The 65946-nt window shown below is 38.8% G+C and overlaps 1 protein-coding gene and 2 long non-coding RNA genes across 4 annotated transcripts; 1 reads left to right on the top strand and 2 right to left on the bottom strand.

The window, feature by feature from the left end:
• The first annotated feature begins 24182 nt into the window (after positions 1 to 24182).
• LOC141646302 (uncharacterized) lies at positions 24183 to 26114 on the top strand. Its single transcript, XR_012545490.1, has 2 exons — positions 24183 to 24600; positions 25706 to 26114. It is a non-coding gene; the product is annotated as an uncharacterized LOC141646302 (long non-coding RNA).
• Positions 26115 to 26874: 760 nt separating this feature from the next.
• LOC141646301 (uncharacterized) lies at positions 26875 to 28514 on the bottom strand. 2 transcript variants are annotated; one of them, XR_012545489.1, is made up of 2 exons: positions 28106 to 28514; positions 26875 to 27302 (listed from the first exon to the last, which is right to left on the bottom strand). It is a non-coding gene; the product is annotated as an uncharacterized LOC141646301 (long non-coding RNA). The 2 variants fall into 2 exon arrangements; XR_012545488.1 differs by having other exon boundaries at positions 28134 to 28514.
• A 14451-nt stretch (positions 28515 to 42965) lies between these two features.
• On the bottom strand, positions 42966 to 50916 carry LOC141648071 (uncharacterized). Its single transcript, XM_074456525.1, has 10 exons — positions 50592 to 50916; positions 49611 to 49736; positions 48774 to 48861; positions 47707 to 47792; positions 47419 to 47628; positions 45549 to 45658; positions 44156 to 44314; positions 43932 to 44012; positions 43501 to 43555; positions 42966 to 43420 (listed from the first exon to the last, which is right to left on the bottom strand). Exons 1-10 carry the CDS (start codon positions 50700 to 50702, stop codon positions 43226 to 43228), a joined length of 1221 nt encoding a protein of 406 aa, XP_074312626.1. The 5' UTR covers positions 50703 to 50916; the 3' UTR covers positions 42966 to 43225.
• Positions 50917 to 65946: the final 15030 nt, after the last annotated feature.

The following is a 65946-nucleotide window of genomic DNA, read 5'->3' as shown; positions in this document are numbered from 1 at the left end:
GAATTGATAACCTAGCGAGCACCCGATATGACTAACCTAAATAGTACCCGAAACCGTACTCAATCCGAGTCGAATCGAAATTGAACCGAATGATACCTGAACTTGAATATATCCGAGCTGATAATAACTGAACCGATAGACCAAAATTAAAAACATTTATTTTCTCATAAAACGCTCATATTTTGGTAGTTTTTTTTCCATTTATCTTCTCATTATTTTATTTGAGTTGAGAAAATAAATTAAAACAACAAAATTAATCAAGATATTTATGTAATGACATGAAATGTGTATTTTAATGAAAATATTTTTTTTTACGCGAAATGTAATACCCGCCTTTTTAGGGACCCTTTGACCAGCGTTGACTGACCTTGGGAGCGGGAATAGTTCTTAGAAGTGCGTGCCAAAGCCATCTTGGATTACGAGTTATGAGTGGTACTCGATAGAGTAGAGGCTACTCGATCGAGTAGCGTAGTTACTCGGTCGAGTAGAGGGTCACTCGATCGAGTATGTGGGGTACTCGATCGAGTACCGAGTTTTCAGCGAGGGTTTTATATCGCGTTTTGTTATATCCGCAATTCATTTTCGCCACTTTCCTCCTATCCTTTGGTCGCCTCTTTTCCTTCCCTTCACCATAAAACCTCCATGGAAGCCTTTTGAAGATCCTTGTGCCTTAGGAGAGCGTCACTTGAGTCGGGTAGCGGTCTTTTGCCGAGTTTCTCCTTGTAGGTACGTCATAATCACCATCCGTATCCTCATCTTTGCAGTTAGGCTTTGCTTGGTAGTAATAGATGTTGTGTTGTGGTTATAGGCTTTGCTTGATTGCTGGATATGTCATATGTTGGCATGGATTGGTTGCAGTTGCTTAAAGGTAGGTTCGCCTACTCAGTTTCTGTGGATAGTCTAGTGTGTCGGTAGTCCTATCATTGTTGTTGTGTTATGGCTGTGTTGTGTGGCAGCGTGTATGCTATGGTTGGTTAGTACATACAGTTTGTTGGTTTTGCGTTGCAGCTGTCTGTGATTGTTTGTCTCTGGTTCTCGAGATGCGTTCTCGGCTGAGTGGAGTGAGTGGAGTCACTTGCGGGAGTGGCTTCACGCCCTAGTTTCGCCCTTCGTGGAACCCGCCACGGAAGGGGATGTGCACATTAATGGACAGGGTTATCGCTCGGTATGATGAGCGGGGATTTGGTGGGTACGGTGCGGTCCCCCACTCGCGGTGGTCGTCCAAAGGGACGATCGATGTGACGAGGTTGATTGGATTATTGTGATTGTGTGTGAGATTGATAGTGTTGTGTCGTGTTGATAGCTATGTTGTTGTTGTCGTATCTTATCTCAGTCCTGACCTTGTGTGGTTGTTTTGTTTGTTATGTGTCTGCCGTGATCCCTTATGGTGAGCAGTCGGTCTTAGCAGGTATTGATGTTGTTGATAGCTGGAGTCCGGGCAGGGATGAGTCTTCACGAGATTCGATAGCTTTAGAGAGTAGTAGTAATACTCCGTATTTATATGTCTTGGGGGTACTCTATCGAGTAGCCCTTACTCTGTCGAGTAGGGGCAAGTTGCGGAATAAAATAGTTTCTGACCTGTTGGGTACTCGATCGAGTAGCTGGGGCACTCGATCGAGTAGGGGGGTACTCGATCGAGTGCCTTGGGTACTCGATCGAGTGTCCGGTTTTACGGGGGAGTTTTCTCGGGTTTTGTTAATTACGCGATTAAGGTATTTAAACATATTCGTCATTGTTTTAAATCACTTTTTACAAAACCTAAAACCTGTTTAAGAGAGAAAGCAACTAGTTCTTCTTCCTAATCGCGTTCTTGACAATTCCGAGTTCGACGACGGTCGGTTCGTATCGTTGTTCGTGTCGTTGGATTCCTTGCGTCGAGGGTAAGCTTTTAATATAATTTCTATAATGTTTTGTTAAGATTGATGAAACCCTAATTTAGGAATTGAGGGTTTTTATGAGTAGTATTTGAATGGTAGCATCTATGTGTTGTATGGTAGGAGGAGAATTCGTAGAGGAGCCGTTTTGATACAAATTTGTAGATACCGTCTGCGTGTTGTGCTTTCCAGGTAGGATTTCCTACTCAGTATTAGTCCCATAATGGGATATTGGTGATGTGCTGTAGTTAGTTGTTTGATATGATGATTGTGATTGTGATTGTGATTGTGGTTTGGTTTTGAGGATTGTATTTATCATTAAACTATTTATAATAAATATTGTTTCCGTTTTGTCTATTTGATTATCATACCTCGGGCGACCGAGATGGTGATGTCTTCATACCTGAGTGGTCCTGGTAAGGCACTCGGAGTATGGGGTGTTACAAATGGTATCGAGCGACGATCCCGAAACCCGTAACCAATGAACTTAATGAACATAGGGAGTCAATTAAAATGAACCCGGGTAAAAGTTGTAGGAGCTAGTGCAAAGGCTTGGGAGACGTCCTAAAGTCGCGGGGTCGCCCTACAACTTTGAACCGGTCACATGGGGAAAGTGTTTGTCGAGTCATCATCGTATGTTTGATTAACGTGTGCAACAAAGTGATGAAGTGTGTTGATTGTTTGGTGTTGAAATAGGAAGTTGAGCAAGTGAAAGGAAATGATATGTGGAACATGTTAATGAGATGATAACATGTTGAATGATTTACAATGTGGCTTTAATAGCATGATGAATTGATCTTGTTGATAGTAGAATAGATGCGTAGCATATTTATTCTGATAGCATGTGATTTTATAAGGTTAGCATGTAGCATATGACGTAACATGCGGGTAGCTTTTACGTATTGGTGGTACTCGATCGAGTGGGGTGACTCGATCGGGTGGGTTTTTGCGATTTTGAGTCCGAATCGCGTTTTGGGGCACTCGATCGAGTAACTAGGGGTACTCGATCGAGTAGAAAATCACTCGATCGAGTAGCCTAGATACTCGATCGAGTGGGTTAGAGATCGAAGGTCCGCTTGTTCTGGAGTTTGGGTACTCGATCGAGTACATGGGGGCACTCGATCGAGTAGCCCATTACTCGATCGAGTGGGTTTGGATACTCGATCGAGTAGGTTCTGGGCAGCGTGTTTTCGTGTTTTGAAGTTTAGTACGTATGTTCATATCTACCCTTTCTTATATATGTATAGTTTCAAGATGCCGCCAAAGAAAAATGCTTTGTACGCGAGGGCAGAGCTTATGACCATGGATGACATCGTAAAGATGTTAGAACACCAAGATGCTCTCACTGAGACCCTAAAGAAAGTGAATGAGGACAAGAATAAGGATAAGGAGAAGGAGGTTGACCATGCTAAAGTCAGCCTCTATATTGCGAGGTTTAACCCGAAGGAGTACAAGGGAGTTGAGGAGCCTAACCTTCTTGATAGTTGGGTGAGGGAGATGGAGAACATACTAGATTTAGTTCACCGTCCCGATGAGATGAGAGTGGATCAGCCGCATTCTATCCGAGGGAGGCAAATGGCAAGTGGTGGGATTCGGTGAAAGTGAGTGCCAAGGAGATATATACCAACCAAGGGTTACCCGCTATACCTTGGGAGGAGTTTCGTAGGGTCATGAGGAAGGAGTTCGTACCTGAACATGTGAGGAGTAAGTTGAGAGAGGAGTTCGACAAGTTTAAGATGACCGCGAGATGTCCGTGGGTCGAGTACTACAGCAGCGTTCAATGAGAAATCTAGATATCTTTGAGGATATGGGTTTGAGTGAGGAGAATCTGGCTTTGAGGTTTGAGAGAGGGCTAACCACGAAAATTATGGATAAGTTACCCGTGGGAGTCCTTGCGATGTAAAGGAAGCGTATGAGAGGGGTGGGAGAGCCGAGAGACTAGTGGAGATGGCTCGGGAGAGGTCGGGTGGAGAAAAGAGGAAGTCGAGAGCGAGGGTGGTGGCCAATCTAATTTCAAGAAAGGCAACCACAATCGATCTAAAGGATTTTCTTCCGGGTCCGGGTTTAGTCTTTGGGACTTCCTTTGGGCGAGGCCGAGGGAGTGTGAGTAATAGTTGGGGAGTGACCTGCTTTGGTTGTGATGGAGTAGGCCACAAGAGACATGAGTGCACGAGTGCACCGGATCTGCTCGAGACCCGCACGAGCTTTGCGAGCAACGCGGCCACCGGATCATGGCCAAACCGGGAGGTCGAGCTACCGAGTGGAGGCAACCGCAACGGCGGTAATTCTTATCAGAGGACACCGATGAACAACAACAACAACAATCAAGGGTCGGGTGCTAAGCCGACCGCATCGCCAATACTCGTCCGGGGAGGTGGGCGAAAGACCGATGTGGCAAGTTGTTCATGATGGACAAGAAGGCAACTGAGGAGGATGCGCACGTTATCACCGGTACATTCCTTGTTAATGGTATTCCTACGTTTGTTTTGTTTGATTCGGGGGCTTCTCGGTCGTTTGTGTCTTGAGTCATGTAAAACAGTTGGGTTTGAGAGTATATGAGTCTGTTAGGGAGCAAGTTTTCATACCTTCGGGAGAGTCCGTATCGTGTGGGAGGTTGTTTAGAGATGTATCTTTGATAGTTGGGCAAGTCGACTTTCCTGTAGACTTGCTAGAGTTTCCTTTTAATGGTTTTGAGATGATAGTTGGGATGGATTGGTTAGGAAAGTATAAAGCCAAGATAGACTGTCATCAAAAGAAAGTGTCCTTAAGGGGTCCAAAGGGTGTAAGTGTGTCTTATCGTGGGTTTCTAGTCAAACCCAAAGTTAAGTTGATTGCAAATTGTTACCTTACCTTGAAGTCTTATCTGAGGAAGGGATGTCCTTCGATCTTGTGCCATGTGAGAGATGACCGGATAGAGAGTCCGACAATTGATCAGATACCGGTGGTGGGAGAATTTGCAGATGTTTTTCCGGAGGAGATTCCGGGGTTGCCACCGAGGAGGGAGATAGATTTCACCGTAGAGTTGAAGCCGGGGACGGGGCCAATCTCTAAGGCACCGTACCGTATGGGTCCTAAGGAGATGGAGGAACTTAGGAAGCGATTGGATGATCGATAGAGAAGGGATACATTAGACCAAGTGTATCGCCTTGGGAGCACCGATTCTGTTTGTGAAGAAGAAAGATGGGAGCTTGAGGTCGTGCATAGATTACGGGGAGAGCCGAACCGAGTGACGATAAAGAACAAGTACCCTTTGCCAAGGATAGATGACCTGTTTGATCGGTTGAGTGGTGCAACAGTCTTTTCTAAGATTGATTTGAGGTCGGGGTACCATCAGGTGAAGATTAGAGATGTGGACATACCGAAGACAGCTTTCACGTCGAGGTATGGCCATTATGAGTATGTGGTGATGCCATTTGGGTTGTCTAATGCGCCGGCGGTGTTTATGGATTTGATGAATAGGATCTTGAGACGCCTTGGACCAGATTCGTGGTGGTGTTTATCGATGATATCTTAGTCTACTCTAAGACTAAGGAGGAGCATGAGGAGCATCTGAGGATCGTGTTGCAGACTTTGAGAGATCATGAGTTGTATGCTAAGCTGTCCAAGTGTGAGTTCTGGTTAGAGAAAGTTGCTTTTCTAGGGCATGTAATCTCTAAAGATGGGGTAGTCAGTGGATCCGGCGAAGATTGAGGCCGTGACAAAGTGGGAAGCACCAAAGAATGTTCTTTGAGGTGAGGAGTTTCTTGGGTTTTTTGGATACTACGGACGGTTCGTGAAAGATTTCTCCAAGATAGCTAGACCGATGACAGCGTTGATGAGGAAAGAGAACAAGTTTCGTTGGGATGAGAGTTGTGAGACGGCGTTCCAAACATTAAAGGAGCGTTTGACCACGCCTCCTGTCTTAGCATTGCTGAAGGGAGCGAGAATTTTGAGGTTTATACGATGCTTGAAGAATGGGCTAGGATGTGTGTTGATGCGAAATGGTAAAGTGATTGCCTATGCTTCTAGGCAATTGAAGCCTTATGAGGAGAATTACCCTACTCATGATCTGGAGTTGGGTGCTGTGGTGTTTGCTCTCAAGATTTGGAGACATTACCTTTATGGAGCAATCTTTAAGGTATTTTCGGATCACAAGAGTCTCAAGTACATCTTCACGCAGAAGGAGTTGAACATGAGACAGAGGAGGTGGATGGAGTTGATTGGCGATTATGACATGGAAATCATCTACCATGAAGGGAAAGCCAATGTTGTAGCTGATGCTTTGAGTAGGAAGAGTGTACATTCTTTGTGTACGGCTCTATCTTTGATGAGGCCGAGAGATGAGGTAGCGAGGTTCGGGATACATATGATGCGAAAGGAGATGCCATGGGTGATATGACAAAGATCGACTTGAGTTTTATGATGATATTCGGGATAAGCGGGCTTTGGATCCTAAGATAGTGGAGTGGAGAGTCAGGGGTAGAAAAAGGGACAAAGTGTCCGGTTTTCTATTCATAGAGATGGTAGTTTGAGGTTTGATGGTAGGTGGTGTGTTCCTAATGATGAGGAGTTGAAAAAGACTATCATGACAGAGGCACATTGCACACCATATTCGGTGCATCCGGGTGGAGACAAGCTTTACAAGGATTTGAAGAAAACGTTTTGGTGGCCTGGGATGAAGAAAGAGACTGAGTTTGTGTCCCGTTGTTTGACATGCCAGAGAGTTAAAGGGGAACAGAGAAGACCACAAGGTAAGGTTCGGTCTTTGGAGGTGCCTGAGTGGAAGTGGGAATCCATTTCCATGGATTTCATTGTGGGTTTGCCTAAGAGTCAACAAGGTAACAATATGATTTGGGTGATAGTGGATCGTCTGACCAAGTCGGCTCACTTTGTTCCAATGAAAGATACATGGACTAAGGCACAATTGGCTATGGCCTATCGAAAGAACGTCTTTGAAGTTACATGGAGTCCCTAAGGACATAGTGTCTGACAGAGATGCGAGATTTATATCGAGGTTTTGGAAGGAGTTGCGGGAATCGTTAGGGACAAATCAAGATGAGTACGACTTTTCATCCTGCGACGACGGGCGATCGAGAGAACAATCAAGACTCTTGAGGATATGTTGCGAGCTTCGTGATGGATTTTGGTGGTAGGCCGGGAGCGGAGGTTGGACTTGATAGAATTTTCTTACAATAACAACTATCACACTAGTATTGGTATGGCACCGTTTGAGGCTTTGTATGGGAGGAGATGTAGGAGTCCAATCTGTTGGGACGATAGTCTTTGAGGCGATGGTCTTAGGACCAGAGATGGTGCATGAGATGGTGGAACAGATTAAGATGATCGGGAAAGGATGAGAGCGGCTCGGGATCGACAAAAGAGTTATGCAGATCTACATCGTCGGGACATAGAGTTTCAGGTTGGGGACAAGGTTCTTCTGAAAGTGTCTCCTATGCGCGGGGTTATGAGATTTGGGAAGAAAGGAAAGCTAAGCCAGAAGTTTATAGGGCCTTATGAGATCTTAGAGCGAGTTGGGGAAGTTGCTTATCGTCGGCTTTACCAAAAGCTTAGAGAGAGAGTACATAATGTGTTTCATGTATCGCACTGCGCGAAGTATGTGAGCGACCCTTCACATGTGTTAGAGGCCGAGAACTTAGAGCTTGATGAGTCTTTATCATATCTTGAGGTACCTAAACAGATCCTAGACCGAAAGGTTAGAAAGACTAGGGGTGGTGAGACAGTTTTGCTCAAGATCCTTTGGCCTAACCACGAGACCGAGGAAGCTACATGGGAGGCAGAGGATATCATGAAAGAGCGTTACCCCTTCCTTTTTGATCAGGTATGTATGGTTACGGGGACGTAACCTTGTTTCTTTTAGGGGGTAGGAGATGATCGCGAGCAGTTTCTAAGAGTTTTATACACCTTTTTTATATGTTGCGTCGGTAGGTTGTCGGGATGAGTTGGGTAAGTAGCGTGTTTTATATTGAGTTTTGTTTTGGTTGTTGAGTCGGGAATGTTTTGGAGAACCTTTGTCTTTGTAGTGGTTTGAACTTCGGGGACGAAGTTCCTTTTAAGGAGGGAAGACTGTAATACTCCGTATTTATATGTCTTGGGGGTACTCTATCGAGTAGCCCTTACTCTGTCAGTAGGGGCAAGTTGCGGAATAAAATAGTTTCGACTGTTGGGTACTCGATCGAGTAGCTGGGGCACTCGATCGAGTAGGGGGTACTCGATCGAGTGCCTTGGGTACTCGATCGAGTGTCCTGTTTTTTCGGGGAGTTTTCTCGGGTTTTGTTAATTACGCGATTAAGGTATTTAAACATATTCGTCATTGTTTTAAATCACTTTTTACAAAACCTAAAACCTGTTTAAGAGAGAAAGCAACTAGTTCTTCTTCCTAATCGCGTTCTTGACAATTCCGAGTTCGACGGTCGGTTCGTATCGTAGTTCGTGTCGTTGGATTCCTTGCGTCGAGGGTAAGCTTTTAATATAATTTCTATAATGTTTTGTTAAGATTGATGAAACCCTAATTTAGGAATTGGGGGTTTTTATGAGTAGTATTTGAATGGTAGCATCTATGTGTTGTATGGTAGGAGGAGAATTCGTAGAGGAGCCGTTTTGATACAGCTGTAGATACCGTCTGCGTGTTGTGCTTTCCGGGTAGGATTTCTACTCGATTAGTCCCATAATGGGATATTGGTGATGTGCTGTAGTTAGTTGTTTGATATGATGATTGTGATTGTGATTGTGATTGTGGTTTGGTTTTGAGGATTGTATTTATCATTAAACTATTTATAATAAATATTGTTTCCGTTTTGTCTATTTGATTATCATACCTCGGGCGACCGAGATGGTGATGTCTTCATACCTGAGTGGTCCTGGTAAGGCACTCGGAGTATGGGGGTGTTACAGTAGTCTTTGAGTTGTATCTTTTATATCGTTGTTGGTTTTAATTCACTTGTAATATAACATAATAGTTCTCTTATCGACATTTGATTATTACTATCCTCGGGCAAACGAGATGGTAATGCCCTTATATGCTAAGGAAGGCCTACTTAAGGCTCCTCTGAATATGGGGGTGTTACAAAGTGGTATCGGAGCGACGATTTTGGAACCTGTAACAAATGAAAATAATGAACGTAGTGAGTCTAATAAAATGAACCTGGTGTATGTATAAGGGGAGCCCCAGCTGATGCTAGGTTTTGGGTGAGTAGGCGCCCTTATTTCAAAATCTTGGCCCCATGATACTTAAGCCAGTCACATGGTACGGGAATGTGGAGTCCGTGTGTATATGTGTGATATGTATGCTAATTGTGTCGGAGCTACTTGTAGTTGAGTCTTTGTTAGAGTTAATAAGGATGTGATAGCTGTATTTGGGCCGTGCATGGTAATCGTTGGTAGAATTAGTGAGTAAAGGTGGTGTTAATGTAATACTCCGTATTTATAAGTCTTGGGGTACTCTATCGAGTAGGCCTTACTCTGTCGAGTAAGGGTAAGTTGCGTTTTAGAAAAGTTTCTGACCTGTTGGGTACTCGATCGAGTAACTAGGGTACTCGATCGAGTAAGGGGGTACTCGATCGAGTACCTCGGGTACTCGATCGAGTGTCCGGTTTTACGGGGAGTTTTCTCGGGTTTTGTTAATTATGCGATTAAGGTATATAAGCTTTGTCGTCATTATTCTAAATCACTTTTGCAAAACCTAAATTACTGTTTAAGAGAGAAAGCAAGCAAGTTCTTCATCCTAATCGCATTATTAGCAATTCCTGGAGTTTGGGAGGTCGGTTCTCGTCGTTGGTTATACCGTTGAGTTCCTTGCGTCGAGGGTAAGATCTATGTACCCTTTTTATTGTCTTTCCTTTGATTTGGTTAAACCCTAATATAGGGATTTGGGGGTTTTTGAGTAGTATGTAATTGGGTAGCATTTATGTGTTGTATGATAGGAGGAGGTTTCATAGAGGAGGCCTTTTGATACGGCGAGAGACCGTCCGACAAAGATGTGCTTTCCGGGTAGGATTTCCTACTCGCATTAGTTCCATAATGGGATATTGGGTGATGTGTTGTGATTGGTTGTTTGATATAGTAATTGTATTGTGATTGTGGTTGTGATCGTTGTCTATGGTTCTCGAGGCGTGTCCTCGGCCGAGTGGGGTCACTTGCGGGAGTGGCTTCACGCCCTAGTTTCGCCTTCATGGAACCCGCCACGAAGGGATGTGCACATTAATGGACAGGGTTATCGCTCACTATGTGGAGCGGGGATTTGGTGGGTACGGCTGCGGTCCCCCACCGGCGGTAGTCCAAAGAACGGTCAGTGATTGAGATGATTGGATTTGGCGTGATTGTGTGTGTGTGACACTTAAGCTGTCTGTTTATCTTATTGTTAATATATATTGAATTGTGTGATTAGTACTGACACCGGTGTTGTTTTGTAAACCTGCGGTGATCCATTCGAGGATGGTGAGCAGATATTGAGCAGGTATTGAGATGAGTACTGGGATAGCTGGGATTGCCACGACATGATGTTAGGAGTCTTCCGCTGTAGCTTATTAGTTTATTTATATTTCAGCTAGAACAGTTAGTTTGAGAACATGTATTACACATTTGGTTTGGTTTTGAGAATTGTAACTCTTCGCTAAGTATTTATATTTAAACGTTGTTTCTTCATTGTTTATTTGATTATCATTGCCTCGGGTAACCGAGATGGTAATGTCTTCATACCTGAGTGGTCCTGGTAAGGCACTTGGAGTATGGGGGTGTTACAAATGGTATCAGAGCGACGATCCTGAAACCTGTAACCAATGAACCTAATGAACATAGGGAGTCAATTAAAATGAACCCGGGGTAAAAGTTGTAGGAGCTAATGCAAAGGCTTGGGAGACGTCCTAAAGTCGCGAACTTGCCCTACAATTTTGAACCGGTCACATGGGGGGTGTATGTCAAGGTCGTATGTGTTGTTTGGTTACCTTGTGTAAGAATGTGATGAAGTGTGTGTAATTGTTGGATGTTTGAAGTAGAAAGTTGAAAATGTGAAAGAAAGGTTAATGATATATGTAGACTTGTTGTTGGAGTGATAACATGTTGGATGTTTATAAGGTGGCATTTAATAACATGATATAATGATCTCGTAGATCGTACGAAAGGATGCGTAGCATTATATGCTTAGTTATGATATAATATGTGGTTTTATAAAGTTTTTAGCATGTTAGCATATGATATAGCATGCGGGTAGCGTTTCTGAGTTAGCATGACTCGATCGAGTGGGACTGACTCGATCGGGTGGGTTTTTGATGATTTCGAGTCCAGAATCGTGTTTTTGGGCACTCGATCGAGTACCTGGGGCACTCGATCGAGTAGGGGGTTACTCGATCGAGTAGCTACTCGGTCGAGTATGTTAGAGATCAGAAGGTCTGTTAGAGGTCTGATGTTGGGGCACTCGATCGAGTATGTTGGGCACTCGATCGAGTAGCCTGTTACTCGATCGAGTATGTTTGGGAACTCGATCGAGTAGGGGTCTGGGCAGCGTGTTTTCTTGTTTTGAGGTTTTGGCGCGTATGTTTATATCCACCCCTTTTTCTATGATAGTTTCAAGATGCCGCCCAAGAAGACTGCTTTGTATGCGAGAGCTGAGCTTATGAACATAGATGACATCGTTAAGATGTTGGAGCATCAGGATGCTCTCACTGAGGCTTTAAAGACTGTGGGGAAAGATAAGGATAAGGAGGTTGATCATTCTAAAATCAGCCGTTATATAGCGAGGTTTAACCCGAAAGAATATAAGGGAGTTGGGGAGCCTAACCTTCTCGATAGTTGGCTTAGAGAGATGGAGAACATACTAGATTTGGTTCACTGTTCTGATGAGATGAGAGTGGAACAGGCTGCGTTCTATCTGAGGGAGGCAGCTGGCAAGTGGTGGGATATAGTGAAAGTGAGTGCTAAGGAGATTTATACAAACCAAGGTTTACCTGCTATACCTTGGGAGGAGTTTCGTAGGGCTGTGAGAAAGGAGTTTGTACCGGAGCATGTGAGGAGTAAGTTGAGAGAAGAGTTTGACAGTTTTAAGATGACCGCTGAGATGTCCGTGGCCGAGTACTACAGGCAATTCAATGAGAAGTCTAGGTATGCTGAGGATATGGGTTTGAGTGAGGAGAACCTGGCGTTGAGGTTTGAGAGGGGTTGACCCCTAAGATTATGGATAAGTTACCCGTGGGGATCCTTACTGATGTTAAGGAAGCTTATGAGAGGGCTGGGAGAGCTGAGAGGTTGGTGGAGATGGCTCAGGAGAGGTCAGGTGGTGAGAAGAGGAAGTCTGAGAGCGAGGGTGGTGGCCAATCTAATCACAAGAAAGGCAACCACAATCGATCTAAGGGGTTTTGTTCAGGTCGGGTTCGATCTTTGGGGCTTCCTTTGGGCGTGGCCGTGGAAGTGTTAGTGGTAGTTGGGGAGTGACTTGCTATAGCTGTAGTGGGGTAGGCCACAAGAGACATGAGTGCACAAGTGCACCGGATCTTTCCGAGACTGCGCAGCTACGCGAGCAACAGTGATGGGTGGGTCATGGCCAAACCGGGAAGTCGAGTTACAGTGGAGGCAACCGCAACGGCGGTAATTCTTATCAGAAACCACCGACGAACAACAACAACAATCAAGGGTCGGGTGCTAAGCCGACCACATCACCAATCTTGTCCGGGAGGTGGACGGAAGACCGATGGAAAGTTATTCATGATGGAGAAGAAAGCAGCTGAGGAGGATGCTCACGTTATCACCGGTACTTTCCTTGTTAATGGTATTCATACCTTTGTTTTGTTTGATTCGGGGGCTTCTCAGTCGTTTGTATCTTCGAGTCATGTTAAGCGGTTGGGTTTGAGGGTATATGAGTCTGTTAGTGAGCAAGTTTTTATACCTTCGGGTGAGTCTGTATCATGTGGGAGGTTGTTTAGAGATGTATCTATGATAGTTGGGCAAGTTGATTTCTCTGTAGACTTGCTAGAGTTTCCTTTTGACGGTTTTGAGATGATAGTCGGGATGGATTGGTTGGGAAAGTATAAAGCTAAGATAGACTGTCATCAAAAGAAAGTGTCTTTAAGAGGTCCTAAGGGTGTTAGTGTGTCTTATCGTGGGTTTCTAGTCAAAACCAAAGTTAAGTTGATTGCAATTTATTACTTTGAAGTCATATCCGAGGAAGGGATGTCCTTTGATATTGTGCCATGTGAGAGATGACCAGATAGAGGGTCCGACAGTTGATCAGATACCGGTGGTGGGAGAGTTTGAGGATGTGTTTCCAGAGGAGATTCCGGGGTTGCCGCCGGGAAGAGAGATAGATTTCACAGTAGAGTTGAAACCAGGGACGGGGCCAATCTCTAAGGCACCGTACCGCATGGGTCCTAAGGAGATGGAGGAGCTTAGGAAGCAGTTGGATGATTTGATAGAGAAGGGATACATTAGACCTAGTGTATCGCCGTGGGGAGCACCAGTTCTTTTTGTAAAGAAGAAAGATGGGAGTCTGAGGTTGTGCATAGACTACAGAGAGCTAAACCGAGTGACCGTGAAGAACAAGTATCCTTTGCCAAGGATAGATGACCTGTTTGATCCGTTGAGTGGTGCATCAGTCTTTTCTAAGATTGATTTGAGGTCGGGGTACCATCAGGTGAAGATTAGAGAGGTGGACATACCAAAGACGACTTTCACGTCAAGGTATGGTCATTATGAGTATGTGGTGATGCCGTTTGGGTTGTCTAATGCACCGGCAGTGTTTATGGATTTGATGAATAGGATCTTTAGACCGTTTTTGGATAAGTTTGTAGCGGTGTTTATCGACGATATCTTAGTCTACTCTAAGACTAAGGAGGAGCATGAGGAGCATCTGAGGATCGTGTTGCAAACTTTGAGGGACCATAAGTTGTATGCTAAGCTATCCAAGTGTGAGTTCTGGTTAGAGAAAGTTGCTTTTCTGGGGCATGTGATCTCTAAAGATGGGGTAGCTGTGGATCTGGCAAAGATAGAAGCAGTGACAAAGTGGGAAGCACCAAAGAATGTTGCTGAGGTTAGGAGTTTCTTGGGTTTAGCTGGATACTACAGACGGTTTGTGAAAGATTTCTCCAAGATAGCTAGACCTATGACAGCGTTGATGAGGAAAGAGAACAGGTTTCGTTGGGATGAGAGTTGTGAGACGGCGTTCCAAACATTAAAGGAGCGTTTGACCACAGCTCCTGTCTTAGCATTGCCTGAAGGGATCGAGAACTTTGAGGTTTATACAGATGCCTCAAAGAATGGGTTGGGATGTGTGTTGATGCAGAACGGTAAAGTGATTGCCTATGCTTCTAGGCAATTGAAGCCTTATGAGGAGAACTACTCTACTCATGATCTGGAGTTGGGTGCGGTGGTGTTTGCTCTCAAGATTTGGAGACATTACCTTTATGGAGCAATCTTTAAGGTATTTTCTGATCACAAGAGTCTCAAGTACATTTTCACTCAAAAGGAGTTGAACATGAGACAGAGGAGGTGGATGGAGCTGATTGGCGATTATGACATGGAAATCATCTACCATGAAGGGAAGGCCAATGTTGTTGCTGATGCTTTGAGTAGGAAGAGTGTACATTCTCTGTGTACAGCTCTATCTTTGATGAGGCCGAGAGATGAGGTAGCGAGGTTTGGGATACATATGATGCAGAAAGGAGACGCCATGGGTGATATGACAGTACATCTTGAGTTTTATGATGACATTCGAGGTAAACAGACGTTGGATCCTAAGATAGTTGAGTGGAGAGCTGGAGTAGAGAAAGGGACAGTGTCCCGATTTTCTATTCATACAGATGGTAGTTTGAGGTTCGATGGTAGGTGGTGTGTCCCTAATGATGAGGAATTGAAAAAGACTATCATGACAGAGGCACATTGTACACCATACTCAGTACATCCGGGTGGTGACAAACTGTACAAGGATTTGAAGAAAACGTTTTGGTGGCCTGGGATGAAGAAAGAGACAGCTGAGTTTGTGTCCCGTTGTTCGACATGCCAAAGAGTTAAAGGGGAACAGCGACGACCACAAGGGAAGATTCAGTCTTTAGAGGTACCTAAGTGGAAGTGGGAATCCATTTCCATGGATTTCATTGTGGGTTTGCCAAAGAGTCAACAAGGTAACAACATGATTTGGGTAATAGTGGATCGACTGACCAAGTCAGCTCACTTTGTTCCAGTGAAAGATACATGGACTAAGGCACAATTGGCTATGGCCTATCGAAAGAACGTGCTTAAGTTACATGGAGTCCCTAAGGACATAGTGTCTGACAGAGATGCGAGGTTTATATCAAGGTTTTGGAAGGAGTTGCAGGAATCGTTGGGAACAACTTTGAAGATGAGTACAAAGATTTCATCCTGCGACAGACGGAGACGAGAGAGAATAATCAAGACTCTTGAGGATATGTTGCGAGCTTGTGTGATGGACTTTGGTGGTAGCTGGGAACAGAGGTTGGACTTGATAGAATTTTCTTATAATAACAGCTATCACACTAGTATTGGTATGGCACCGTTTGAGGCTTTGTATGGGAGGAGATGTAGGAGTCCAATCTGTTGGGACGATAGCGCTGAGGCAGTGGTTTTAGGACCAGAGATGGTGCATGAGATGGTGGAACAGATTAAGATGATCAGGGAACGGATGAGAGCAGCTCAAGATAGGCAAAAGAGTTATGCAGATCTACATCGCAGGGACATAGAGTTTCAAGTTGGGGACAAGGTTCTTTTGAAAGTGTCTCCTATGCGTGGGGTTATGAGATTTGGGAAGAAAGGCAAGTTAAGTCAGAAGTTTATCGGGCCTTATGAGATCTTAGAGCGAGTTGGGGAAGTTGCATATCGTCTGGCTTTACCACCGCGGATTAGAGAGAGTGCATAATGTGTTTCATGTATCGCAGCTGCGGAAGTATGTGAGTGATCCGTCACATGTGTTAGAGGCAGAGAACTTAGAGCTAGATGAGTCCTTATCATATCTTGAGGTGCCTAAGCAGATTCTTGACCGAAAGGTTAGGAAGACTAGGAGTGGTGAGACAGTTTTGCTTAAGATCCTTTGGTCTAACCACGAGACTGAGGAAGCTACATGGGAACCAGAGGAAGCTATGAAAGAGCGTTACCCTTTCCTTTTTGATCAGGTATGTATGGTTACGGGGACGTAACCTTGTTTCTTTTAGGGGGGTAGGAGATGATCGCGACGAGTTTTTAAGAGTTTCATACCCTTTTTGTATGTTGTGTCGGTATGTGTGTCGGGATGAATTGGGTTAGTAACACGTTTTATGTTGAATTTTGTTTTGGTTGTTGAGTCGGGAATGTTATGGGAGTACCTTTGTTTAGTAGTGGTTTGAACTTCGGGGACGAAGTTCCTTTTAAGGAGGGAAGACTGTAATACTCCGTATTTATAAGTCTTGGGGTACTCTATCGAGTAGGCCTTACTCTGTCGAGTAAGGGTAAGTTGCGTTTTAGAAAAGTTTCTGACCTGTTGGGTACTCGATCGAGTAACTAGGGTACTCGATCGAGTAAGGGGGTACTCGATCGAGTAAGGGGGTACTCGATCGAGTACCTCGGGTACTCGATCGAGTGTCCGGTTTTACGGGGAGTTTTCTCGGGTTTTGTTAATTATGCGATTAAGGTATATAAGCTTTGTCGTCATTATTCTAAATCACTTTTGCAAAACCTAAATTACTGTATAAGAGAGAAAGCAAGCAAGTTCTTCATCCTAATCGCATTATTAGCAATCCCCGGAGTTTGGAAGGTCAGTTCTCGTCGTTGGTTATACCGTTGAGTTCCTTGCGTCGAGGGTAAGATCTATGTACCCTTTTTATTGTCTTTCCTTTGATTTGGTTAAACCCTAATATAGAGATTTGGGGGTTTTTGAGTAGTATGTAATTGGGTAGCATTTATGTGTTGTATGATAGGGGGAGGTTTCATAGAGGAGGCCTTTTGATACAGCAGTAGAGACCGTCTGACAGTGTGCTTTCCAGGTAGGATTTCCTACTCAGTATTAGTCCCATAATGGGATATTGGGTGATGTGTTGTGATTGGTTGTTTGATATAGTAATTGTATTGTGATTGTGGTTGTGATCATTGTCTATGGTTCGCGAGGCGTGGCCTCGGCTGAGTGGGGTCACTTGCGGGAGTGGCTTCACGCCCTAGTTTCGCCTTCTGTGGAACCCGCCACAGAAGGGATGTGCATATTAATGGACAGGGTTATCGCTCACTATGTGGAGCGGGGATTTGGTGGGTACGGCTGCGGTCCCCCATCGGGGGGTCGGTCCAAAGTGGACGATCGATGATTGAGATGATTGGATTTGGCGTGATTGTGTGTGTGTGATTTAAGTCATTTTATCTTATTGTTAATATATATTGAATTGTGTGATTAGTACTGACCCCGGTGTTGTTTTGTAAACCTGCGGTGATCCATTCGGGGATGGTGAGCAGATATTGAGCAGGTATTGAGATGAGTACTGGGATAGCTGGGATTGCCACGACATGATGTTAGGAGTCTTCCGCTGTAGCTTATTAGTTTATTTACATTTCAGCTAGAACAGTTAGTTTGAGAACATGTGTTACACATTTGGTTTGGTTTTGAGAATTGTAACTCTTCGCTAAGTATTTATATTTAAACGTTGTTTCTTCATTGTTTATTTGATTATCATTGCCTCGGGTAACCGAGATGGTAATGTCCTCATACCTGAGTGGTCCTGCTAAGGCACTTGGAGTATGGGGGTGTTACAGTTAATGCGTGGGAATGTGAATGGGTGTGCTATAATGGAAGAGTGAACATGTTGGTGTTTGCTATAAGTTGATGATGATGGTAGTCATATACGAGTTTATAAACCCTACCGTAATTACGATAATGATAGTTATAGAATTGTTGAGTTATAATATGAAACATAGCATATAGTAATTCGTTTATGCCTTGTTTATTGGTTGAAATTTTTCCGCTGCGTGACAATCGATTTGTGTAAGATGATTTGCTTATGATTGAATTTGAAACATGATAGATTAATTTGTTATGAAGAGTATGCATTTATATAATATATGAAAGAATTAATTAATGTTAATTATATGCTTCAAGTTGAAGTGAACACGTGTTCGGTAGTAATGTGTAAAGTAATTTTAAGTGTAATATGATGACGTGATTATGTTTATGAATGATTCGGTAGAAGGTAAACCGAGTTGGGAAATTTGTGTAGCGTAAGGTGGAATAAACCTTATTTGTGTGACGATATGGTATGCTTTTGTAATAATAGTAATGCGGGAATGAGCTTGATAATTAGTGCCGAATTCCGAACTTAGTTTGGAATCGACACGCGATGTTGTTTTTGCAGGAATCTTCGATTTACTTCATACTTCTGACCGAGTACTTAACCATACTTGACCGAATACGAGTGTTTACTAGATCGAGTAGACCTCACTCGATCTAGTTAGGAAGCTATGACGTCGGGATGTGGAAAAATTTCTGCAGATACTCGACGAAATAGCGCCTACTCGATCGAGTAGGGAGTTACTCGATCGAGTACCCTAGACACTCGATCGAGTAGGTTACTGTACAGTGAATCTTACGGGTTTATTAAAACCCCTATTCTTTCTATTCTTCTCATTCTTCTTCTATATTTCGAAACCTAGGCCTAATTCCTCTCAAAAGCTTTCCTCATCTTGTGTTGGTTGTGATTCTTGGGGTTGTTTCCTTTGTTTGATTTCGTTTCTTTACTTTACTACTTAATCAAGGTATGCTTTTCTTCCTAATTTACATGATTTATTGATTTGAATGTGTTAGAATAATGATACAATCTGAAATTTTCGATTCTTATGATCAATTTATTGCTTTTAATTGTTGAAATATGATTCACATGCCCTCTTTCTTTGATTGTTGGTGATTAATTGCTGTAAAATAGGCTAGAAATTGCCAATATTGAAGCCGAAATTTCTAGGGTTACAAAAATTGAAATTGATTTTTGATTGTTTTACATTGATTAGATGATGGAATTGAGTATTATACATTGTTTATATCATGTTAAAGGATGGATTTTGATGATTTTCACCTTAGAAAGTTGCCTTAAAACTCCGTCTTAAAAGTGTCTCAAATGGAAATTCGTGATCTATATTTGGAATTTGGTGTTGTATATGGCTGTTTAAGTAAAGGTTGAACTTCAATATGATAGTAGTAATGATAATTGATGGAAAATATGCCAAAATTGTTACAGATGTAGAGACCGTCTGACAAGTTTAATTGAGTTGTTTGTTTCTAACATTGAAGGTGATGATGATATGTTCTAAATTACTTTTCCATGAGCTTGTACAATTGCCTCACATGTTACTAAGAGTGTTATGGAGTAGCCTTAGAATCATGCTAGGTTGTTGGAATTGGTTGAGCATGTGTATTAACCATGATAAATTTTTCACAACTATGGTTTATGAGTAGCTATAAACTGAGTTTATATATCAAATTGAGGAAACTGTTGGTGAATGTGTGTACCTAGCTGAGCATTCAAAGTTTAATGGCATGAATTATGTGCTTCACATGTCGAACTTGTCAATGAATTGGTGTACTTAGCTGAGTATGTAAATCCAAATTGCGGAAAGTATATGCTTTACATGTTTATGCAAGTTGCTTAAGTCATATACTGAACACAGATGCCGAGACCGAACGTAGGAACCCGTCACGAAGAACGGGGAGGGTCACTCAACCTGAGATTGGGGAAGGGAGTGGACCCGTGGTACCCGCAGTTCCGGAGTACCCTTCTGTTGTGTTTGTAGACTTCAAACAGCGAGAGCGTTTTGTGGTTTTGCAAAAACGCAAAATGAGACCGACGAGGTGTATAGATACTACTTTGTTGGAGGATTTGGGAATAGAGACGGATGTCCGTCACATATTCGAGACTTTGGGCTTTTTGGGTTTGTATAGGCTGAGGAAACATACATACCCTTTTCTTACCTTGGAGTTTATGAGCTCCTTTAACTATGACCCCGCTGCCAAAACCGTTGAGTTTAGGTTGATGAACACCGCTTCTGTTGACTATGGATCTGTTTGCGTCTCACCTTGGGTTGGCCAAGCCTCCCAAGGATTCTATCACCGATATTCCCGCTGAGTGCGGTGTCTGCCAAATGCCTTGTCCGACGGAAAGCCGCTCCCACCTCAAGTAACATGTTGATTAATGACGTTCAGCATGTTACCTTGAGGGTCTTTCTCCGTTCTCTTTCGAACCTCCTTTATGATAGACCGGATATCAGTAAACTGAACAATCATGAGGTGTTGCTTCTGATGTCTTACCTCAACCGGGAGCGGGCCAGGAAAGTTGTCTTTAATGCTCCTTCCATGGTCTGTGCTGCCCTTGCCTTGATGGCTACTGCCTCGTCCCGGTACTTGAGTTGTGGCGCTATCGCCACTCGGTTAGCTGAAAAGCTAATCTCCTTTGAGGCTTCTTCGGAGTATGTGCCTCTAGCTACCCCAGTGCCTACTATGGACCGTGACTACTATCTCGACCTGAAGTGGTTGAGAACTTTGGCTGACGGTAGCCTAGCCTGGAGAGTGTAGGGGATGAGCTGGATGGGGATCCCGTCTCCTGAGCACCTCCCACAGACGGAGCCTTTAGAGCCGGCGGTTGTGACTGTAGACTCTGATGAGGAGAAGGAGGAGGAGGATGTTGATAGACCTCGCCAGCTGCAGACCTATCTCATCGACGACACAATCCTCGAGGTGATGCCCGAGCCGAAGAAGGGCGAGAACGCGGCGGTAGTAGTGGAGGAGAGGCCCAGGTTTGGGAGAGGACCCCGTCGAGTGAGGGAGAGGACCGCGGAGACTAGGCCACGGCCGGTAGCACCACAACAGCAGCAGCAGCACCCTTTTCCGTGCTACCCTTACCTCGACACCCCGGAGACGCGATCTAGCTACTTGGCAGAGAGAGTGTCATCTACTTTGACACTCAGGAACATGCACGAGATGGCGTACACTCAGGGGATAGGGACCGAGGGACCGCATCCGGTTTGGTGGAGTGGAGTTGGGGACTATAGTGGGGTTTTCCACTCCTACGGGGTGGATTAGTCGACGTGGGGGACACCTCAGTCCTTTGCCTACGGTGGCTTGACCCCATGGTACGTGAGTCCGGGAGCCGGAGCAGGAGTGGATGCGGGTATTGGGTCATCGGGAGCGGGCACTTCTGGCGGTGGTGGTGGTGATGAGGTGAAGGTTGAGCAGCAGCAGCAGCAGGAGTGATGCTCCTTGTTTTATCTCTGTTTATGGTCGTTGGTTTTAGATGTTGGTAGCATTGTTAGATGTTGGTAGTTGTTTTCGTTGAAACTTGGTTTATGGACTTGTATTATTGGCCATAAGGCCGGATTTTATATTTGACCTTGTTGCAGGATGTTGGGAGTCGGGGAGTCATCCCGACTCGAGTTATATGACGGCTATGTATATATATCTTGGTTTATGACAGGTTTTATAAGGCATTTTGGTCTGTAGGTACTCGACAGAGTACCCCGTACTCTATCGAGTAGCTGCAGGAAAGAAGGAAATAAAGCTTTCTGATCTTTGGGCTACTCGATCGAGTAGCCAAGACACTCGATCGAGTAGCATGGCACTCGATCGAGTACCACTACATACTCGATCGAGTAGCACTGTTACAGGAGGTTTTCGAAAATTAAAAAGGTGCAGTTGTTTTATAATTGCAAGTTTGATGTTTAATGGGGTTATTAGTGCGTAGTAACACCTTTGAACCGTTAATTTCATATGTTGGAAGCCGCGCTTCGGTTTTATATGCATGTTTGTCACAATTAGTGAAGTGGTGACGGTTTCTTGTTATTTTAATATTACATATGTCATATTACTATCTATCCATCGAAGTTACATGTTTTCATACATTTGTGCATACGATATTAACATGCTTTATCGACGGCGGCTAGTTATTCCGGTGGTTTGTGTATGATTTCTAATTTAACGAGTATATGCTTAGGGCGTAACGTCCATAATAAATTATATGGTTCTAATTTATGTTAGGATGCAAGTAATAGGTAATATGTGTGGTAATATTGGTGGTGAACTTCGGGGACGAAGTTCCTTTTTAGAGGGGAAGAGTAATGTCGCAAAATAAAAAGACTGATTTTTGAATTAATGTTGTCGTTCGTTTATAATGCTTTGTTGTTTATTTAAAAATTTTCTAGTACTTTGATCACATTGTTCATATGAAGTGAAAGTGGTTACTTTAGTTCATTGAAGTGAATGTGATAGTATGTTTTAAAGGATGGTCATAAGGAGATAGTTGTGGTGCAATGTGTCGTAATAGAATCGCGTTGTTAAGTAACATGGTGGTATTAGTTGTGCAGCATGAATTTGATATGAGATATATTTCGGGTTGATAGTTGTTATCATGTGTACCCATTGTTTGTGTTGGTTCGTATTGCGAGGTTGATGTTTTATATATGATAGCTTGTAAGAGTTGAAGTATACATATAGAGTGACGGTTGATGATGATAATGTTTGTATGATAGTTGCAAGAGTCGATATATATATGTATGAATAGAGCGTTAGACGGTGATGATGATGACATGGGGGATGGTATTTCAGGGGAGTAATGACTTGAATAGGAAGAATGGTGATGTCGTGTTTTTCCCGTGTGTTATGCGTCGAGATAGGTGAGTTGAACTTCGGGGACGAAGTTCTTTTTAAGGGGGCAAGACTGTAATACCCGCCCTTTTAGGGACCCTTTGACCAGCGTTGACTGACCTTGGGAGCGGGAATAGTTCTTAGAAGTGCGTGCCAAAGCCATCTTGGGTTACGAGTTATGAGTGGTACTCGATAGAGTAGAGGCTACTCAATCGAGTAGCGTAGTTACTCGGTCGAGTAGGGGGTCACTCGATCGAGTATGTGGGGTACTCGATCGAGTACCGAGTTTTCAGCGAGGGTTTTATATCGCGTTTTGTTATATCCGCAATTCACTTCCGCCACTTTCCTCCTATCCTTTGGTCGCCTCTTTTCCTTCCCTTCACCATAAAACCTTCATGGAAGCCTTTTAAAGATCCTTGTGCCTTAGGAGAGCGTCACTTGAGTCGGGTAGCGGTCTTTTGCCGGGTTTCTCCTTGTAGGTATGTCATAATCATCATCCGTATCCTCATCTTTGCAGTTAGGGTTTGCTTGGTAGTAATAGATGTGGTGTTGTGGTTATAGGCTTTGCTTAAAGGTAATTTCGCCTACTCAGTTTCTGTGGATAGTCTAGTGTGTCGGTAGTCGTATCATTGTTGTTGTGTTGTGGCTGTGTTGTGTGGCAGCGTGTATGCTGTGGTTGGTTAGTACATACAGTTTGTTGGTTTTGCGTTGCAGCTGTCTGTGATTGTTTGTCTCTGGTTCTCAAGATGCGTTCTCGGCTGAGTGGAGTCACTTGCGGGAGTGACTTCAAGCCCTAGTTTCGCCCTTCGTGGAACCCGCCACGGAAAGGGATGTGCACATTAATGGACAGGGTTATCGCTCGGTATGATGAGCGGGGATTTGGTGGGTACGGCTGCGGTCCCCCACCGGGGGGCTGATCCAAAGGGACGATCGGATGAGGTTGATTGGATTATTGTGATTGTGTGTGAGATTGATAGCGTTGTGTCGTGTTGATAGCTATGTTGTTGTTGTCGTATCTTAACTCAATACTGACCTTGTGTGGTTGTTTTGTTTGTTATGTGTCTGTCGTGATCCCTTATGGTGAGCATTCGGTCTTAGCAGGTGTTGATGTTGTTGATAGCTGGAGTCCGGGCAGGGATGAGTCTTCACGAGATTCGATAGCTTTAGAGAGTAGTCTTTGAGTTGTATCTTTTATATCGTCGTTGGTTTTAATTCACTTGTAATATAACATAATAGTTCTCTTATCGACATTTGATTATTACTATCCTCGGGCAACCGAGATGGTAATGCCCTTATATGCTAAGGAAGGCATAGTTAAGGCTCCTCTGAATATGGGGGTGTTACACGAAATTAGTGATATTATTTTATACTCCAATTTTTTTATATCTTCCCATTTATCAAAATCTCTTTCCTTTCGTAAAATATCATTTTCAAGCAAAAAAGAAGTTATATATATGTGTCGAAAAGAGCGGTCAAAATATTGTCTAGGAGATCAAGAGAAAATAAATGAGAAGACTAAAAATGGAGGGGAGATTTTTTTTTAATAACATATATTTTAGCTATACAAAGTCAACAAAATCTTTATAAAAAAAACTAGAAACAAATCCTCTATACGGGAAAATGTAAAGCTTTTCCTATTCATTTAGTATATAGGGGATGCCACTATAACAGTATCATAGTGAATTAGTGAGGTAGGAGGTCGGAGATATAACACTTTAATCTTACACAAATTCTTATTTGCGACGGAGATATCCGTCACAAATAAGAGACGGGTCAAATACATACCATATTGTATGAAACGGGTACCGAATAGCATGTACTTGTTATAATATTAAATTGGCAAGTGGGGTATGATGGTAGATGTTAGGCGGCTACTTTCCTTGATTTACACCCACTCATTCATTATTTTATCAATTTTTCACTTCTATCAATTTCTCTCCATGATTTCAAAAGATTTTTTAATCAGTTAATTTTCCTCCATCAAAGTTCATCTTTCTCCCTAATTCCTCTTTTTAACTTTTTTTTTTCTACCAAAAACACAAATAATTTCCCTTTCATCTTCAACTAATCATCATCTTCATCTATTTTTCAGTCAAAAATCGACATTCCGATAACAAGGAAGACGGTGGATACTTTACTCCCACCCAAAAGGTATTCTTATTTTTTATTGTTAACATTATTATTATAATTTGTACATCAAAATGTTACATTTATTGAAGGTATGAAAAATCAATACAAAAGAAGAATCATAATTTATTTTACATTTGTTGAAGGTATGGAAAAATCAATAAAAAAATACTTAATTTATTTGGTCCATCAAATTTGATAGAGATTCATTCATTATTATTCAGATCCATACATAAAAGTATTACATAAAAACAACAAAAAATTTGAAAAACTCTTGTTGAAGGTGAAATTTTTTGTTTTGGTGGTTGTCTTCGTTCCATTAAATTTGAATTCTTATTTGTTTTGTGAATGGTAACACTGTTTTGATTGAATGGTAACATATTTATTACATTATTTTATGTTGATGATTAGTGATTGAAAAATGATAATATATACCTCTACAATGGCGACATCATATGCTAAAATTATAACATAGTGAATTGAAATAGTTTAAATATAAAAAAATATGAAAAATGTTGATTTCTATAATATTGTATTTATGTGGTAACATGATACACTGATGCACTCACATATTTTAATGCATGCTAAAATAATTAAATTGAATGATATTAGATATGTTCTTTTTTACCAAAAATTTATTGATGTGGTAAAATGTAGTACTCAGATGTAAACATATTAGATTGAAGTGACTACATATTAATTTACTATGTTAAAATGAAGTAGAGACATATTACATTGTTATGCTTAAATGAAATGGCTGTATGTAAAGCAAAAATAGTGACATATTGGAAGTTTAGAAGATGTTTATTGTAACCGATTAATATGTAACCATATATCATGATAATGTGTGTATATTCATTCTTTTGTTACTCTGACAACCGTGACAGGTATTGTATAGTCAGTGTTTTATGATGAATCAATATGTACGTAGTTTTAAACTTTTTGTTGCCCTGTCAACATGCCTTCATTGCAGTTGTTGGCTAGTTCATCTCATGTGATTTTTTATTGTGTTTCTTATTATTTTTATTTATATATTCCTATTTTGAATTTAATTATACTTAATATGTTGGTAACTGTTTTTTGAATGTCTACTTTTTTTATTCTTTTGTCGTCATGTTAACCTCCACAGGTACAAACTACTCAGGGTCTATTGTTGGATCGACTACGAAGAAGTGAAAACTCATATGGAAGATGTATAAATAACACTCCGGCCGTAGTCTTTAGTATTAGGAAAGCATGTTCCATGTGGGATTCAAAAATATCATAGTTGGATTTTGGAAGCTAATTAATAGCATCACCATATGTAGAACCATATTTCGATTTAAACATTTTGCGACGTTCAATATTATGTAACCACCTTTGTGGGATATGTAAGGTGTAAGTAGAGCTTGTGGAACAATTTAAGTTAGTATAATGCATTTAGTTAGGTGAACATGTTATGTTTACAATTATGTGAATTATGTTTACAGTTTATACTAGTGTGTAATAACATTCACAGCTGTTTTCGATTTATGTTCACATCTATATTCAGAATGTTACAGTCATTTGTTTGGTAACATATGATTTATTAAGATAGACATGTTTTTTTTTATATCATGAACATATGGTTTGCTAACATAATAAATGAATTGAATATGTGAACAATGGAAATGTTGTCATTCTTGAATAATATGTTAGCATTTACAATTTGGTAACATTATTAATAAAAATGTGAACTTTTTGCTACACCTAATATCATCATGTTAACAAATGGGTCGAAGTATGTAATCACAAATGGTGTGAAAGTAAAATATACAGATAAATGTGCAACACAAATTCTCATTTAAGACGGGCCATTTTCATTTTAAGCTTAAGACGGACCAAATGTCGTCATTTTAACGACAAATGTGACCATTTTAACGACAAACTGTTATAGCTTAAAAAACTGCTCTAATAATTTGTTGTCTAAAAATGGTTACATTTCGTCTTAAATGGTCATCTTCTATGACATCGTCCCTTGCAAATAACACATGTCCAAATACATTATACTGGGTAAATATGGGAGCATTTGACATTACTGGTGTATCTCTCATGGCAGTGTATATCTAATGAATGTCTATATTTTCTGTATTAATGTCACCCAGTCAACTTGTGGCAGATTATTCGAAATAATTATTGAGAATGAAAGCAGAAAATTGAGAACTTATTTACGAGATGTACTTCTTATGGCTATGAACTTTAACTGTTGTCATTATTGAAAATTATGTTACCATATACAAGTTGGTAACATAATTGTTGAATTATAAACAATTGTGTTCATATTTTTGAATATCAAAATGTAAAGAATTGGCATGCATGCTCAATATGTTTTTAACATGTACACAAATACATTGTCATTATTAAAAAATATGTTACCATACACAAGATGATAACATAAGTGTTAATTTTATGAACACTTGTGTTTTAATATGTAATCATTCTAATAGTCCTCAATAACCAAGATATATTGCCTGTTAGTTTATATTCTTGATGGAAATGTAACCTTCAATAGCAAGTTACATATTGATAAATTATAGGAACAATTGTGCAAAAGTTTATGACCAAAAAGTGACACTTTCACGGATCACCCACAAACATGGCCAAACAATGACCATTTCACGAGCCACCCACCCTCGCAACCATCACTTTTTTCTTTCCTTGAGGCTTTGACTGCTAAATCGGCTCTGTTGTCACCAATTCGTCAGCATCTAACAACGAGAAAAAGAACAAATCACTTTGCATATGCCCATAAACAAAAATCAAAATCAAACAAAAATAAAAAAATACACAATTAAGCAATTAAACTGAGAAAATTAACATGTGTCGATTATTAAACCACAAACAAATAACATCAAAAAGAATAAATCACTTGCTCACCCATAAACAAAAATCAAAAAGTAAAATATACAAATAAATGTGCAACACAAATTCTCATTTAAGACGGGCAATTTTCATTTTAAGCTTAAGACGGACCAAATGTCATCATTTTAACGACAAATGTGACCATTTTAACGACACACTGTTATAGCTTAAAAAATTGCTCTAATAATTTTTTGTCTAAAAATGGTTACATTTCGTCTTAAATGGATCATCTTCTATGACATCGTCCCTTGCAAATAACACATGTCCAAATACATTACAAGTACCTATTTTAATGAACAATGTTACCTACCTACAGAAATATACAAAAATGGTTACCATTTTAAGTCAGTTTGTGACCATTACAACTATGAAACATTGAAATCTATATTTTGAACAAAAACCACAACATATTAAGTTATGAATAGTAAAAAACTGTAAACATTTTAACTCAGTTTGTGACCATTTCAACTGAAAATATTCTGAGCCAAAATCAATGAAAATCACCAAAACCGCTTGACATGAATGTAAAAAATTGATGTAAATCAATGAAAAAACAAAACAAACCAAAAAAAATAAACCGGAACAACCATGGATCACTTGCATGTGTCAATCATCAAACAAAAAAACGAAAAAACATAAACAAACAAACCGAAACAAATATATGAACAAGAGATCACCGCTTCCTTCATTATGATGACTATGTTGGGAACTTTGTTGGGAACTTTGGTTGATTTGTGGGTATTTTAGGCGTTTATGTTCTGAGAATAGGAAGAGAGAAGGTTAAGAGAGAAGAAAAGGGGAGGGGAAGATGAATGAATATGACGGTAAATGTGTAAATAATGATGATTAGGGGGTGTTTTCAAAATTGGTGGACGGTTGCTTGTCTTGGGAAAGGGGTATTATTTAATATTTTTTCTTAAATATTTTTTGTCATTTCCCATGCACAACTGTACACCCATCAAACATCAACTCTCAACCCGTTTCCACTAAAACACTACTATTCGCCCCGTCTCTTACTTGTGACGGATAACCCGTCACAAGCAAGACTTATTGTAGATAGATATGAATGGGATTTGAGACAATTTTGAACTGAAGATGAAGACGTAGGAGAGTGAAGAAGAAGACTAGCATTAATGAGAGAGATATGGAGATATATGGCATTAAAGGCAATAAGGACTTATTGCCAATAATTGACAATAACTGTCACGCACCTACAACATGCAATAAATGAGCAACAGTGCTTTGTCCGTATCCTGTTTTCCGACCCGCGATTAATATGGTATGTAATTGACCCGTCGCAAGTTTGCGACGGGTACCTCCGTCATAAGGAAGAATTTGTGAAAATGATATTACCTCCTCCATTCCCGACTTTATTTACTGCTTTTCTCGCTCTTGTATCTTCTTAACCGGTTGTCGTCTTGCATATTGTTTCGTAGCCTTTTTCCCACTATTTTCTGATAATGTTTTCGAATTTGGTTGATTTATGAAGATTTTTAGCAAGAAAATGTAATGAGAGAAAGAGAGGTTTTAAGAGAGAATAATAGAATATGAAAAAAATGACGGTAAATATTTTAGAGAGAAGGAGAGATTATGTTAAAAGTGACTTTTGAAATTTGTGGTAAATGGTCTGTCTTGGGAAAGCAATAGGATTTTATTATTGGGTGTTGATAAATCCGCGGGAGAAATCAACTAAAACACGGCTGTTTTACCCTTTAGTCCTTTACTGTAACTCTGCAATTGTGAGCTACCATTCTGCCATGATACCATCATTAGCACTACTTTTTTACTCTTTTTCAGTATTTTTTTTTTATATTGACGTCTAATCATGAGACTTTTTTCACTTTTCCTACTTATTTTCTCAAAGTCTTGTTTCAGACAGTTTGAAATAAGACGGACTAAATATCACCATTTCTTTAATAAAATTTAATGTTAGATCGCACATGAGCTTGAGCTGCACCCGTCGAGGAGGAGAGAGTATCCACCTTATAAGTTCAATGAGGTTCCATCCCAAAACCAATTGACAATGGGTGGAGTAGCCCCTTGGCTTATAAGCTGAATCACTCTTCTCTATTTTTCCGACATGGGAGACCTACATGTGATTCTTCACATGTAACAATTTATTGACAAAATGTTATAACTAAATAAAGTTGTCACTTTTCCTCTGAAATTTTGCTAACATATTATCAGAAAATAGTAATATTTTATCGTAAAATGGCTACATTTGGTCCATCTTATTTCAGATAGAAAATAGCCCGTATGAAATAAGAATTTGCGTATTTTTTTATATATACGGAATATGTACATTGTACTATATAATCGCGAAATTTACAACTCACTTAATACACTGATGATTCGTAAATGTGACTCTATTGGCATAAATGGAGAGGTAAATGTACACCTGACAAAACAGACCCGGCCCGAATAAAAAGACCCAAACTTGAACTCAAGACCCGAGTTTGACTCGAAACCCCAATTGTCTCGGACCACTATAACCCGAACTGAATGTTTAATGTTACAAACAGATTATTACCTATGAATAACTCGATAATAATTTACGCAAATCCGAAATAACCCGTCATGTCCGAAGCTAGCAAACCCAAAATTAAACTTACCCAAATTGACTCAATCCGAATCGGACTCGTTAATCCGTTGTCAGGTCTAGGTAAGTGCACAAATTCTCATTATAGAGGAGAGATATCCGTATATTGTTATAAACGGGCCCAATATTCACCAACTTTAAGCATAAGACAAACAACAAGTTGCATGGTGGAGCTTAAAAATGTCACCACTTTAAATATATTTGACCCGTCTTTTACTTTTGACGAATATATCCGTCTATAGTAAGACTAATTGTAGTAAATTTTATTGACAAAAATCCGTATTTTACTACCACAAATATAGTGGTACGTGCAAATAGAGAGAGACTAAAGTGGCAAAAATGTCAAGCGCATTAACTATTACTCAAGGCTAATGATATGTACATACAATTCCCGTGTTTTGGTTGATTTAGCCCGCGGATTTAACAGCGCCCTTTATTATTTTTTAGTCCCAACAAGTCTACTCAGTCAGAATTGTGCACAGTACAATGTTCCGTCATTTCTCATCCCTTTTTGCACGTAATTGGTACTATTCGCCCCATCGCAATCTTGTGACGGATAACCCGTCACAAGCAAGACTTATTGATCTATCTATTGTTCAACATTGCTAAGAAAGCCCAAAAAAATAAATGTCATTAAAATCTTGCTTGTGTTCAAAATTATATATATATATATATATATATATATATATATATATATATGCGTCTTAAAATCAATTGTCAAAATTTACATTCTTAATATCTCAAAAAACTTGCGATCAAAATAATGGCTGACGAAAATGGAGCCTTAATTGACGTTACTATGGTGGACGAAGACGATGATGATGTCATAATACATGGAGGGTTGACGGATAATAGTAAATGTATGTATAATTAGGACACATTTTTTTTTAAATTACAACAGAATGTTTACAATTTTTTCACAAAGGTGTTTACTTTTGGGGCAAATGTCAACTGTCAACTAGAATAAGTCATATAAATATATAATGTAAAATGCAGTCGTTGTTTTTGTATTTTATTCATGTCTACTTTTTCTTCTCATGTGATCCACTTAACTAGATGATGGCAGTTCATATAAATGCACATGTTGGTGGGTTATTCAGAAAGGTCTACACTTTTAGTACAAATGTTACCCTGTCAACTATAGTAAGACAGATAATGGAATTTGCAATTGTTGTTTAGTATTGTACTGATGTCTATATTTTTTTGGCAAATGTCACCATGTTAATTAGACTATCTCAGTTGGCACTTGTTGTTTAGTATTATATTGATGTCTATACTTTTTTATTGTTAGCATTACTATTAAAATGCATACACCAAAATATTATATTTGTTAAAGGTATGAAAAAATCAATATAAAAGAAATTTTTTAATTTATTTGGTTTACATTTGTTGAAGATGTGAAAAAATCGATACAAAAGAAGAATCTTAATTTATTTAATTTGTTCAATCAAATCTATATAAAAGAAGAATCTTCATTTTTTTGTTGATTATAATTGAAATTTTTACTTGAATGTGCATAGGATGCTAGGAGGGCGAAGATGACGATGTTATGGTATATCTAATGAATGTCCATATTTTTAGTCCTAATGTCGCCCTGTCAAGTTGCGTAGTTAAATCATTGTCACACGTTCTCGTATATTTAAATCATGTCTTTAATTTTGGTCATAGTGTCACCCTGTTAACTTGCGTAATTAATTCAAAGTCACATGTTCTCGTATATCTCATGAATGTTTCTGCTTTTGGCCCTAATGTCATCATGTCAACTTGTTCGTCTAGGTACAAATTATTCAAAGTCACTATTGGGGATGAAAGCAGAAAAATGGGGATTTATTTGCAAGATGTATATGAAACATTCATAGGCCGTGGGTTTCAGTATTAAGAAAGCAACATCTTCCACAATATCTTAATGAATGCTTTCATTTATGCAAAATATGTTACCATATTAAATTGGGTAACATAATAGATAAATATGTAAGTAAATAATTGACATTCTTAGTGTATTTCTATAACACCCCATATTTTGGTTAAATTTAAAACTTACATTTACATACAAAACTGGCCAAAATACGGGATATTATAATTAATATACAAAGTCCCTTATTACAAATCCATTTTAAAAGTAAATAATACAAGATAAAAAATGAAATAAAACTTTCTTCGAAATCTTTAAATAAAATCTTCACTTGAATTAAAATCCTTTTTGAACAGCAGCGGAAGACCTGAAAGCAAAACCACAAGACAACAAGGAACTACCCCCATGACGAGTAGCCCCGAAGGGAGAAAACACGTCAGCCGGAAAGCTGAGTAACAGATAATACCTCAATAGAAGCAGAATAGTTTTTGGTCATGGCTTGGAAACACAGACATGTAAAAATAAAAATAAACAGAGAGAATAATAAAAACACTCCCCTTTACTAATCTCAATCTCAAACTATTACATAATATAATACACTCTCTCGTCCCAATAATTAGCTCAATCGCAACTCATTACTCCATCTTACTCATTACTCCGTCTCATAATATAATACTCCAAAGTAACCAGATATCGTATTCTCATCGTCGACCCTAAGACCAGGACAAGGGGTGAGTGAACTGGCGGATAAGACCGCGAAACAATATTTCCATCTCAATATCGATTTCAAACTCAAATAACTCAATAACCATGGTCACTCTGGACCGTAAACATAACTCGGCTCAAAGGCCCCATAACTCATAACTCAATACCAGTAACCAGATTTCCATCTTAATTTCAATATCGATATTGTCAAATGTTCTTTAAAGAACTGCTCAACACTTAGAGTACAAGGCTCTAAGCTACTCACCCACGAGGCAAGGTCAAAGAGAAAGACAATTTAAACACAATACCAAAGTCCAACCAGATACCAATTCGACAATTCGTTATACGACTATAATTAAGTCGGACAATCTAATCAACCAAACATTACCACTATTACTGGAACCATACAATTTATAATATACCAATGTCACAAAAAGGATAACCATCGTCATCATCATTTGTATTCAAGCTGACCAAAGCTTATAATCTCACAATTCTTAATAATTACTTCGTACTCACTGAACATATAACCATCCATCATTACACCATTCAATCTACTAATAATAATTCATTATAAGTGGTAACAAACTCACAATGCTACACTCATAGCATTCTACGACTCATCCCATCTCACATATACCACCGATTTACCAAAATAAATAATAAATATATAATTACTACTATATACAACAATCTACACAATTTATCACCCAATTGATTTAGCACATAAATTACACCACGTCAACAACAATTAACATAAATTCATATAACCCCAAACAATAATAAGAGTAATAGGATCGGTAAAATCGTGTTACCTTAAAATAAATCTCAGGATTTGAAAGAAATATAATTGATATAGAAAGGAGTAGCAATTGCATAATGGTGTCTCACGATCATACAGGCGAGAGAACAAGATCATCTTGAAATTAGGAATTAGGTGCAAAAGATAATGAATTGGTAAATCATAAGCAATGTTCAAAGAATGTACCGCCACAAAGAAAAACAAATACGGAGGAATTGGTTATATTGAACAAGGGTTTAGTTTTAAAGAGGTTAGGCAAGACTCAATTAAATAAACAAAGGAATATGGCAAGGAACTATTTGCATTAAGATAGAATAGCCACGTATTAGTTTATTACATTATTTATACTAAAAGTTTTAGAAAACGGACATATAAAATATCGAAATATTTTGGGTATTACAATCTTCCCCTCTTAAAAGGAACTTCGTCCCGAAGTTCGAGTTTAGAAAATAATGACACAATAAAATTTGAGAGGTATTACACTCCACCCTCCTTAAAATAAAGTTCGTCCTCGAACGTAAAATTTTCAAAAATGAATAAAAATGACAATTCAAAATATAAGAAGAGTTTAAAAAGTTAAAAGAGCGGTGTTAAGATATGACGATCTCAACACCTGACCAAGAAAGAACCCGCTCTGATACCAATTATAACACCCCATATTTTGGTTAAATTTAAAACTTACATTTACATACAAAACTGGCCAAAATACGGGATATTATAATTAATATACAAAGTCCCTTATTACAAATCCATTTTAAAAGTAAATAATACAAGATAAAAAAATGAAATAAAACTTTCTTCGAAATCTTTAAATAAAATCTTCACTTGAATTAAAATCCTTTTTGAACAGCAGCGGAAGACCTGAAAGCAAAACCACAAGACAACAAGGAACTACCCCCATGACGAGTAGCCCCGAAGGGAGAAAACACGTCAGCCGGAAAGCTGAGTAACAGATAATACCTCAATAGAAGCAGAATAGTTTTTGGTCATGGCTTGGAAACACAGACATGTAAAAATAAAAATAAACAGAGAGAATAATAAAAACACTCCCCTTTACTAATCTCAATCTCAAACTATTACATAATATAATACACTCTCTCGTCCCAATAATTAGCTCAATCGCAACTCATTACTCCATCTTACTCATTACTCCGTCTCATAATATAATACTCCAAAGTAACCAGATATCGTATTCTCATCGTCGACCCTAAGACCAGGACAAGGGGTGAGTGAACTGGCGGATAAGACCGCGAAACAATATTTCCATCTCAATATCGATTTCAAACTCAAATAACTCAATAACCATGGTCACTCGGGTACCGTAAACATAACTCGGCTCAAAGGCCCCATAACTCATAACTCAATACCAGTAACCAGATTTCCATCTTAATTTCAATATCGATATTGTCAAATGTTCTTTAAAGAACTGCTCAACACTTAGAGTACAAGGCTCTAAGCTACTCACCCACGAGGCAAGGTCAAAGAGAAAGACAATTTAAACACAATACCAAAGTCCAACCAGATACCAATTCGACAATTCGTTATACGACTATAATTAAGTCGGACAATCTAATCAACCAAACATTACCACTATTACTGGAACCATACAATTTATAATATACCAATGTCACAAAAAGGATAACCATCGTCATCATCATTTGTATTCAAGCTGACCAAAGCTTATAATCTCACAATTCTTAATAATTACTTCGTACTCACTGAACATATAACCATCCATCATTACACCATTCAATCTACTAATAATAATTCATTATAAGTGGTAACAAACTCACAATGCTACACTCATAGCATTCTACGACTCATCCCATCTCACATATACCACCGATTTACCAAAATAAATAATAAATATATAATTACTACTATATACAACAATCTACACAATTTATCACCCAATTGATTTAGCACATAAATTACACCACGTCAACAACAATTAACATAAATTCATATAACCCCAAACAATAATAAGAGTAATAGGATCGGTAAAATCGTGTTACCTTAAAATAAATCTCAGGATTTGAAAGAAATATAATTGATATAGAAAGGAGTAGCAATTGCATAATGGTGTCTCACGATCATACAGGCGAGAGAACAAGATCATCTTGAAATTAGGAATTAGGTGCAAAAGATAATGAATTGGTAAATCATAAGCAATGTTCAGCAACAGCCGCCACAAGAAAAACAAATACGGAGGAATTGGTTATATTGAACAAGGGTTTAGTTTTAAAGAGGTTAGGCAAGACTCAATTAAATAAACAAAGGAATATGGCAAGGAACTATTTGCATTAAGATAGAATAGCCACGTATTAGTTTATTACATTATTTATACTAAAAGTTTTAGAAAACGGACATATAAAATATCGAAATATTTTGGGTATTACAATTTCTTATATTGGAGTGTAATTTACAAGTAATATTTTCATTATTGTACAATATGTCGCTATATACAATTTGATACCATAATGAATAAATATGTAAACAAGTTGTCGTCATTCCTGCTGTATTTCATTTGACAATGTATATGTCCATTATGTTTACACTTTCTTGTAAAATATATCATCATTGCGAAGTAAGCAGTTTACATATTGACAAAATTTAGAAAGTGATTCAACTAAAAAGGGAATTAACTATGGCATTGTATATGTTAAGTAATGTTTCAAAGTGTAAAATCTATTATCATATTGAAGTTGGTAATCAATGACAATGTATATGCCTATAATGTTCACATCCTTATTATCGAATATGTTACCATTCTACAAAAGGTAATGTATTTGTAAATTGTGCGAATATTTTTGAGGGACTATGTCACCCAAAAGAACATGTCCAAAATAAAGTCCTTAAAAATCAAACACAAGTCATAGTTTTATTTCAAACAACATCAACAATATTTTAACATAACCATAAAACATGACCAAAATAAGCACTCTTTTTCGCCGCCACACTTTATCAACGCTTCTTGGCTTCACCATCTCCCTTTGCGGCTTCAACACCTCTATCGTCTGCGACACCCTTTCTCATCGCATCTATAGTGTAAGTATAACGCCGGGTGATCTTGCCATTTAAAGGTGTTGCCTCTTCATTATTCAACACCCATCGACTGCAAACAAACACCCAAAATCAATATGTCAATATTTCTGCTTAATATGTAGCCATTTCAGAATAATATGTCACCACAGGAGTTACATATTTTACACATACACTCATATTGTAAAATAGCTACATATCCTGGCTGAGTTGGTAACATTTTATACTTTTTATCAAATCTAATCAAAACATATCTAAAATGTTTACATTAATCACCTAATATGGTTACACTTTGACTAATATGGTAATATATTGTAATTCATATTGTAAAACAGTAACAAATTCTAATTACAATGGTAACATTATATACACAAACTCACATTTCACCATTATATTATATGATATTTTCGTAGTATGTTGCAGATATGTCACCATTTGTATCATGCTATATTACCATTTTATACACATATTACCATGTTACCATTTTGCTCACATATTAGACGAACATATGTTGCCATATTATGATAAAATGTCACCAGTTTAAAACATGTTCAAAAATCGATAAAATTTGTTATTTGTAGCACTAAAACACCAAATCCAAAAAGGATGAACCAAAAATTTTGCACCTTCAACAAAAATCATTCTCAATGTTTATGCCTCTAGTGGAAGATCTAAAAAATCAATGAAAATGAAAATACCTACTCTCACATAAATAAACCAATTTTAATCGAACAAAACAAAAACAAACAAACAAATAAACTGAAACCATCAAAGAAATTAAAATAAAATAACTAAAAAGACATACCCTCAACGACATCATCAGCCGCCTTTGTTGCTCTTGTGTTTTTCTTCACCGGTTTTGTTTTGGTTACCATATTTTATGATAATGTTCTGTATTTAGTAGGCTTTGGATGAAGGATTCCAACAAGATAAATATAGATTTTGTTTACAGAGAAAATGGAAAGGGAAGAGAGAAGGAGAGAAGATGAGAAGGGTGTAAATAATGATCTTGATAGGAATGAAATCAGGTTAAACGTTTTAAATTTGTGGCTAATTATCTCCCATTGGGAACACAAAAATTTATTAATTGTTTACTTCCAACAGTGTAATCACTGTGCATTCACTGTATATATACAGTACACGTTGTTTATCAACTTACCATGTAATTGGTACAATCCGACCTGTCGCAACCTTGTGACGGATACCTCCGTCACAAGCAAGACGGACTGTATCATTTTTATAGATTGATGTCACCATTTTTAGTTTGATGTCACCATTTTTCATTTGTTTTTTTGGTTTGATCTCACCATTTTTAGTTGTTTTAAGAAGAAGAAGAATAATAGAGGTACACATGCAAGTGATGTTTTCGGAAAAGTTATTCTCATTTCAATATAATTTTAATTTTTTGAGTTTTGGGGTTTGTTGTTTTTGGTTTTAAATTGATTTTTGTTGTTTAATGTTTTTGGTTTTATTGTTTATGGTTTTAAATTGGTTTTTTCATTTTAGTTTGATTGAATGTCATATTGGTTTTAATTTTTTCAGTTTGTTGATATTTTAGTTTGATTGAATGTTTATTTGGTATGTTATCAGTTTTGTTGAGTATGTTATAATTTAGTGATCTACCTTATTGATATGTTACGATTTTATTGGTTTTGTTACCATTTAGTTGGTATTAAATCAGAACATTATTTTAATATGTTACCATTTTTTTTGCATATGTTATCATTTAATGATATAAGTTATAGATATATATATTTAGATGTTACCATTTTGTTGGGTATGTTACCAGTTTTGTTGGACATGAAATCTATTTTTATTTTGAAATTGTAGTTGATTCGTGTTTGTTATATGTTGTCAAATTTGTTTGATATGTTATCCGTTTTGTCCAAAGTTTATGAAGAGGTGTACTCGAGCAGTAATAAAGAAAGGTGGAGCAAGTAAAGGTGAATATGACTAGGGCATTCGCGAAGGAAGGTGGGACAAAAGTTGGCGATGGCGCGGTTTTAAATTTGTGTATTATAATGTTACCATCTTAGTCAGAATTTGTAACTATTTTACAAAATGTATTACAATATGTAACCATATTAGCCAGAATGTAACCACATCAGTTAGAGTATGTAAACATTTTACGATGTACTCAACTTGTGTTTGAGACTTTATCTTAGACATGTTCATTTGAGTAGCATAATCCTTCGTTGATTTTGAGTTCTAGATAGTCCCTGTATTTAAGCATCAATGTTCGCACAATTTGCCAATATGTTACTTATTTCGAAATGGTAACATATTCGAGAAGGATGTAAACATTATATGCATATACATTCACAATGGTTAGCAACTTCAAAATGATAACAAATGGTACACTTTGGAATATTACTTAACTTATATAGTATCATAGGTAATTCTTTTTTTTTAATGGTAACATATTAAGAAAAGATATGAACATAATTTGTAAAATACATTATCATAAGTAGTACAAAAGAATGACAACTTGTTTACATATTTATCCATCATGTTACCAATTTTAATATGGTAGCAGTTTTTGAAAAAATGATATCATTACTTAACATATACAGTGTCATAGGTAATTTACTAATTTAAATGATAACATATTGAAACTAAGTCCCCTAAAACATGAAACACAAGTCATAATTTTACATACAACTTAATTAACAACTTTTTTAACACAACCATCAAGCATGTCCAAAATACGTGTCCCAAAACATCAAATTATTGTTTCTTGGGACCACCTCCATCTTTGGCAGCATCACCCACGATCTTTCAACCTCTTCTGATTGTCATGCGTGTGTAGCATTGGTTGTACTTGGGATCCTCATGAAAGGTTTAGGTTCAATTGTGGACTCATTTGGGTAGAAGATATCGAAATATACATTATGTCACCACGTTAAGAGAACAATGTTACCATAATATAACTAGAAGAAGTGGTCACAAACAGTTGATAATTGGTTACATTTTATAGTAATACACAATTTTACTACATAATTTACCATGTTGATAGTTTCACTTTATATGTTATCATCCTCAGTAATATCTTCACTAATTTTAATAAATAAACTAGGTTATATCCACAAGTAGTAACATATATATCCTTTGTAACAGACTATGGAACCATCCCAATTTAGTAACAATTTCAAAGAAATTGGTCACAATATATACTCCACAAATACACTTCATAAGTAAAAATTGTCACCACATCGGTATAATATGTTACCCTATATGCATAAATAAAATACGGTCACAAAAAGTTGATAATTTGTTACATTTTATAATACTTTAAAACTTCCCATAACCGGTCACCTTGTTGACAGATTAATTCTGTATTTTACCATTCTTAGTTATATATTCATTAATAATGAGCAATGGAAATAAGCTATATCCATAAATAATGACAAAGTGTCCAACTCTATAAATATAATGAACCATTCTCAATAAACGAAACTGAAATGTAATATAATATGTTACCATTTAGTCAAACAGTGTTAACATTTCTAATACATATAAACTGCATTACACATCTTAAAATATGACCTTAAATTGCAATTATATGTCACCACATAACAGCCTAGCACACACAAAAAAGGATGTAATGGCCACTAGCACATAAAAACAAGGATAAAATGTAAACATCTTATGTTACCATCTCCCAAGGTCTGTAAGATTAATACATATTTCAGTCTGTTACATGTTTTCTTAATTGATCAATATGTTACCATCTCCCAAGGTCTGTAAGATCTCTAAAATTTGTTACAAAGTATTGTAATATATAAACAAGTGAACTTGATAGGGTGACATTGTTTTCTTTCTTTAATCAAAATTTCATAACAACTAAAAATGGGAACAATCTTTGAATTTGATAAAAAAAAATCGATACAAAGTTTAACAAATAATAACAACAATAGGAAAGAAAAACGAAACAAAAATTGTAACAATCAAAGTAATATTGGTAACAATTACCAAAAAAAGTTCAACAGTACCCATAAAAAGTGAATTACCGAAATTAAAAATGGAAAAATGAACTAAATTTGGTAATATCAAACTAAAAATGTAAAAAAAATCATTAACAATCACCAACAAAGATTCAACAATAGCAATGAAAAGTGAGTTTATGAAATTAAAAATTTATAATAGATTAAAAAATGAAAAATAGATCATTAACTTTTTTAAAATGAATAACAAGAGCTTCTTCATGGATAAATTACGGCCTCACACAAGCAACGATTGACCACCAAGCCCAGTATAAATTTGACATAATCACCATTGTTGTTAGGAGGTTTTTGGATGGTTAATTTTTTTTTTCTTTTAAAAATAGAAGGGAGATGAAAGTTGATGAATATTGATGAGTTTAAAAAAGAAGAAATGATGGTAAATGATGATGGTTTAAGAAAGAAATTTGGAGAAGGAAAAAAAAGTCTGGAAAATGAAAATGAAAGTATAGACGTGGAGGAAAGAGGAGCATTAAATGATTCTGCAAAAATCAATGATGATGACTTAAAATATAATAAAATTGTACTTAAGGACTGCCTACTCAATTATTTAATCAACCACTTACTTTTATTACCCGTATCATTTCCTTCTAATATGGTGGGTAGTTCCATCACAAATGAGAATTTGTGTTTAATTAAACAAGTAGTGTCATTACTCTAGCAGTCTAGACTCTAGTTCCATCACAAATGACGGGTAGTTCCATCACAAATGACAAATTTTTATTTAAGACGGTAATATTCATCTTAAGCTTTAACACAGGTCAAATATCATATCACTTGTAAACGTAGGACAAATATATTGTTTTTCCTTATGCATTTTTATACACAAGTGGTATATACCTAACCTGTCTGTTGCTTAAGACAGATAATGCCGTCTGGGAAACTTGGTTTTTTTTTGGACAGAAAAAGGGAGACTTGGTGACGGTGCAAAAAGGATGGTTTTGGAAAAGTCTTAGTCTGAACATAGCAGACAACTTGATGGCAATGTGGCAACACCTTCCTGTGGCCCATTTGTGGTGTTAATATGTAAACATCATTGTTGGTTATAAAAATCAATACTAAAAAATATCAACATCTACTTTGTGTTAAAACTTAAAACTGAAAAAAAAAATGGCTACTGGAATTGTACTCTGGAATTGTACTCACAGTTGCTGAAAAACTGTATGCAGCACTCCATAGCCAGGAATTGAGAGATGTGTGTTCCATGTTTGGGTAGGATGTGACCTCTTGACTAGTCCGATTACTCAATTGAATGAGATGAAGAGATTGCGCACTTGTCTAACACTGCCCGGAGGAAACCCTCTAGATTTGATCGAGTCAAATGTCCTTACAATTTGTTCACACCTAAAACGGTTGAGGTCGTTGGACCTGTGTAGAGTTTCCTTCAATATTTTACCTGATATTAATCTTTCTGGTAATTCAAAATTGACGGTTATCCCTAACTCGATTACCAAGCTTTACAATTTGCAAGTGCTGAATTTAGATTATACCTATGTACGAGAGTTGCCGTCAGAGATGAAGAAACTTGTCTCGAGAGCTTATGCATCAGCCATTGCCACAACCTGGAGTTGGTAAACAATGAAGAAGGCGCGACCATGAAGCAATGGAAATCCCTTCACTTGCTCTCTCACTTGAGGTTCAATTATCTCCCAAAGTTGATAATTCTGCCAAAGGAGCTGCAGTACTTGACCGCCCTTCAATCCTTGTCGATAGACGACTGTGAAAACTTGGAAGCACTGCCGGAATGGATCAACTGCCTCACATCCCTGCAAATACTGGACATCAAGAACTGCAATAAACTAAAATCATTGCCAGAAGCAATCACCCACTTGTCTACTCTGGAAATTCTTACCATTCATGACTGTGAAAACCTTAAACGAAGATGCCATCAACCAGATGGTGAAGATTGGCCAAAAATACGCCACATCCCTCGTCTTGATGTTAAGTGGAGTAAGTAATATGACTGAATGCAGAATTGCAGGTGCATGTCCTGTTCGCTTTGTAAAATTAATTGCAGATGCATGTCCTGTTCGCTTTGTAAAATTAACGGCATGTCACTTGAAAATGTTGCGAAATATGATGTAAATAGTTTTGTAAATTATCGCCAACATATGTCCTTCAGGGATTTTAAGTATGAATCTTTTTTTATGCTCGCTATTTTCAGGGATTTTAATTCAAAGACTTTGGGTTGTCAAACATAATTGATGAATTGATATGTCCATCAATTGAATTTATTACCTTCATGGTGGGTGAAGGGTGGTTAGTAGGTTGGCAACAGGTGGAGCCTCTGCTGGAAGGACGGAAGGGCGGGTGAGAGTCTCGGTACAGTGTTGTGTGAAAGCTGATGGGTAGGGATCTAAATTCTCTTATTACATTTCAGTTTGTCAGCGATCTAAATTTTCTTGTTATACATAATGCATAATTGGTGTGACGGAAAACATATCCGCGATTGCCTAGTCTCTCGAAGCCAAAAACAACCACAACTTATACACGCTGAGGCAAAGGGAGTATAAATTCTCACTTGAAAACTACTGATACTAAAAAACTTTAAAACAATCTTCTGTATGTGACATAGCACTAGAATTCCTACTAGGTACAATAACAACTAACCACATGAACCACAAAACAAGGAATCATTGATGTATATGCTCATGTACACATTCCACAAGCCTGGCCATGTAGCTCAGTCCTGACTTCCGAGACAATCAGGGCAATAAAACAAAAAACTGAGTATCGGGATCTCAAACACCTTGTCGAGATAGGATCTGTCAAAATCCTTTTCTACTTCGGTTACTGTGACTTGGACTAGCAGGACTTCGAGGATTCATGGAATCACTGAAACTATGAGCACGAGATGGACTACCTCGAACTCCATCAACCCGGTGAGGAGAACCGACTGTTCCTTCAGTTCCTCTAGAAATCTCCGCCTCCAAAACCTTGGCTTCTTCGGCTAACATTCCTAACTGAAAAATCAAACTTCCACTGTAAGTTCATCCGACATGCTAGATGCCAGCCATTGACGGCACAGGAGAGAAGAAATTACCCGAAGGTCATTTTGTCGGATATGATCCTCCAGAGCATCTATGGCAGGAGTAAGACTGCCACAATATAAGAACCAGTGAGCTTAAAAAGGAATAGCACTAAGGAGAGAAAATTACTCCCCCTATCTCATCCGCTTGTTTACTTGATATCAGTTTGATGCAAGCACGTGCAGTGGGGTAATGTTACATACGAGTACGTTAAAATGTAATGATGGAGGATCCAGCACGGCAGCACTTACATAGTTACATGGGTATAACTCAAGAAGGTGGAGTAAAAGTTTCATCTTAAAGCAAAAAAAAAAAAAAAGGAAACGTAAATAAAAAACTGAGAAAGACCAAAAGGAACGCGCAAACAGATGAGTGACATAGAGGGAATCAGAAATAAGCTAATGACGAGCATCTATTTGAGATACCAGGGAATCAGTCTACTAACCAGCACTCCATCAATTTGCACATTGAAGCCTGATATGTTGACGTATGATGAATGAAAGCGAGAGGATGTACCTTCCCATCCCTATAAATCCAAATCCAGACAAATGATTAAGGCGGCAATTATTATAAAATGGATTCTTCAGAATAAAAAGGCAATATAAATATGCAAGCAAAGGGAAAAAGCGTTGCGAATTAAGGATACAACAGTGTTCATCATTTGACCACCTAAGGTTATTGGAGATTGCTTGGTTATATGCAGCCTTTTCCTCTTCATAGATCACTTGTTGCAAGTCTGTGAATGAGGCCAAAGGTGAATCAAGCTTGAGAAGCAATGATGCTGGAAGAACTTGAAGAGGGATTTCCTTCCGGACGTATTCTGCACCACTGTCAACACAGGCAGTCGAGACAATTAGTAAAATAATACTCCCTCTGTCCCGGTCATTTGTTGTCCTTTTCCATTTTGGGGTGTCTCAGTCATTTGTTGTCCTTTCTATTTTAAGAATGAATTTGATGAGTAATTTGATCATTCACACTCAATTTATTCCACTTGTCATTTAGTAATTGGCCACCTCCCATTTCCTTGGTCTTTGTGCCAAAACCAAAGGACAACAAATGACCGGGACGGAGGGAGTAGCCATGAAAGAAGGTTTCTAACAAATCTCAATATTCAAGTACCTACAAGTGCAAGGCATAGTTTCAAATAGCGATATTGGTCACAATACCGATGATGGCCCATTGTTTTGTCCATTAGTTACTTCCATTTGGCCCTTAATTAGTCCATTTTTGTAACCAAACTATCACTTCGTAGTCTATTTTAAACTTAAATTACATAATAGTCATTTCGCTTTAGTTAATGTCTTTAACCTTATTATTTTTATAGGATTTCAATACCGCGTATATTTGTAATATTGTCTGTGTCGAGTTGGCGATAGAACGACAACCGAAGTGGGACATGTGCCCCAATGTCGGAACAAGGGTGAGCAATGTAAAGGCGCACAGGAAAACAGCAAGCAACCTGATAATATTTCACACCCAGACCAACAGGCAGTAGGACACATTGGGCGAACCGGCCTTAATGCTGGTTAGATGAAATTTTTAATTCATGGGTCACAGCTGGCATTGTGGATTTTCATTTTCATAGACTCTGTGCACCAAGATTTGGGTACTGGAGTTCTTTTCGGTAATAAAACCCACGACTCTTAAAGGGGAGAACAGCGGAGGAAAAAGGAAAACACAGAGCAGAGGCTTCATTTGTTCATTTTTACGAAAGAAAACAAGAGAGCGGCAGGGTAATATTAGGTACAATGGCACTTCTCTTCTCTCACTTTTAGATCAATATTATTAGGAGTAGAAAATAGTTTTGAGATTTTTTTTTTATAATCTACCATTTATCCGATACATCTCACGAGATCTCATATCAGAAGCCTTCGACAACTACACATCTCGGGCGGTACGAGACGTAAAGACCAAGATTCTTAAACCATGGTGCAAGGTGCCTCACAAATCCCATTGTTTTTCATACCATTTGTGATGATTGTTTTTGGTTTATCCTTGTGATTTGTCGGATATTAAAAACAATGAAAATATAAAGGAAGGGTAAGTACATACTCATTTATACCTCATGTCCAAATGAGAGCGGTGCATTGCTTCTTGCATACCATCAGACATATCCATCGGATCTACGTCAACAAAAGCATCGGCAGACTTCCCACCAATCCTACTAGTCCCCTGAAAGATGGCACTGATCAGAGTAAATAGACCACCCAAATTTCAGCATCTTCCATATGAATTGCGCAAAGCATAGACAAATGAAATGTGCAGGAAGTAGTGGCGGCCAACATATAAAATTCCACTCCATTTAAAAATAGTAACCAGTATTCTTTAGCCAACAACGAGGACAAAGAAAAGACATCGCTATTTGTTTCCAGACAACTTCAACTTTCTGTGCTAGTAATATCTCAACCCAATGTAGACAAACACTCTCAAGTTCCATTACCAAACTATTTTCAAATTTGTGATAAAGCTCAAACATCTTGAGCAAGCCCCAATTCCACAATTAAGTTCCTAAAACCATGGTTACTCAACCTTATGAACTCCATAAACAAGTTAAATTGAACAAATTTCTCACGTCAAGGTAACATAATCCTCATAACCACTAGGTGCACCAGAAAGACCCTCATTGTTGCTTGAACCACTGAATTTTATACTTTCGTCTTTAATTAGTAAAGATAAATCTGTTCTTAAAGTGCAGAATAAGTTTCTTATGCACATGTTCACTAACCAACTTTCATCTTCTTCATCATCATCTCATCATTACCTCGAAGTCTCCATAAATGCTCAAACTGACGTTTGCAGTTTTTCCATGCAATTGACACTTTAACTGAAAACCAAATTACTACGACTACGAGTACTTCATTAGAAAAAGGGCGAAGAGCCTTAGTTTTAAGAGCTCACTTTCCTTCGTTTCATTTCCTAGGCAATATCCTTTTGCCAAGAAATATCTTCTTTCCATTCACTATATATGCCAACGAGACCATAGTGGCGGCTTGCAAGCCAACGCCACGCCTCAGATGTATAATAGTTTGTTGACTTGTTCCTAAAATTTCAACACCTTACTCACTTCCAAAATATCTTCCTGTATTCTTTAGCCATATTGACTCTCAACGCTCCTGTCAACCAATTTTGCTAATTAATTTCCAAGACACTGTTCATTTGCCAAGAAACTATTTTTCTACCTTTGTGTAGGTGCACCAAATTAAATTCATTGTGGCTTGCAACACTTGAACTAAGATAACTGAATCATTGGGTAAAATGATCTCAAAAACTGCAGGGACATTAGCAAAATGACATGGTAGAGAAGTACCAGCAAAAAATCGTACAAGCAGTCGTGCTAAAGTGCTAAATAAAACTGTTTAAGCTTTAATGTTTCTGAAGGCTCCAACTAAGGGAAGTCTTTATTTCGTTTACGCCATCCAATTTATCCCAAATTCACGCCTGACGGATCTCCTCTAAAGTTTTAACACTTGCATTCCCAAGGAATCAAATTTGAAATCTCTAGTTAAGTTAAGTTGGAGCAACTCTTCATCAGTTCATGTGGTTTGTGGCTAACACACATCCCCTAATACAGCAAGAGGACGTTTCACTTTAATCTTACTTATTAGGGTATTAGACAGGTGCATGTGGCCAAAGAGCATAACAAACTCGACTACAAGCAACTGAGCAATTTAGTACTTTACAAACCATGGTTATTTAAGCTAGTTTATGGACAAACAACTTATATCCACATCTTAACAGTCATCCATCTACATTTGAGCACAATCACAAGTGAACTTTCCACAAAGGAGCTCAATAAAATAGAAAAACAGGATCAACATAGACTAAAATAGAAAAACAAGATCAACAAAGACTATGTAAGGCTCTAACTGCTTCATCTATTATAACAGGACTATCAGCTGTATTTTTATGACCACTGGAATTAAGTGACTAACCTTGAACACATTATTACGGGAATCACCCGTATCCAATTCAAGTATTTCAGCCTTCCCGGAGCCTAACCTTGTAGATACATCATCAGAACTCAAAGATGATTCAAGCTCTATAACAGTACTTCTTTTAGCAGAAGGTGGAGACAAAGGTCTTGACATGTAGCTCTGACTCCCATCCAAGGATTGGAAAGCAATTACTTGAATTCTTCCAACCTGAACGTTTGATGAACGATTATAAATGCTTCAATAAGAAAGAGGGTGAGCGGAGTCATATTTTAATTTGGCACAAACCTTGAATGCATCTTCATTAAAACATGAAAATATAAGTCCAATGAATCCAGAATCAAGAAGCTGATACATCCCCTGAGTACGAACATCTGCGCAGGGTAATAGTTCTAAATTTAAGAGGTGACAAAGACAAAGTGTGTGAGTGACCGCAACTCCTTACTTAATAGCATATTAGTTAATTCAGTTTAGACTTGAGCTACTTAGATCAGGTCAGATGTGGTAGCAGTTATCCAATGACCATATATATGCCTTTTTGCTACACTTTGAAGGAGTATGTGCCCACCCCTCAGTTAAAAAAAAAAAAAAAAAAAAAAAAAAAAAAAAAAAAAAAGGCAAGGTAAAAACAATGCGAACAAAATTAGATGATAGACCTTTATCTTAAAGAGTATACACTTGTGTCATTGTGTGTGTAATGAGGTGAAGTAGCACTTTTATTCGGGTTTAATGTAGCAGACGTTGGCTAGCCTAGTGCCCCTTGGTAACTTAATTTAAAACCCTGATAAACAACCACAATCTCAGACAATTTCCCCATGAGTACCTCTGAATCCCATCTCAAAGCTCTCCATGGTGGGCAAGTAAACAAGTGTGCCTACAAAAATGGTTGTAACTCACTATATGAACTCTTAAAATTCTGTTACTATGGGCCTTGATAGATTTCTCAATCACCAACACCAAAAATAATGTATGCTGAATCCCGTCACGTTTCCTAGTTCCTACAAGTAGGATAGACGACACCAGCATATGTCTACCTCTCCACAAGATAATATTCACAATGTTGTGACCTGTCATTTTGAAAGAAACTGGGAAGTGATGAAATCAAACAGGAATGTCCATCAGACACCGTGAGTCACTCTACGAATATGTTCTGGACTAAAGCGAGTTGGCGGTAGCATAGTACGCAGTGAGGAATTTCTAAGGTTAGGAAGACCTTTCCAAGTCCAAACTCACTTAGGTAACAATTACAAATCCCAAACAATACATTCAATTAAAACTCTTAAAATCAACCAATTTAACATACCAACCATCACAGATTGTATTCAGATGGAAATAAAGTAGTGGTTCAGACTCACCAACATGGGATGGCAAAACAGTTATATGCGGATGAGAATGGTACCATCCAATCACTCTAGTTCTTCTTCCAGTTGTAGTGCTCATCCTGTGCTGTTGAGTTAATTACACAAACCATTCTAGATCTTGTATAAAATAATACTATAATCAGAGTTCAGCCACACACTTGCATGTATAGGATCTATCCGGTTTCATCTCCAATCTCCAATTTTACCAATTCCATTACCGGAGATGCTTGTGTAATTAAATTTGAGTGGCACATAGTATAAAACTCTGATACGGAGTAACATCTAAAATTTCACTGACGACAACATTCCCATGTAATAGCAGCAATAAGTTGCATATTGACTCACACTCATCTCATTTATATTGCACTTGTTTGACTTTACAAGTCAACTGATGTCAACTTTGAACAATATTTCCTCCCAATACAGAATACCTCCAACTTTTTAAAATGACGATATAAATATAGACCGAAATGAGGAGGTAGCAATGCATATGCAGCTAAATTTAGCTATGCACACTCATCTAGACATTATGTCAAGTTCTCAACGATACTTAACAATTTAACATTCTACACTCTAAGGCTCCGAGTGGACTAAATTATTTTCCTTCATCAATCACCATTTGATACCCGTCCATAGTTGAAAAAAAAAATTGAATTCAGATGCTTTGAACCCTTCAATCAAGTGATAAGAGTACTAAATTAATTTTCCCTACATGTGCTTAAACACACAGAAAATGTAGTTTCCTCAGCCCTGCACACCCCTTTCTATACCCCCAATTCATACAAACTAATTAAGAAGAAAGAACACACATGCACACAAATAAAAGGATATTTCTGCCATAGCTGATGCTGCAGCCAATTGTTCAGGATTAGTCTCCACTCGATCTTTCCTCCTATCTGATCGAGTCTGTGGTGATGCACCCCATATCAATGCAGTGGATTTACCAGACTTCGAGCACTGCATTAAGTTATTACCATCAAGTAATCAAATCATAGAAAGTTTTTGTTTATATGATATGATGAAAAGAGGCCTTCAGCTAAACGGCATTATCAGAAGTGTGCTCTGATAGGCTTTCCCAAATTGCACCTCTTTCCACTCTACAAGTTTCAGTTCATATCAAAGCAGTTCCATATGACACTGATAGTGCCATTTAAGATAATCCTGCCTAAGCCTAATACAATCACCAAATTGTAATGATATGAAAAGACAGTCCTCGAGAACTATTCCCTTCTTCCCAATCATTTGTTTACCTTTGATTAAAATACCTCTCACAAAGAATAAAAAAAAAGTAAACAGATGACCGGGATGGTATAAATAACCCTCTTCTTTTACAAATATGCATGCACACTTCCAAATGCCTGTATAGAGACAACACTTAAACTAATCCAATTCAATTAAAAGTAACAGAAATGGACCAAATGAATTACTCCCTCCGTGGCTCTGTCCCAATCATTTGCTTATCTTTGATTAAAATACCCCTCAGAAAAAATAAAAAAGGCAAACAAATGAATGAGACGAAGGACGTTCTCCCCTTCTTCCCCAGAAACAGCTACCACATCACTATAATGAATAAATTACTTTCTTTTTTCACAAAGCTTACAACTTTGACTCAAATTTCTACTTAGTTCATTAAATATCAAATACCCATCAACCAAATCATAAAAACAAATTGATTATAACCCAAAAAATGTGCATCACATCACACGATAGTCAACGAAAGAAACACAAACATAAGATTAAGGACGTATTTTAATCAAAGGTAAATAAATGATCGAGGGAGGGAATGGTAAAAGAAAAGATAAAAGAATAGACCTCAATATCACCAAGAAGAAGACCCATAATCTCTTCAGTTTCAGTAGACAATGCGTGTGTAACACAAGTTAACCAAACTTCTTCCGACATTTTCACATTTGTCAATGACATTTTTTCTTAAATCAACTTAATTAATTACAATATGATGATTAAAGTTGCCAATTACACACAAGATTATTATCGAGATTTAGATCATATAGAAGTATTTGTTTGAAATTGTTGAAGATTTTTGGGGGTTTTTGAGAGAAAACAGTTGGAGAATTAGTCGGCAAATTTCGGACACCCGGGATGATTTGGATTTACACGGGAAAGTTTAAAGGAGTACAAAGTGGGTTGGCTAATCACAATGCCATTTATCGGAACTGGTTTTGGGTAAAACGGTTTTAGAGAAGGTAGTTAATAAAAGAAGTTAACCTCCATCAGTTAGTAAAAAATAAAAATAAATAAAAAAAAGTTATCGGAAGATGTTACACATACACAAGATGTATCCACAACTAATTACATCTCGACACATGGTAAACTAGAGTTAACCTCCATCAGTTATTTTAAGGTTAGGTTAGTAATAATCATTTTTTTCAAAGGATCCGTCTTTACGGTATGTTCGATTTGAAAAAAAAATATTGTTTTTTGAAGGGTTTTTTTTTGTCAAACACAACATTTAAAAAGAACGTTTTTCCAAATACCACCTTTAAAAAAAGTTTGTCAAACACAACCTTTAATATAATATTTTTTGTCAAACACGACATTTTCGCTGGATTCCGTTAATTTAAAGGATTTCTTGACCACTTGCAATGGAGTGACTTTCCCATGTTTGAGATAGCAAACGAGATCGGTTTGAGTTGTTCTTGAACTCGTTGGAAAGGTGGGAGTACATGCTTTCCCAGGGTTGTCAATACGGTTGTCAACGGTGATACGAAAATGAAGCACGAAGTAGTTGAAAGAAACAGTCCCGGCGACTGTTCAATTGAAAGCTCCAGAAGACAGTCTCAGCAACTGTTTCACTCGATTTCTTGGCGCCCAAGGAAGAGGTGTTGAGACTTCTTTCCTAAAAGAAGTCATATCCTAGGAATATTAATTTTGTTTTAGTTTCCTAATTATAAGTTTGTTCGGTTTAGGAAAGTGTCCTAGTTTCCTAATTCCAAATTATGTTAGTTATTGTTTTCCTATTTCGTTTTAGATAAGTATTTCCTATATCTATAAGGGGTGTCTAATAAGACAATAAAAATTGTCATAGGAGTCCTAATCTACACGAGTAGATTTAGGAGATCGGTTTATGGAAACTTGTTTCCTTAATCGGTCTAGGAGTCTTTCTTGTTAGTATAAATAGAAGTTATTGTATTCTTATTTTCAGCAAGATTATGATATTGACGAAGAAAATTGAAGTTGTTGCTTTATTGTGTTTGCAAGTTTTGTAAACATAGGATCGACGCGTTTTCTTTCCGAATTTGTTATTGTTTGACGCGTTTCAAGCATTAACCCGAGTTTTAATCAATAGGTCTTGATTATAGTTCACCATTGGTTGAGTTATAGGTCTAGCTCAAGCAAATATCTCATTGGTTCGATTTATTCACATATTTCGAAACAAATATCTCTTGTTTTCTTTTGTTTTGTTTGAAAATAAAAAAACCACATAAAATTTGCCAGATCCGAAATCGTTAAACAGACAGTTCGTCCAATTGTTCAATCTGAAAGTTTCCGCTGCAACCCTACGAATCTTATTCTCTTTGAGTAAAATTCATGTCAGAAGGTGGCCTTATGTGGGGTTGATTTGTGTGTAAAGTAAGGTTGGTATCTAGGTAAGAGAGTGTAAGGTTTGAGTTTGTAACGGGTGGTTAGGGGGTTTAAGTACAACCTTAAACGTAAAAATACGTATAAATAGTGACTTATCACTTATACTCCAAGGAAAGCCAAACGGCTCTATACTAGAGCTATGGTGAATTAGTTGCTTGGTCTTTGTAATACGCGTAATTTAATAATAATTTATGAGAATAATTTATGTAATTTAAATCATTAATTAATGCCATTTCTAATAATAAATTACAAATAAGACGTTAGTTAAATAATAAATTAAGTAAGCAAGTCGGAAATTGGACTTATAGCCAGTTAAGCCTTAGGCCGTGTGATATGGATTAATGGGCTGATTATGTTAGGCCTAATATGAGTAGTAGTCGGGATTTGAAGCGGGATTTAATAATAAGTATAGTAATAATATGGTAATTCATAATAATAATAATCGGAATAAGGCAATAGTTTCCTAATTAGTCTCATATACTCTCTAAACTTAGACTATAAATACCATGATATCTGAAAAATAATTCACAAAGAAAGAAGAAGGAGATTTAGGAGACGAAAGGAGCAATTAGCGATAAAAGGTAAAGATCGTCGTAATTTATGTTTATATCGTCTTAATATATTAAGTTAATGTTTATTCACCGTATGGACCACCGTGAACAGTGCCTATGACCTTAGTAGTTGACCTTGACCGTCGTGACTCTAGTAAGACCGACCTTGACCACTGTTGACCACCGTGGGTGGCGGATTGGGCGTCTAAAGGGGGGATGTCGTGAGCCTTTAAGACGGAGCTTGTGCCTTGTGTAGTTGTCGTACGGTTGTGGGACCTGGGTGGTTGGTCTTGTCGGCGGGGGGCGGTTCTTGTGGTGATGTTGGGGTGGTGAGTCGTGGTGATTGGTAGGGTGGCTGTTAAGGGAGGTGGCCGTTTGGGTGTTTGTGCATTAGAAGGGTCGTGTATCATTTCTGGGTGGTTGTGGGTTGCCGTGAGGGGTTGTGGCCAGTGGTGGGACCACCGTGGGTCAAGGGAGACCACGGTGGTGGCCACTGGTGGTCGTGGGGTGGTGTAAGGAAGTGTGTGGGTGTGTGTTATTTGGTTGTCTCGAGTTGTGAAGGGGCTGTTTAGGGCGGCTGTTTGAGAGGAGTTGGTGGCGGTAAGGCTGGTGGTCAGAGGGTGGTTGGGTACGTCGTGGTGCGGGTAGGAGGTAGCTAGGTTGGGTGGTAGTCGTGGTGGCCTGTGGTGACGGGATGAAGGGTGTTTATGGGGGTGGTTGAACACGGTATAAACCGTGTATGAGAGGGGTGTTGTTGGGTGTTTGTGACGGGTTTACTTTGGGTGACTCGGGTTTGTATTGGAATCGGGTTTTAATATCGTAAACTTTAATAATAATAAATAATTAAATTGATTAATGAATATAATTTATAAATTATTAAATAATAATAGAAGGTAGTAATTTATAATTGATGGTATTATTTGAATAAAGTAAATGATTAAATTACTGTAAATATATTATTTATTTATAGGTGACGGACTTGTGGAACAGGTTTGTTGAAGAATATTTTAGTAGATTGCATTAATTGGAATTGCTTGCCAGGTAGGGATAAATCCTACTCAACTCTTGTTCGTTAATGTTTGGTATAATGGATGATTTATATTAAAGTGGAATTTATCATATGTGAAATGTATTGGTTGATATTATCGTAATTGTTGGAAGAGAGAATTATATTGCATTGTGTTGGTTGATATTATCGTAATTGTTGGAAGGGAGAATTATCTTGCATTGTGTTGGTTGATATTAATAATTGTGATGTGGTGAATCAATTGTTATCGTTGATTGTGAATGTGGAAATTGTGCAAAGCTGTGCTACGGTCAGATGTACGTTGTTGAGGGAGTTTGTACTCTGGGGTGATGGTAATATGTACGTTGTGAGGGAGGGGTACTATTACATAATGGCGGTATATTTTTAAGGGAGGGGTACCAAAGTAATGTGAGCACGTTGTTAAGGGAGGTGTGCTAAATTATGAGAAGGAGCACGTTTTTAAGGAGTAGTGCAATGTGAATCGAATTGGATTGACTATCGTATGTTCTTGTTGTTAGTGTTTATTCCTACTCAACCTCGTGGTTGACCGTGTATTCGTGAACACCTGTGATGAACCATAGTGGGGAGCAGATTTGACAGGTACTAAAGATTAACTGACTTGGGAGCTATGAGATGCGTGAGGAGTTGGCCAGTCTACCTAGAAGTCTAGACCACATAGATTATTTAATCACTCATTTATTTCCGCTGCGAGTTGTATCTTATTTTATATTAAGTTTAATTTGGTTAAGTTGTAATAAACATGTAATCGCTAAGTTTTAATTTAAAGTACTTTGGTGAGTTGAACTTTGTTATTCACTACCTCGGGGAACCGAGATGGTAATGCTCTCATTTACTTGGGATGTCTAGTTAAAGGCTCCTGAATAAATTGGGGTGTTACAAAGTGGTATCAGAGCAAAACGATCCTCAGGCCTAAACAAATGAATATAATGAACTTAGGACGTGTGAAGTACTACGAATATTGCATGGAATTGTGAAGAATGTGATTTGGTTGATTTCTCATAATTTTACCCTTGATTTCTTTGGCTGCCATTTACTTCCTGTTTAACGTCTGTGCACGAAATTTTTATGTGTAATAGCTTTGTGAGTTAGCTTTTATATGCCGCTGGTTTCATGCTTAAATAATATACGTTTTAGGAAAAATAAATATTTTAGTGGACAGTGGTCAGAATATTCCTGTACAGTGATGTTTTCGTTCCATGTTTTTGTAAAAATCGCCATTTAAAACTTACTTATTGTTAGGTATGATTCCGACTCCAGTGTTTAAAAGATTCGTATATGTTTCTAAATCGATAAGCCACGTTGCAGGATAATATTTTGACATTTTATAGTGATTTTTACAAATTGACCTAAGATTCTGACAAGTTGCTGTAAAATTTCTGCTTCGACCAAATAATTTGTAAAATGCATTATAAATTGACCTTATGAGTTTTTGAATTGATTCTTTCTCTCATGATTTATGATAAGGCTAAAGTCGTATCACCAATATCAAAATAAATCTATCTCACTACTAACAAAATAGCTAGTGGTAAGACAGGTATCAAATCCACAGGGAGGCGGTAATAATCAGTTTGCTAATATTTATATCGTCTTAAGGTAACCGATTTCTTGGAGTTTTGGTTTGCTTGTTTTCTATCAACTAAATAGCAAGTAATTAAATGATGTATAACAATAATATTAAAGAGTCTATGATTCCGGTTCACTAGGTCAATTATATGGGGTTTCTTAATCAATTGCTAGGTCAATCAAATTATCTAAGGTCACAAGATTGATTAATTCTATTATGTCCTTTAGATTAAGTCTAACATGAAATCGCTAATATTAAACACAATCTATTTGATTATCGCAACCTATATTTATTCTAACCCTGTCGGTGAAAGTATTAGTTCGCTACACTAATTATTAATTCAGGTCTAAATCAATTAATTAGAATAAGAACAATAATCAAACGATAATTCATGTGATATTACTAGCAATCAACTATTATTCCTCTTTCTAATCAACCTAGATCCCTTTCATCCTAGATGAAAAATTTAGCTACTTATATTGAATTCAACAACAACAATAAAGATGGATGATAGCATAATTTAAAGAATAAAGAATAAAGACACTCATAAGGGATGAGATATATGCTTGCCCTTTGTAATATGCGTAATTTAATAATAATTTATGACAATAATTTATATAATTTAAATAATTAATGGCATTTCTAATAATAAATTACAAATAAGACGTTAGTTAAATAATAAAGTAAGTAAGCAAGTCGGGAATTGGACTTATAGCTAGTTAAGCCTTGGGCCGTGTGATATGGATTAATGGGCTGATTATGTTAGGCCTAGTATGAGTAGTAGTCGGGATTTGAAGCGGGATTTAATAATAAGTATAATAATAATAATATGGTAATTGTAATACTCCGTATTTATAAGTCTTGGGGTACTCTATCGAGTAGGCCTTACTCTGTCGAGTAAGGGTAAGTTGCGAAATAAAATAGTTTCTGACCTGTTGGGTACTCGATCGAGTAGCTGGGGTACTCGATCGAGTAAGGGGGTACTCGATCGAGTACCTTGGGTACTCGATCGAGTGTCCGGTTTTACGGGGAGTTTTTTCGGGTTTTGTTAATTATGCGATTAAGGTATTTAAGTTTCGTCGTCATTGTTTTAAATCACTTTTACAAAACCTAAAACCTGTTTAAGAGAGAAAGCAACCAGTTCATCTTCCTAATCGCATTCTTAGCAATTCCGGAGTTCGACGGTCAGTTCTTGTCGTTATTCGTGTCGTTGAGTTCCTTGCGTCGAGGGTAAGATCTATGTACCCTTTTTATTGTTTTTCCCTTGATTTGGTTAAACCCTAATTTAGAGATTGGGGGTTTTTGTGTGTAGTATGTGATGTGTAGCCTCTATGTGTTATATGATAGGAGGAGGGTTCGTAGAAGAGGCTTTTTGATACAAAATTTGTTGATACCGTCTGATCACAGTGCTTTCCGGGTAGGATTTCCTACTCAGCATTAGTCCCATAATGGGATATTGGTGATGTGTTGTATTTGGTTGTTTGATATAATGATTGTCTTGTGTTTGTGGTTGTGATTCTTGTTGATGGTTCTCGAGATGCGTTCTCGGGTGAGTGGGGTCACTTGCGGGAGTGGCTTCACGCCCTAGTTTCGCCTTTCTCGGAACCCGTCACGAAGGGATGTGCACATTAATGGACAGGGTTATCGCTCACTATGTGGAGCGGGGATTTGGTGGGTACGGCCGCGGTCCCCCATCGGGCGGGTGGGTCCAAAGGGGACGATCGGGATTGAAGTGATGGGAATTGGTTGGTCAGTGTGTGTGTGATTAAGTCATCTTTTATCTTATTATTGTTATCTATATTGATTGTGTGATTAGTACTGACCCCGGTGTTGTTTTGTAAACTGCGGTGATCCATTCGGGGATGGTGAGCGATATTGAGCGAGTATTGAGATGAGTCTTTGGGATAGGCCGGATGCCACGACATGATGATAGAGTCTTCCGTGTAGCCTTTAGTTTATTTACATTTCAGTTAGACAGTCAGTTTGAAATCATGTATCGTACTTTTGGTTTGATTTTGAGGATTGTATCTATTCACTAAATTAATTATAATAAACATTGTTTCTTTATTGTTGTTTGATTATCATTGCCTCGGGTGACCGAGATGGTAATGTCTTCATACCTGAGTGGTCCTGGTAAGGCACTTGGAGTATGGGGGTGTTACAAATGGTATCAGAGCGACGATCCTGAAACCTGTAACCAATGAACTTAATGAACATAGAGAGTCAATTAAAATGAACCCCGGGTAAAAGTTGTGGGAGCTAGTGCAAAGGCTTGGGAGACGTCCTAAAGTCGCAGGGGTCGCCCTACAACTTTGAACCGGTCACATGGGGAAAGTGTTTGTCGAGTCGTATGTGTGTTTGGTTAACTTGTTTACGAATGTGATGGAATGTGTTAATTGTTGGATGTTGAAGTAGAAAGTTGAGCATGTGAAAGAAAATGGTGATATGAGGAAACTTGTTGATGAGATGATAACATGTTGGATGATTTACAATGTGGCATTTAATAACATGATGAAATGATCTCGTAAATAGTAGAAAAGATGCGTAGCATGTTTATTATGATATCATGTGGTTTATAAAGTTTAGCATGTTAGCATATGACGTAACATGCGGGTAGCTTTTACGAATTAGTGTTACTCGATCGAGTGGGACTGACTCGATCGGGTGGGTTTTTGGCGATTTTGAGTCCAGAATCGAGTTTTGGGGCACTCGATCGAGTAACTAGGGGTACTCGATCGAGTAGGGGGTCACTCAATCGAGTAGCCTAGATACTCGATCGAGTAGGTAAGAGATCAGAAGGTCTGTTTGGGGTCTCGAAGTTTGGGTACTCGATCGAGTACGTGGGGCACTCGATCGAGTAGCCCGTTACTCGATCGAGTGTGTTTGGGAACTCGATCGAGTGGGTTCTGGGCAGCGTGTTTTCGTGTTTTGCGGTTTAGTACGTGTGTTTATGTTTACCCTTTCTTATATAGCTTCAAGATGCCGCCCAAGAAGACTGCTTTGTATGCGAGAGCTGAGCTCATGACCATGGATGACATCGTTAAGATGTTAGAGCACCAGGATGCTCTTACCGAGACCCCAAGAGAGTGAATGAGGACAAGGATAAGAATAAGGAGAAGGAGGTTGATCATTCTAAAATCAGCCTTTATATTGCGAGGTTTAACCCGAAAGAGTACAAGGGAGTTGGGGAGCCTAATCCGCTTGATAGTTGGCTGAGAGAGATGGAGAACATCTTAGACTTAGTTCATTGTCCCGATGAGATGAGAGTGGAACAGTGCGTTCTATCCGAGGGAGGCAAAGCAGGCAAGTGGTGGGATTCAAAGTGAAGGTGAGTGCTAAGGAAATGTATACCAACCAAGGCTTACCCGCTATACCTTGGGAGGAGTTTCGTAGGGTTTGAGAAAGGAGTTTGTACTTAGGAACATGTGAGGAGTAAGTTGAGAGAAGAGTTTGATGGTTTTAAGATGACTTTGAGATGTCTGTGGTTTGAGTACTACAGTCGTTCAATGAGAAGTCTAGGTATCTTTGAGGACATGGGTTTGAGTGAGGAGAATTTGGCATTGAGGTTTGAGAGGGGGTTGACCACCAAGATTATGGATAAGTTACCCGTGGGGATCCTTACGATGTTAAGGAAGCTTATGAGAGGGTCGGGAGAGCGGAGAGGTTGGTGGAGATGGCTCAGGAGAGGTCGGGTGGTGAGAAGAGGAAGTCCGAGAGCGAGGTGGTGGCCAATCGAATCACAAGAAAGGCAACCACAATCGCCTAAAGGAGTTTCTTCCGGGTCCGGGTTTAGTCTTTGGGGCTTCCTTTGGGCGTGGCCGTGGAAGTGTGAGTAATAGTTGGGGAGTGACCTGCTATGGTTGTGGTGGTGTAGGCCACAAGAGACATGAGTGCACGAGTGCACCGAGATCTTTTCAGAGACCTGCACAGAGCTTCGCGAGCAACAGACCGGCTGGATCATGGCCAAACCTGGGAAGTCGAGTTACCAGTGGAGGCAACCGCAACGGCGGTAATTCTTATCGAAAAACACCGATGAACAACAACAACAATCAAGGGTCGGGTGCTAAGCCGACCGCATCGCCAAGATCTTGTCCAGGGAGGTGGACGGAAGACCGATGGCAAGTTATTCATGATGGAGAAGAAGGCAAATGAGGAAGATGTGCACGTTATCACCCAGACATTCCTTGTTAGTGGTATTCCTACCTTTGTTTTGTTCGATTCGGGGCTTCTCGATCGTTTGTGTCTTCAATTCATGTTAAGCAGTTGGGTTTGAGAGTATATGAATCTGTTAGTGAGCAAGTTTTCATACCTTCGGGTGAGTCCGTATCGTGTGGGAGGTTGTTTAGAGATGTATCTTTGATAGTTGGGCAAGTTGATTTCCTGTAGACTTGCTAGAGTTTCCTTTTAACGGTTTTGAGATGATAGTTGGGATGGATTGGTTAGGAAAGTATAAAGCTAAGATAGACTGTCATCAAAAGAAAGTGTCCTTAAGAGGTCCAAAGGGTGTTAGTGTGTCTTATCGTGGGTTTCTAGTCAAACCCAAAGTTAAGTTGATTACGCATTACCTTGAAGTCTTATCTGAGGAAGAGATGTCCTTTGATCCTGTGCCATGTGAGAGATGACCGAATAGAGATTCCGGTTGATGAGATACCAAAGGGTGGGAGAGTTTGCGATGTTTTTCCGAGAGGAGATTCCGGGTTGCCACCGAAGAGGGAGATAGATTTCACCGTTGAGTTGAAGCCAGGGACGGGGCCAATCTCTAAGGCACCGCACCGTATGGGTCCTAAGGAAATGGAGGAGCTTAGGAAGCAGTTGGATGATTTGATAGAGAAGGGATACATTAGACCAAGTGTATCGCCTTGGGAGCACCAGTTCTTTTCGTGAAGAAGAAAGATGGGAGCTTGAGGTTGTGCATAGATTACGGGAGCCGAACCGTGTGACGATAAAGAACAAGTACCCTTTGCCAAGGATAGATGACCTGTTTGATCGGTTGAGTGGTGCAACAGTCTTTTCTAAGATTGATTTGAGGTCGGGGTACCATCCGGTGAAGATTAGAGAGGTGGACATACCAAAGACAACTTTCACGTCGAGGTATGGCCATTACGAGTATGTGGTGATGCCGTTTGGGTTGTCTAATGCGCCGGCTGTGTTTATGGATTTGATGAACAGAATCTTCAGACAGTTTTGGACCAGTTTGTAGTGGTATTCATCGACGATATCTTAGTCTACTCTAAGACTAAGGAGGAGCATGAGGAGCATTTGAGGATCGTGTTGCGGACTTTGAGGGAACATGAGTTGTATGCCAAGTTGTCCAAGTGTGAGTTCTGGTTAGAGAAAGTTGCTTTTCCGGGGCATGTGATCTCTAAAGATGGGGTAGTCAGGATCCGGCGAAGATTGGGGCGGTGACAAAGTGGGAAGCACCAAAGAATGTTCTTGAGGTTAGGAGTTTCTTGGGTTTAGCTGGATACTACGGACGGTTCGTGAAAGATTTCTCCAAGATAGCTAGACCGATGACAAATACGATGAGGAAAGAGAACAAGTTTCGTTGGGATGAGAGTTGTGAGATGGCGTTCCAAACATTAAAGGAGCGTTTGACCACGCTCTGTCCTAGCATTACTGAAGGGAGCGAGAACTTTGAGGTTTATACAGATGCCTCAAAGAATGGGTGGGATGTGTGTTGATGCAGAATGGTAAAGTGATTGCCTATGCTTCTAGGCAATTGAAGCCTTATGAGGAGAATTACCCTACTCATGATCTGGAGTTGGGTGCAGTGGTGTTTGCTCTCAAGATTTGGAGACATTACCTTTATGGAGCAATCTTTAAGGTATTTTCTGATCACAAGAGTCTTAAGTACATCTTCACGCAGAAGGAGTTGAACATGAGACAGAGGAGGTGGATGGAGTTGATTGGCGATTACGACATGGAAATCATCTACCATGAAGGGAAGGCCAATGTTGTTGTTGATGCTTTGAGTAGGAAGAGTGTACATTCCTTGTGTACACTCTATCTTTGATGAGGTGAGGATGAGGTAGCGAGCTTTGGGATACATATGATGCGAAAGGAGATGCCATGGGTGATATGACAAAGACAGCTTGAGTTTTATGATGATATTCGAGGTAAACAGGCTTTGGATCTTAAGATAGTTGAGTGGAGAGCTGGAGTAGAGAAAGGGACAGTGTCCCGCTTTTCTATTCATACAGATGGTAGTTTGAGGTTTGATGGTAGGTGGTGTGTTCCTAATGATGAGGAGTTGAAAAAGACAATCATGACAGAGGCGCATTGCACACCATATTCAGTTCATCCAGGTGGAGACAAGCTATACAAGGATTTGAAGAAAACGTTTTGGTGGCACAGGATGAAGAAAGAGACAAATGAGTTTGTGTCCCGTTGTTTGACATGCCAGAGAGTTAAAGGGGAACAGAGACGACCACAAGGTAAGATTCAGTCTTTAGAGGTGCCTGAGTGGAAGTGGGAATCCATTTCCATGGATTTCATTGTGGGTTTGCCGAAGAGTCAACAAGGTAACAACATGATTTGGGTGATAGTGGATCGTTTGACCAAGTCAGCTCACTTTGTTCCAATGAAAGATACATGGACTAAGGCACAATTGGCTATGGCCTATCGAAAGAACGTGCTTAAGTTACATGGAGTCCCTAAGGACATAGTGTCTGACAGAGATGCGAGGTTTATATCGAGGTTTTGGAAGGAGTTGCAGGAATCGTTGGGAACAACTTTGAAGATGAGTACAACATTTCATCCTGCGCGACGACGGCAGACCGAGAGAACAATCAAGACTCTTGAGGATATGTTGCGAGCTTGTGTGATGGATTTTGGTGGTAGCTGGGAGCGGAGGTTGGACTTGATAGAGTTTTCTTACAACAACGGCTATCACACCGTATTGGTATGGCACCGTTTGAGGCTTTGTATGGGAGGAGATGTAGGAGTCCAATCTGTTGGGACGATAGTCTTTGAGGCAAGTGGTTTTAGGACCAGAGATGGTGCATGAGATGGTGGAAGATTAAGATGATCGGGGAAAGGATGAGAGCAAACAGACAAGCAAAAGAGTTATGCAGATCTACATCGCCGGGATATAGAGTTTCAAGTTGGGGACAAGGTTCTTTTGAAAGTTTCTCCTATGCGCGGAGTTATGAGATTTGGGAAGAAAGGCAAGCTAAGTCAGAAGTTTATAGGGCCTTATGAGATCTTAGAGCGAGTTGGGGAAGTTGCTTATCGTCTGGCTTTACCAGCTGCGTTAGAGAGAGTGCATAATGTGTTTCATGTATCGCAGCTGCGGAAGTATGTGAGTGACCCGTCACATGTGTTAGAGGCAGAGAGCTTAGAGCTAGATGAGTCCTTATCATATCTTGAGGTGCCTAAACAGATTCTAGACCGAAAGGTTAGAAAGACTAGGAGTGGTGAGACAGTTTTGCTCAAAATCCTTTGGTCTAACCACGAGACCGAAGAAGCTACATGGGAGCCAGAGGAAGCTATGAAAGAGCGTTACCCTTTCCTCTTTGATCAGGTATGTATGGTTACGGCGACGTAACCTTGTTTCTTTTAGGGGGGTAGGAGATGATCGCGAGCAGTTTTAAGAGTTTTATACACCTTTTATATGTAGTGTCGGTATGTTTGTCGGGATGAGTTGGGTTAGTATCATGTTTTATGTTAAATTTTGTTTGGCTTTTGAGTCGGGAATGTGGTGGGAGTACCTTTGTTTAGTAGTGGTTTGAACTTCGGGGACGAAGTTCCTTTTAAGGAGGGAAGACTGTAATACTCCGTATTTATAAGTCTTGGGGTACTCTATCGAGTAGGCCTTACTCTGTCGAGTAAGGGTAAGTTGCGAAATAAAATAGTTTCTGACCTGTTGGGTACTCGATCGAGTAGCTGGGGTACTCGATCGAGTAAGGGGGTACTCGATCGAGTACCTTGGGTACTCGATCGAGTGTCCGGTTTTACGGGGAGTTTTCTCGGGTTTTGTTAATTATGCGATTAAGGTATTTAAGTTTCGTCGTCATTGTTTTAAATCACTTTTACAAAACCTAAAACCTGTTTAAGAGAGAAAGCAACCATTCATCTTCCTAATCGCATTCTTAGCAATTCCGGAGTTCGAGACGGTCAGTTCTTGTCGTTATTCGTGTCGTTGAGTTCCTTGCGTCGAGGGTAAGATCTATGTACCCTTTTTATTGTTTTTCCCTTGATTTGGTTAAACCCTAATTTAGAGATTGGGGGTTTTTGTGTGTAGTATGTGATGTGTAGCCTCTATGTGTTATATGATAGGAGGAGGGTTCGTAGAAGAGGCTTTTTGATACAAAGTGATACCGTCTGATCATTTTTGTGCTTTCCGGTAGGATTTCCTACTCAGTATTAGTCCCATAATGGGATATTGGTGATGTGTTGTATTTGGTTGTTTGATATAATGATTGTACTGTGTTTGTGGTTGTGATTGCTGTTGATGGTTCTCGAGATGCGTTCTCGGCTGAGTGGGGTCACTTGCGGGAGTGGCTTCACGCCCTAGTTTCGCCTTCTGTGGAACCCGTCATAGAAGGGATGTGCACATTAATGGACAGGGTTATCGCTCACTATGTGGAGCGGGGATTTGGTGGTGCAGCTGCGGTCCCCCATCGGGTAGGTCCGGTGGACGGTCGGGATTGAGATGATGGGAATTGGTTGGTGTGTGTGTGTGTGTGTGACGATTAAGTTAGTCTGTTTATCTTATTATTGTTATACATGTTGATTGTGTGATTAGTCCGACCCGGTGTTGTTTTGTAAACCTGCGGTGATCCATTCGGGGATGGTGAGCGGATATTGAGCAGGTATTGAGATGAGTAATCTTGGGATAGGCGGGATGCCACGACATGATGATAGGAGTCTTCCGCTGTAGCCTTTAGTTTATTTACATTTCAGTTAGACAGTCAGTTTGAAATCATGTATCGTACTTTTGGTTTGGTTTTGAGGATTGTATCTATTCACTAAATTAATTATAATAAACATTGTTTCTTTATTGTTGTTTGATTATCATTGCCTCGGGTGACCGAGATGGTAATGTCTTCATACCTGAGTGGTCCTGGTAAGGCACTTGGAGTATGGGGGTGTTACAGTAATTCCTAATAATAATCGGAATAAGGCAATAATTTCCTAATTGGCCTCATATACTCTCTAAACTTAGACTATAAATACCATGATATCTGAAAAATAATTCACAAAGAAAGAAGAAGGAGATTTAGGAGACGGAAGGAGCAATTAGCGATAAAAGGTAAAGATCGTCGTAATTTATGTTTATATCGTCTTAATATATTAAGTTAACGTTTATTCACCGTATGGACCACCGTGAACAGTGCTGATGACCTTAGTAGTTTACCTTGACCGTCGTGACTCTAGTAAGACCGACCTTGACCACTGTTGTGAGGGAGGGGTACTATTACATCATGGCGTTACGTTGTTAAGGGAGGGGTACCAAAGTAATGTGAGCACGTTGTTTAGGGAGGTGTGCTAAGTTATGAGAAGGAGCACGTTGTTAAGGGAGTAGTGCAATGTAATTGAATTGGATTGTCTATCTTATGTTCTTGTTGTTAGTGTTTATTCCTACTCAACCTCGTGGTTGACCGTATATTCGTGAACACCTGTGATGAACCATAATGGGGAGCAGATTTGACAGGTACTAAACATTAGTTGACTTGTGAGCTATGGGATGCGTGAGGACTTGGCCAGTCTACCTAGAAGTGTAATACTACGGTTTTCTATGTCTATATATGGGTACTCTATCGAGTGGGACTTACTCTGTCGATTAAGTAACTTTTTACGCAAAACAATAGTCTACCTGATGGGTACTCGATCGAGTAAGTGTGGCACTCGATCGAGTAAGGGGCACTCGATCGAGTAAGTGACTTACTCGATCGAGTAAGTGTGTTTTACGGGTTGATTAGCCGGGTTTTGTTAATAACGCGAGATTAATATAAAAGCTTCCGTCATTATTTCCTAAACACTTTTATCATTCTAAAACTTTTCAAGAGGAGATTAAAAGTTACGTTGTTCGCATCTCTTGCATTATTAGCAAATCCCAAGGCTAGGATCGTCGGATTGTCTTGTTCGTTATACCGTTGTGATCGTTGCGTCAAGGGTAAGCTTCTTGTATAATTTTTATAGTATTTCGTTGGGTTTGGTTAAACCCTAATTGGGTAGATTTGGGAGTATTATGATGTGTTGGTAGTAATTGTATGTATACATGTTATAGGAGAAGGATTCGTAGAGGAGAAGTTCTGATTAGCTGCTAGACGGTCTCGTGTGATTGCTTTTCCAGGTAGGGTTTCCCTACTCAGTATTGATTACATGGTTGTGTTGGCTGTTGTTGTTGTATACCGTATTGGCTTTGGATTCTGATTTGGTGATTTTTGGTAGTGTAAT

Source organism: Silene latifolia, chromosome 3 (genome assembly GCF_048544455.1).
Source record: "Silene latifolia isolate original U9 population chromosome 3, ASM4854445v1, whole genome shotgun sequence".
Taxonomy (NCBI): domain Eukaryota; kingdom Viridiplantae; phylum Streptophyta; class Magnoliopsida; order Caryophyllales; family Caryophyllaceae; genus Silene; species Silene latifolia.
Note: the sequence above shows the minus strand (reverse complement) of the source record. Positions and strands in the feature narration are given on the sequence as shown.

Coding starts and splice junctions, on each gene's coding strand:
- LOC141648071 (XM_074456525.1), bottom strand. CDS start 50,702: ATGTCATTGACAAATGTGAAAATGTCGGAAGAAGTTTGGTTAACTTGT. Junction 48,862..49,610: donor CAGCATCAGCTATGGCAGAA/ATATCCTTTTAT, acceptor ACTCAACAGCAC/AGGATGAGCACTACAACTGG. Junction 47,629..47,706: donor TTAATGAAGATGCATTCAAG/GTTTGTGCCAAA, acceptor TCAAACGTTCAG/GTTGGAAGAATTCAAGTAAT.